The sequence below is a fragment of the Wyeomyia smithii genome, chromosome 1 (assembly GCF_029784165.1).
Source record: "Wyeomyia smithii strain HCP4-BCI-WySm-NY-G18 chromosome 1, ASM2978416v1, whole genome shotgun sequence".
In the NCBI taxonomy this organism is placed as follows: Eukaryota; Metazoa; Arthropoda; class Insecta; order Diptera; family Culicidae; genus Wyeomyia; species Wyeomyia smithii.
This window is the reverse complement of record NC_073694.1, coordinates 179,098,315-179,170,390: the sequence shown is the minus strand read 5'-3', so window position 1 is coordinate 179,170,390 and position 72,076 is coordinate 179,098,315. Positions and strand designations below refer to the sequence as shown.

The following is a 72,076-nucleotide window of genomic DNA, read 5'->3' as shown; positions in this document are numbered from 1 at the left end:
TCCAGTCCGGTATTATACTTCGTATGAAGCGCACAACCGTACTGGGATTTATTCTCCAGATTTCAGAGGGTTCCAGACACCTCTCTCGAAGAACTTATATCTTTTGATAAAAATTGCCGGACATCGGCATAACAGATGTTCCGAGTCTTCTTTTTCCATGCCACATACTCGACATGTATCATCTTGAAGTTTTTTCATAACCTTCAAATGATAACGGCTCGGACAAAGCCCTGTTATTAAACCAGTATACGTGCTTAGATCTTTTTTTTGAAAGATCCAGTATTTTACGAGTCATAGAAACGTTCGGATTGATGAAACGTTTCGACTGCCTACCGATGAAGGTGTTTGTCCAGTTGGATTCCACTTTCGGAGTTTCCCATGCTTCTAGTTCCATTCTAAGGGAACAAGCGGATAGACCACAGAAGGGTTCTGGTCCTATGAACTGATGAGACGATCCAAGTCTTGCCAATTCATCGGCTCTTTAGTTCCCATCTATTCCACAGTGACCAGGAACCCAGTATAAGTCTACTTGATTATTACAACCCAGTGTTTGGAGTGATTGAACACACTCCCAAACTAGTTTTGATGTGCATGTCGCAGACATCAAAGCCTTCAACGCTGCTTGACTGTCGGACATCATGCAAATGTTTGAGTGTCTGTATTTCCTGCGTAGGCATATTTCAGAACATTCTAGTATTGCTTGGAATTCAGCTTGAAAGACAGTTGGCCATTGGCCCATTGGAACTGACAGGTATATTCCTGGGCCAGTTACTCCTGCTCCCACTCGATTGTTCATTTTTGAACCATCTGTGTAGAAACCACCGCGTTCCCAAACATCACGCTCAGGTTCAAACATTCGAAATCGTCTTTCAAAATTGTATCTTTTCTCCATCCGGTCTTCATTGTTGATCACTAGGGTATTGATACGAATAGTTTTTAGAATACCTAGATGACCCGTTAAATCACCCTCAAAGAGCCTTAATGATCTTTTGATCCGTAAGGCACTCTTTTCGGCTTCTAATTGTATGAATTGATGCAGTGGAAGCATAAACAGTAGAGCTTCCAACGCCTTGGTGGGTGTGCTTCTCATTGCGCCCGTTATTGAGAGAGTGGCTAGCCGTTGAAGTTTTTCCAACTTATCTTGAGCACCTTTCTCCCTTGTTTTTGTCCACCAGACTAGTGAAGCGCTTCCTCGAAAGTGGTCACAATCACCAAGGAAACGATGTGATTGTTCATGTACGAGTGGTGAAAAAAAGTAACGGAATGCTTTGTGCGCTGAATGCTGACTCGATGTATAAGATAAGTGCATTGTGTTTATATTTACAAAAACATTTATACTATAATTTCGCTCAGTGGTTGAGTGATTCTTTTTCGAAACTCGAGTAGATTTTTCATATCTTCCGTGAAATATTAAATATAAGCTAGTTTTATAGAATCTTTTCTAATATTTTCAACATTTGAATAACTTAAACTTTCACATAGTTTTGTGAGTATTTCGTTAAGCTTCATTTTTGAAATTTTTCTAGCTTTTGAACAATTATTGATTTTTGAGTGACTATTTCAAAGTTTTGTAAATCGGGATTACATGAAAGCACGACTGTATAACTAAGTGTGTATGTTTCACTTTTTCGATTTTTCTAGCTTTTGGGCAGATGGTTTATATACTATGTTCCAATTATGACTAGTTCGGCATTTTGTTAATAAACTCAATACTATATACCGGACAATTTGGATATTTGCGTTTTTAAATAATTAAGGCTTTGTATGCATGAAACTTTGCCAATTTTTCTATTTAATAGGTAACATTCGCATCGAAATGTCGTGTCCCCGAGCGTCTGCGTCGGTAAAAGGGAAATTATCGGTCGTGTGCAATGCTTCGGTGTAAACCGCGTTTCCGGCTCGGGAGAGTTTTGCTCATATGAACGTTTTCGAAATGAAGTGATTTCGCGGCCTACCCAGATACTTGTTTATGTCTCACGGTGACCATTTAGCCGAAAATTTCGTTCGGTAGATAAATATCGTGACTAACGAAAACGCGATGTATACCGTCCAAAGAATCACGTCAGCCGACGTATACTCGGGATTGACAAATAGCTGGTTGCTACGAGTGGCAAAGGCTACTTCGCGCGCGTCGTACGCAGAGGATCGTGGTGTTCGGCAAGAAAGATACTCATAGTTCGTTTCCGTAATAAGCGCGCAACATTTTTATATTCCGTTTTTCAGGTGTGATTTTCGTGGGATCGTTTTCTTTTTAAAGCAGACGAAGTGAATACGAGAGACGTCGTTAGTCGATCTGTTAAATAGAAAATATCCGGTTGACCGAACCCCTAGAGACTCCTAGAGACCTTTAATGAGGCCGTATTATCTTCAAATAGATCATCAACGCGCAATAGCTTTCGGTATAAAAAGGATCACCCTACGAGGAGATATCCAATCATTTGAAGTTGGCTCAATTCCGTCAAAGATCCAGTATCCTTGCGTACGATTTATTGTTGCGGTGTTACATTGTCAAACTGAATAAGTTCGAATTGCATTATGAAAATCGTGGCGCGACACTTGTTCTAAAGAACCCGACGCTCGAAATCAGCGCATCGTTTACCAAAACGAACCCTGCTGTATACCTTGCCCTTTCTCCAACATCCCAGTGGTTTCTCGTGGAAGTGCAGAGGTGTTCTCGGCTTCCTTCTTTGACCTGCATTCGGATGCGGCCGGCGCCGATATTGCCTAATAAACAGATTAAGGTCACCAGTTTTTACACATTGAGGATGCATGTTAGTCCCAAGCATCATCTATTGGTTCTCTGTGTAATTACTGCTGATCTGGCAATAACGGAGTAGCAACCGCGGGCGGTCAATCATGCTCATGCTCATGCTCATCCCTAGTTCTTTCTAGCCCAGTCATCGTATTCACTGTTCGTGAATTTCTGTCCTGGTTATAAGATTTCCAGTACTTGATACAGATGTACTTTGGTCTTCACTTGAGTTAATGATCGACCCAGGAAAGTGTGTTTTCATCATTAACTCTAATATTTCTCTAGCAGAGCTAGTACAAGAACCATCTTCTTTTCTTAGAGTACCCAACTCATTTAAATGATCTTTCGCAAGGATTTTTTGCAGCCTGGCGGCTGTTGAAGTATTTTCAATGTTTTCACATGTATGCCTCCAGTGAATCCTTTTTGATCTTCTTATTTCTTTATTATAGGCGTCGAGGGATTGCTTGTATTCGTCCCACTGTTGGATTCGTTTAGCCCGGTTGAAGAGTTTCCGAGTTTTTTTTTTGAAGTTTTTGTAGAGATTGATTCCGCCAAGGTACTTCTCTATTTGATGGCGTTGCAGGGCAGCAATCAAGGTAAGACTGTTGGATCAAATTCGAGAGATATTTGGAATTTTCTTCCAAGTCTCTGTATGATGCTGTTCAAAGCTACCATTAGCTTTGAATTATAAAGCTCCCAGTTTGTTTTTCTGGGGTCCCTTATGAACTCAGTGCGTTCTTGATTTGCTTCATAATCAAATAAGATTTGCTTGTGGTCAGATAAAGATTCTTCATCTGATACGTGCCAATTTTTTATTCTGCCGGATATCACCGGACTACATAGTGTAAGGTCAAGAACTTCTTGTCTTAATACATTTACAAAAGTTGGTTTATCCCCCTTATTACATATAACTATCCCTTGTGATGATATAAAGTCTAAAAGGTACTCACCTCTGTTGTTGATGTCTGTGCTGGCCCATATCGTGTGATGGGCGTTTGCATCACATCCAAATATAAAAACCTTGTTTTGTTCCTTACTGTAAGAAACCAATCTAGCGACCTCGCGTCGTTACAAAATCTTTTGCTATGTGGTAAGTGTGTGTGTATGTGTGTATGTTTGTGTATGTATGTGTTTGTGTGTGTGTGTGTTTGTGTGTGTGTTACATCTTGGCTCATAAACAATATTTCCCATGTCACATATCGCGTAATTTCAAGAAAATCGCGTAAAAAACGTGTAAAATAAAAAAAATGTCAGGAAGCGGCAGTCCCGTCCATTGGACTCGGAGTTGCAGGCAATGACGCAGCGACAGAGCCTGAATAAGATTGTCAAATCGATTTTCCCGGCAAACTGCGACGTGGCTGGCAACGACTGGCAGGGCACTTCTTATCGCACTTCCCCCACGAAGAAAGTGAGCAGCGAGTTGAAGTTCATTTCACACACCATGTTCCTCAAGAAGGTGCAGCTATGGCTGCACTGAAAATATTTTTTCGTTATTCTCTGCACGCACATTTCGTAAACATGAAATTCGTAGATTGTACAGTACTTTTGCTGCATGTATAGAACATTCGTACTGCAATTTATCGAATAGAATTGTAACTTTACGCATAATTTGTACAATTGACGAATGTACTTTCATACGAACGTGGATAGCAACGAACAAAAAAAAAAACGGAAGCACGAGTATTTACTTGAACGAAATTTTTGTGTACTGTTATTGTTGATTTCGTATAATGTACATGTTATTGCGTAAGCTTACTAATTTTTCGTACTATTTACATTATGCAGCGTTTGTTTGTACAATTGATTGCGTTCATTTCTTGAACCTTTCGTTACGTATACGAATAGAGATCTGCAACCATTTTGACAGTTCTGACGAAAGTACCTTCATATATAATACTCATTAAAGATATACCCACTGCAAATATTTTTTCGTTATTCCACTCACGCACATTTCGTAAACATGGATTTCGTAGAGTGTACAGCACTTGTGTTGATTTTATAGAACATTCGTATTGCAAGTTATCGAATAGAACTGCAACTTACGCATAATTTGTCCAATTTACGAATGTACTTTCGTATGAACGTGGTTAACAACGAGTAATTACTTGAAGGTGTTCTGTTATTTTTGATTTCGTATGAACAGAGCTGGTAGCCACATGGTTACAGAGTCCGCTTTGATAAGCAGATGGTCGTGAGTTCCACTCCTTCACTTGTAGGGAACCTGTATATTAGAGAAATGACAAGACACTCACCGTTACGGCAACTGTCAACATCAAAACGGGCGAGATCTGTATAATTTTGCATTGCCGTTATTCGTTTTGATGTTGACAGTTGCCTTAACGGTGAGTGTCTTGTCATTTCTCTAATATACAGGTTCCCTATTCACTTTTTTTTTTAACTCTAATATTTATTTAGGCCCAACCGCGAAGCATAACGGGGCCGAATATCTTTTGGAGTAGGGAAAAGCCAGCTTGAGTAGAGCCTGTATCCCGACTGCTCCTCCTCAAACAGGCATAAAAACCCTCTCATCTTTTCTCTTTTAAAAATACAATTTAAAAATACATGTCATTTAAGCTTACGACTAACATTAACATCAAAGTTTTTCTCTTTATAACTAAATACTAATCCTTACTACTATTCGTTGAGGGTGATGGTTTCTTATCTCTTTGAAATCAAAATCTAAGTTCGGTGGATCATGTCTCTCAAAAAGAAGCGATGATTCATGTTTCTATAAAAAAAGATGAACGAAAGAAAGAAGAAAAAAAAAAACGGAATTAGCGTGAAACTTTTTAAGATTGTTGTGTTGGGAGAAATTAGGAGAGAAAGCATAGAGATAATCAAATTCGATACTTGATATCTCTTAAAAAGTCGTAAATGGGTATTACAAGCGCGGGGTTGCGGCTAGCAAGCACATCCCGTACTTGCATTGTAAACGTCACTTTCTGTTTCCGGAGAGAATCTATAAGCTTGGCCCTTGCTCTGTGGTACTTAGGGCATACGAAGACTATGTGGTCAATATCTTCGTACCCTCCACATTCGCACAGATTACTATCGACTAAGTTTATTCGATAGAGGTGTGCGTTTGCAACATAGTGATTGGACATTAGGCGCGAAATAACTCGAATGAAATCACGAGTTAAATCTAACCCTTTGAACCAAGCTTTTGTAGACACTTTGGGCGAGATCGAGTGCATCCATCGCCCAAGGTCGTCTTTATCCCACTTTTCCTGCCAGTTTTCCAGAGCCAGTTGTCGGGGCAGATGAAAATACTCGGTATAGGTGATCGGTCTATCAAATATATCTCCATCTATGGCACCCCTTTTTGCTAATAAATCAGCTTCTTCATTGCCTGGGATTGAGCAATGAGAGGGGACCCACACAAAGCAGATAATGAAAGACCGATCAACCAGCACTTCTAATATCCGTCTAATTTCCGGAAGGAAATAGGACGGGTGCTTGACCGGTTTAATCGATCGGAGAGCTTCGATAGAACTGAGGCTGTCCGAGAAGATGAAGTAATTGTCTGGTGTCTTGAGCTCGATAATTCGCAGCGAATTGTGTATGGCAGCTAATTCAGCTACGTATATGGAGCAGGGCTGTGCCAGTTTGCGAGATATGCGATGATCTGTGTTGAAAACGCCATATCCGGAATGTCCATCCATCACAGATCCGTCCGTGAAAAAGGAATTCTGTTTTGGGAGGTGGCCAAATTTTGCCGAAAATATTGATGGCACAACTGTTGGTTTGAGGTGATCGGGAATTCCATGGATTTCTTGTTTCATCGTCAAATCAAATACAACAGAAGAATTGTTGAGCGATGTTGAAATCTCACGGGATGGAGCAACAACCGAAGGGTTTATCTCCATGGACATGAACCGCTGGTATACTGAAATACAGGGTTTCTGAACAACTTCCAAACATTTCTCATAGTTCGCAATAAGCATTGGATTTGCTATTTCCGATCTAATGAGGAAACGAAAAGCCAACTCAAACAGCCTCTCTTTGAGTGGTAGTATTCCAGCTATGACCTCTAGGGACATGGTATGTGTCGACTGCATGCAGCCTAGAGCGATACGCAAACAACGGTATTGTATCCTCTCGAGCTTCAGCATGTGTGAAGCTGCGACACCTCTGAAGCATATGCTGCCGTATTCTATTACGGGCAGAATCGTGGTTTGATAGAGTCGTATCAAATCCTCTGGATGGGCTCCCCATGATGTTCCTGTTACCATCCGAAGAAAATTGATCCTTGGTTGGCATCTTTGCTTCAGGTAATTTATATGTTTTTCCCATGTGCACTTAGAGTCATACCATACTCCGAGATATTTAAAGCTAGGTGACTGGGTGATGGGTCTTCCGGACAGAACTAGCTCCAAACGGGGTGGTGGTCGCTTTTTTGAGAAGACAACCATCTCCGTTTTTTCAAGCGAGAACTCAATTCCAAGACAGCTGGCCCAACTGGTCAGATTATCTAGCGTATTTTGCAAGCTGTTTTTCATATCTACAGCCAGAGACGCCGTGACTGATACTACGCAATCGTCAGCTAACTGACGCATTGTGCAGCCGTCCGTCAAGCATGTGTCGATGTCACTGATGTAGAAGTTGTACAACAGCGGACTCAGACAAGAGCCTTGGGGGAGACCCATGTAGCTTGTTCGTGTTATTGTTGAAGAACCGTGGTTGAAAAGTAAATGCTTTTCAGACAGCAGGTTGATCAAAAAGTTTGTTAATATAGGGGAGAATCCTCTCTGATGCAGTTTCTCGGAAAGAATTTCGATTGAAACTGAGTCAAATGCGCCTGTGATATCCAGGAAAACCGAGGTCATTTGTTGTTTGCTGCCAAGAGCCATTTCTGCTTCTGTGGCTAGCAATGCCAGGCAATCGTTAGGGCCCTTGCCCCTACGAAAGCCGAACTGGGTCTCTGACAGTTGGTTAGTTGTTTCTGCCCAGTTGTCAAGTCTGCGCAGGATCATTTTTTCAAGCAATTTGCGTATGCATGAGAGCATCGCAATCGGCCTGTACGAGCGGTGATCTGCGGCAGGTTTATCTGGCTTTTTGATTGCGATAATCTTAACCTGTCTCCAAGCTTTTGGGATCACATTGTTCCTGATAAGCTTATTAAACAGTTTAAGAAATCGTATCTTGGCCGAATCCGGCAGGTTTTTCATCAAATTAAATTTGATCCTGTCCGGTCCTGGAGCCTTGTTCTTACAAGACGCGAGGGCAATTGAAAATTCCAGCATTGAAAATTCTGGTTCTTCGATCGCCGTTGTGTCGCTGAATTTCTGCTGTGGTGGGACAGCATCTGGACATACCTTTTTCGCGAAATCATAGATCCAACGTTCAGAATATTCATTAGCCTCATTGTTGTCGGACCTATTGCGCATGTTTCGAGCCGTATTCCAGAGATAGCTCATAGAAGCCTCTCTGGGTAACATGCTTATGAAATTTTGCCAGTACGATCTTTTTTTCAGTTTGTGCAGTTTAGCCTGTTTCAGTTCCAGCTCTCTAAACTGATCAAAAAGTTGAATGGAATGATCTTTCCTGAATGCTAGGTATGCTCTTTTCAGAGTTTTTTTCATCTCGGTGCATTCTTTGTCCCACCATTGTTTGTTAGGACGAATTTTCAACTTGTTCTCAGGGGCGGGCCTCGTCTGAGATTGCAACGCGCTATCTAAAACTAATGTTGCAAGAAAGTTGTATTCGTCTGATGGAGAAAGCTCGTCGGTTGTTTCGAGCTCCTGAGATATCATGTTCGAGAATTTTTCCCAATCAATATTCCGGGTGAGATCATACTCTACTTCGACTGTGGTAACAGACTGGAGCCTGCTCATAATCGAAATACTCATTGGCAAATGATCACTACCATGGGGATCTTGAATAATCTCCCATTTACAATCCAAAGCTATTGAGGAGGAACACATAGATAAATCTAAAGTGCTCTCACGTACTGGAGGCCTTGCTATTCTTGTAGCTAACCCAGGTATGTTCAATAGGGTCATATCGAACTCGTCTAGTAAGCTTTCAATAAGAATAGCCCGGTTATCATCTCCAGGTGCTCCCCACGCCATACCGTGAGAATTGAAATCTCCCAGGATAAGGCGTGGAGTCGGCAGCAGTTCCGTTATTTGTGTCAGCTGCAACCGGTTAATAATAGCTCTAGGTGGAATGTAGACTGATGCGACCGTGAGGCTCTCACCAGCTATTGTTATATGGCAAGCAACAATTTCTATGCCATCAATTGCTGGGAGAGGAATTCGGAAGAATGGATAGCATTTTTTGATACCAAGAAGCACTCCGCCATAAGAGTTTCCTCAATCTAAACGAATTATATTGAAATCATGAACGGCTACTGTCGTATCCGTTGATAACCATGTTTCAGATAGCGCGAAAATATCGCATTTGCTATCGTGAAGCAGGAGTTTAAATTTATCTAGTTTGGGAATCAAGCTTCTACAGTTCCATTGTATGATCCTTGTTGTCGATTCGTCACTTCTGTTGTCTGATTTAGACATCGAAGGATACGAACGAGAGGAGGGGCCATTTGGTGCTTAGTTGCTTACCCAACATGCAAATTGTTGGAAGTCAAGCTGAAATCATACTTTTAAGAGTATCGGATAAACCAAAAGTGGTAAATATCCATTCAACTATCATTTTAAATGAAATACGTCCATCAGTAGACGGTATTTCAGATTCCGGAGACAGTTTATTGGCGGGAGCAGATTTCTTTCCCGGTAGTTTAGGGAACTCTTTATCAAAAGTGTTGCCCTCAGGATTAAGTTTGAATCCTGGAGGTGACGTCTTAGCAATATTTTGCTTAGAAGGTTGACCTCTTGGGGTGTCTGTATGCGTTTTCTTCTGCTCCTTTCTGGGAAGTTTGGGGGAAGATACGCTTGGTCGTTTCCGCACGGCCCCACTTGACGGAAGAGGTTGATATACCTCTTCGTCATCATTGGAATCATCCGTTTCCAAGCTGGAATACGGATTTTCCTGTTGCTGTAAGGCAGTCTTCAACATTTGTGCAAATGACTGCTTACAGCGTTGTTTCGTAGATTTCTTCAACGCGTCTGAACGTAATTTGTATTTTGGGCACGCTTCAACTTCATGTGGGTCACCACCACAGAGACAGCATCTTGCCTGTTGATCGCCGCAAGTATGGTTAATCTCAGAGATTTCACCACACTTGGAGCATTTCGATTTATTGTTGCAGTAGGTTTTTGTGTGCCCTAACTGCAAACAATTCGTGCATGTCATAACTTTCGGTATGAAAAGTCTTACTGGGAGTCGAAGCTTGTGAAGTTCGACATAATCCGGAAGCACTTTTCCCTCGAAAGTGACTCGAAACGAGTCATTCGGGGAGTATTTTCCCGTATTATCCTTGGAATACATTTTCCTGCATTCCAGAATTTTTATTTTTGGGAGGGAGGGATTTTTAAAGCATCCCCCACCTTCCATCACGTCCTTCTCGGTAAGATCCGGTTCGGTGATAACACCCTCAATTTCAACTACGCGTGCCGGTATATAAACACGGTATTCGATGTTGAAATTCGGGTCCAGGACGACATCGTTCGCTTGTCGGGGATCCGAAAATGTTGCCTTCAGTCTATCAGCTCTGACCTTGTAAACTTCGGTCAAGCTCGAGTATTTTTCCTTCAGAGATTTGCACATCTGTACAACTCTAAGAGGCTTGTTTTTGGGTCGAAAATACACGATCCAACGAAGACCAGGTTGGTTCACCTGGTACATTTTAACCCGAGTTGCCCCGTCATTAGTGGATGGGGCAATTGGGGCAGTTTTACGAGGTCTTTTACGCTTTTTAACGACGTCAAAAAAAGCGTTGTTTCCATTATTCGGAATGTCAGAAAAATTCATTGCGGACTCTTCACCTTCTGAACAAGATGAGAGATCCTGTGGAAGAGGCAATCCACCAACCGCCATAGCGGTTGTGAACTATATGCCGCTAATAACTAATTTATGAAATATATGAAAATATTTATATATTCAAAACTAAAAAGAATGGCTATATATAATAAAAGAGAGGAAATGCGAAATCAAAATATTTAAATTATATATATGTATATACGAGAATAAAGAAGGCAAAAAAGTAAAGGTTTTGTCACTTTTCTTTAAATGTATGAGAATCAGCAGCACTGCCTGCGCTGTCTCCTCAACTGCAGAGCGGCGATGCCGTCCGCTTTCCCCCCGTCCGGGTTCCACAGCACACGCGCCAACTAACCACTACCACAGCTCCGTACTTCTCTACTGCGGGAAGCGACCTTCGCTGATGCTGGATCAGCACGCCTTTCAGCACTCGCGCCAAAACAAGCACGACTCACCACCTTCACACGCGAACGCAGCGCAATCGCGCCGATTAGCACCACTACCACTGGCGCTGTTCGGCAGTCGGGGCTCCCCCATCAATAACGACGCGTATTTGCACGCCACACAACACCAACGCTAGAAGAAGCGAGATATTAATTTCGGTAATCCACAGAGCACTCAAGAAAAACGACTTTCCTGCTCGGCTGCCGAAAAGACTATGTTCCCTATTCACTTGGTCCGAATCCGTTGCTTTCCCACGATGAGGCGCGATACATATACCCTTCGCTCAGGTTTCGTATTGGAATAACTTTCGTGAACATTTGTACGTCTCTGGGGTGGTTAAGTTGGAAGGCGCGCGTCGTTGCACTCTCGCAATCGATAGAACTAGAATCGCGTTGTGGCAAACCGGTGATGATGATCAATCAAGCTCTCTTTTTTTTTTTTTTTAACTCTAATATTTATTTAGGCCCAACCGCGAAGCATAACGGGGCCGAATATCTTTTGGAGTAGGGAAAAGCCAGCTTGAGTAGAGCCTGTATCCCGACTGCTCCTCCTCAAACAGGCATAAAAACCCTCTCATCTTTTCTCTTTTAAAATACAATTTAAAAATACATGTCATTTAAGCTTACGACTAACATTAACATCAAAGTTTTTCTCTTTATAACTAAATACTAATCCTTACTACTATTCGTTGAGGGTGATGGTTTCTTATCTCTTTGAAATCAAAATCTAAGTTCGGTGGTTCATGTCTCTCAAAAAGAAGCGATGATTCATGTTTCTATAAAAAAGATGAACGAAAGAAAGAAGAAAAAAAAACGGAATTAGCGTGAAACTTTTTAAGATTGTTGTGTTGGGAGAAATTAGGAGAGAAAGCATAGAGATAATCAAATTCGATACTTGATATCTCTTAAAAAGTCGTAAATGGGTATTACAAGCGCGGGGTTGCGGCTAGCAAGCACATCCCGTACTTGCATTGTAAACGTCACTTCCTGTTTCCGGAGAGAATCTATAAGCTTGGCCCTTGCTCTGTGGTACTTAGGGCATACGAAGACTATGTGGTCAATATCTTCGTACCCTCCACATTCGCACAGATTACTATCGACTAAGTTTATTCGATAGAGGTGTGCGTTTGCAACATAGTGATTGGACATTAGGCGCGAAATAACTCGAATGAAATCACGAGTTAAATCTAACCCTTTGAACCAAGCTTTTGTAGACACTTTGGGCGAGATCGAGTGCATCCATCGCCCAAGGTCGTCTTTATTCCACTTTTCCTGCCAGTTTTCCAGAGCCAGTTGTCGGGGCAGATGAAAATACTCGGTATAGGTGATCGGTCTATCAAATATATCTCCATCTATGGCACCCCTTTTTGCTAATAAATCAGCTTCTTCATTGCCTGGGATTGAGCAATGAGAGGGGACCCACACAAAGCAGATAATGAAAGACCGATCAACCAGCACTTCTAATATCCGTCTGATTTCCGGAAGGAAATAGGACGGGTGCTTGACCGGTTTAATCGATCGAAGAGCTTCGATAGAACTGAGGCTGTCCGAGAAGATGAAGTAATTGTCTGGTGTCTTGAGCTCGATAATTCGCAGCGAATTGTGTATGGCAGCTAATTCAGCTACGTATATGGAGCAGGGCTGTGCCAGTTTGCGAGATATGCGATGATCTGTGTTGAAAACGCCATATCCGGAATGTCCATCCATCACAGATCCGTCCGTGAAAAAGGAATTCTGTTTTGGGAGGTGGCCAAATTTTGCCGAAAATATTGATGGCACAACTGTTGGTTTGAGGTGATCGGGAATTCCATGGATTTCTTGTTTCATCGTCAAATCAAATACAACAGAAGAATTGTTGAGCGATGTTGAAATCTCAAAGCTCTCTTTGTTTCTTTTATTTTTGATTTCGTATAATGTATATATTATTGCGTACGCTTACTAATTCTAGTACTATTAACATTATGCAGCGTTCTGTGTACGAATCATTTGCGTGAGCTTACTAATTTTTCGTACTATTTACATTATGCAGCGTTCTTTGTACGAATTATTTGCGTAAACTTATTAATTTTTAGTACTATTTACATAGTTCGCCGTTCTTTGAACGAATTACTTGCGTTAGATTACTAATTTTTCGTACTATTTACATTATGCAGCCTTTGTTTGTACGATTGATTGCGTTTATTTTTAAAACCTTTCGTTACGTATACGAATATAAATCTGTAACAGTTTTGACGAAAGTACCTTCATATTTATTACGCATTGGTTTCGTTGCAGAAAACAACAAAAGGTTTTGTATATAAAACATACGTTCTCGTGGAATAAACTAAAATATATTTTCAGTGTGACAATCAGCGAGAATGGAATGTCAAAGCCGTTCTTTCTTCGCTCCAGACTGTCCGTGAACAGGGAAATTTCTAGTACGAACTGGCTGCCGGAAGTTTCGTCGTTCATCAAGAAATACCATAAGGCCGAAGACTGCGGTGTTCTGGCCGGATGTGGCGTCGGCCCATTACTCGAAGCGATCGTTGGAGAAGATGGAACAGCTGAATATCGATGTAGTACTCAAGTTGTCCATTTTTTACCGCAATGGTTTATTGCCGGAAAACTCTTAAATTAAAGAAAAGACTTTCGAACACTCCGTACCAACCGATCCGTATGCAAGATTTAAATTTGAGTCATATTTTTCGTTGGGAGTGACAAAGATAAGAACACTCCCTTATTGACCAATCTCCTGGGATGGAACTAGGGTTGCCACTTGACATGGATATCTTGTCCGGAGTGATTCAAAGTACACCGGCCTAAAACAAAAGAGGCTACTGCAAAAACAAAGTTCGTAAAACTTCAGAGACTTGCGTGTACTGCCATAACTGGAGCAATACGCAGCACATCATCAAAAGTGTTGGATGCAATCCTTCATCTGCTGCCTCTCTATGAACTTGTGCAACTAGAAGCATACATACATGATACATACATACATGAGCAGAATCAAATTTCTTATGAAGGGCTGCATGCAACCGAGTGAGATTTGGACTGCAATCCTGGAAAGGTAGTTAGCTTTATGAAGCACATTCTACCTGATCGGGAGCGTGCAGAGGCAATTGGCCATTCACTCGATTAATAGTGGGTGATTGGTTATCCTACATGGTACGTGTAGTAATGGGGATATACTACAAAAGTTCTAAATGATGGACGCAGTAGTCTAATTACATTCCCTACAAAAAAAAATAAATAGTAGGAAGGCGGTATCCGTGATACGACCGCATAGTTGACGTAGGACTACAATAGTTTTATATTTCCCTTTGAGGCTCTGTTTGATTTGAGCTCGTTTTACTTCTAGCACGGTTCGATTTTGGCACACATGTGCCAAAACGAGCGATTATGTCTAAACACATTTCTTAGTCTTCTTGATTATTACAACAAATTTAAACTCAACATCCTCCAAAAGAAAGGTATTTTGGTTCTTTATGTTGCCAAAGCGAATGACCGGAATTAGTAAAACGGTTCCTGGAACATGACCGGAACATGTGCCGGTTATATGTATAATGATCATGATTTAAGCAGTACTAAGCATCTAATTACTCGGGTAGTAATATCAAGTATCTAGGTCATCAGCTTCAATTCGTCAAGCGACACCTCAAACGACTTGGAACTAAAACTAGTTTATTGGTGGAAATATCTATGAAAAAACGTTATGAAAAGAGAACCGTTCATTTTTGGCAAATTCTGCCATGTCGTGTTTGGCAAAATCAAACGGCGTCTGTATTTTGATTTGTTATTTGCAGCACTCTATTTTAGAAGAAAAAATATTCTCTTTAACATTGAAGAATATCTTTCATTCTAATACAGTCAATTTTTTTCAATACGCGAAAAGGCAAGCTTCTATACAGACCTAAATTGAGTACGATTTAGTAGAAATTAAACAATATTTATTTGTTGTTATGGCTCACTCTCCAATCACCAAGCGGCAAAGATGTCACCTAATAAAATTTTCTTGCAATTACAAGTTCGTGGAAAAAATAACGATGAAAAATTTCAGTTTTTGAACAAAAATGTTATTCACAGAAAATTTAAAATGGACATGAGAAAAACAGAGTGTAGAGTTTAAAAATAAACAACGCATTTTATCTGTACAATGAACCTAATTTATATACCCTGCTATCTGCCTCTACCGACACGTACAGAATTTTGCAGTCCCCGGTGGCACAGCGTATTTTGCTTCTACATATACTTAACAAAAAGAAGAAGAGGACAATTTAAACGGCAATTCGATTGTTTTCCAGATCGCCAAACGATACCTACGCGTTGACCCAACACGCCCCACTGTGCGTCGACAACGGCAATGTAGTCTTAACTTGGCTTGGCTGCACACAAATGGATATCGAGTTCTACTGTACTAATAGACGACGAGTGACCAGCGCTCTATTCATACATTGCTCGGTGGAGTATGTTTTCCATCCATTCTTACAGCAGAACGTGAAACTGTCTGATAGTGGAGGTGGTTACGAACTTTCCGAAAAAGCTTTACCTTCAAGACATCAATATAGTCTAAGCCCATAGAAGCAAACGTAAGTTGACCTATTGGGACGGGGAGATTCTGTCAATTTTTTTTTTGCCACTGCTATACGGAATATCACAGCAACCAGTTCTCGAGGAACATTTCAAAAGGTCCTATCTGACATTTGTAAACAAAACCCAATTTATGCGTATCCATTTAGAAGAGCTCCTTGTCTTTAAGCTTAGTGAAAAAATGATGGTGATTTTTATAAAAAAAATAGAGTATCCGAAAAAAACGTCCAATTTGAAAAGCAACACAATATCGCACAGCTTTCTGATTGGACCTTTTTACCTACTAGTAGGCCAATCTGTTATTCGAACAAAAACTTTGACAGATGCAGATTGGACCTCGCACTTTCAACTGTTGCAAAACATGTTAAAATTGTTTATCAGTGAAATGAAGTGAAGACAAGGAAAAATGAAGTTATCTTCGTCTAAGCTTCAGTTGTTGCTCGGTAACTTGGAGAATTATTTGTTTTGCTAGATGCCGCCGAGAGAATTAATTTGCGTCTTCGAAGTCCAAAGACCAGAAATCGCATGACGATTTTTATCGCGGTTTTAGTATGTGAGTAAATGATCTCTCCAGGCAATCAACTGATTTGGAAGGTAAAGGTTAATATCATAATTTATGTTAAGTTATAAATTGAAACTAACAATATGATCACAGATTGTGAATCGTCATTCGAGGCTCAGTATCAACCTCGGCCATGTCACTACCGTCCTACTAATGGAGGTTGTCCGCACGACGGTATAGGGGCATATAACTGTTCCCCTTCTTGCCTCCATAAGATTGGTTCTTGTGATTGTTCATATAGTCACGAGTATAGCAAATTACGCAACGCCTAGACGAATTTGGTAAATCTAGTTTATTCTTGTTTATTGTTAGATACTAGATACTACATTATTATTTTTAATATGATTTTAGATGGAAATTTGGCATTGGAAACTACGCACTGATAACGAACATCTCGCCGTCACCGTTGTTTTTTCTCTCGCGATATTTTATATTAATAAATAAATAAAACATTCACCGTTTTGTTACCGTTTCTTAGCTTTTTAATCATTTAATTATTTCAGATATTTATACATCTCTAATCCTCTTGTATGAGCTTTCACTTATCATTTCCCTTCTTGAACCCTACTTCATCTTCTACGGTCATTTCACAGACGATTAAACCCTCATCACCTGCCATCATGTGGCTAATGGATTCCTGTTTTGATATACAAAAGAATTTGATGCAAGAATAATGCTCGTTAAAAAAATAAAACTCCATGAAAAAATATTGATAATATTTTCATGGAAATGTATCTAGAATTCGAATATCCTATGACAATCCTATCGTATTATCGTTGATCATAATAATAAATTGGTTCTTGTCAAGCCTTTGTATCCATTGAATCAAAGGTTCAGTGTGTTACCAATTCTAACTACAAGACCTATTAGATAGGTCCTATGTGATAATGAAAACAACATAGGTCCTATGTAACAAAAACATCAATAAAACCTGAAAAAAAGCATAAAAACGTTAAAAAAGGCACTGGAGGTGAAGACGACGGACTTTCACTACAATAAAGATCATATACGTAATTAAATTTTGTTTCTGTTAGAATTGGTAATTAAAAAAGATTTACAAAACTTCAAGTTCATTTTTCTCTGATTACCATCAATGTCAGATAGGACCTTTTGAAATGTTTCTCTAGAGTTGGTGTCTATTCATGAAGTCTGTGCCAGGGGTGCTCGCATGTGATTGGTATATTAATCGTGAAAATTCGACATCGAAACTTTTATTCAAATTTCACTGTTAAACAATGAAATGATAATGATAACTGAGGAATCACAAAATTGTCCATCATTTTATCAATCCAACGACATATTGATTATTGTAATCCATCATGTGGTTACATCAGCATTACCGTTTGAAATCTTTCATTCCAACGTTACACCTTGGTTTTAGTTTCCGCAGAATGTATTTCGATATAGTGCGGTTAGACGAAGTCCTACGTCAAAAAAAGAAAAATGATGGATATCGTTTTCCAAGATTCTCTCAAGCACTGGCTGTGCGACTAAAAATTTTAAGCAATCATCAAATTGATTAAGCCCAATCGAGTGTATTCCCAAACCTATTGCAAGAAATACATTGACATAAGACAGGCTGTCGTACTTCGAAGTTATCCTTGCGGTCGTATCATATAAACAACCTTCCAACTTTTTTAAATTCTATTTTCGTTCTTTGGGTGAAACGATAATAAAAAATGCCCAATGCTCATCCGACACTGGCATAACCACTACACAGTAAGAAAACTTTATGTCGTATCGCATATAAAGAATTACTTCCATCGCTTATGATAGAAGATTCCTTAATATTTCACGCAAATTTGATGATATTGCACATAATTTTCGAACAAAATCGCGGTTTACGTCAGAAGCAACTTCAAAGTTTCTTACGTTGTACAATTGAGTTTTCGCTGGGCTATCGCTTGTTATTAACTATTGAAGCATTTTTCCAGTCAAAAGCTTCCGTAAGCGTTTTTGCTGGTTTAGAACTATATTCTATGTTTATACTATATCCGACACATACCCAACATATTTGAGTGCTGTATCAATATGTTCTCGATAAACATAAAGTTACATATTTTACTTTCGAATAAGCTTCGCCTTTGGCGTACTACAATTTATGACTCACAACCCTCACAACTGTTGAATAAAAAAACATCAATACACAGTACAGTAATACAACAAGTGAATCAAAGCAAATCAGGTTATGAGTAACGTTTTTACTAATATGTCATGATCATGCTAAACTGCGTCACGTGGAAAGGGAATGTTCAACGGAACAAAACATCCACTCTCTCCCCTGTATTTTTTTGTTCAAATCGTGTTTCTTGTTGTGCCCAAGACGGCGGCGGTTGATGATATTTTTTCCAATTATCAAATGTGCTAATAACCAAAACACACAGTTTCGCGTTGCGGTTTTTCGTTAAATCCGAAACCCGCCTCACGTTTACAGGTCTAGCATGGTTAGCACCTTCAGTGGTTATTACATTCGGTTGTAGTTTGTTTTCCATTAGTGCTTCAACCATATTTTGGCTGCCCGCAACCAACAGGTACCTGTGTATCTGTATATATGCGTTAATACCTTCGTCGGTTCGGTATTTCATGGTGTTGAGGCGGCAAGTCGCTTGCCAATGCAAAGCGTGAGTTGGATAAAAAAACATGACCTATTCAGTCAGTCACGACGTTCCCAACGGTTAGCACGTAACTCTCAGTGTTGTCCAGGCGAAACTCCCCGCGCCCGCAGAGAAACCTGTTTCCACAGAGTGATTGTTTTAGAAAGAAAGAAAATAGAAACGAAACCTGCAGCGAAAGTGCTCTCGCCCGAAATGTCGATCAAGAATATTATGCTGCTGATAAGCCTGTTCGTAGCTGGGAGCTACGCCCAATCCAAGGTAAGTGTCTAAGTTGGGAGGGTGTGGTCCCCGACTTTTTCCCATGGAAGAAAGCCCTGTGCAGTGAATTTGGTATTTTCCTTTTTATCGTTTATTGTCACGCTTCGGTAACAACTCTGCTGGGGAATGCGTTGACTGCGGGTTAATCGTTAAACTAACTCTTGGAACTGGGCGAAAAGAATGTTCTTCAGCTGACAGTGTATGAGTGAGAATGAATCGACAGATTCCGACAATCATTTTCAAGATCTCTCTCTCTCTCTCGTATGTGGTTGTTCGACACAATCCTCGTTTCTATGCTACATCGCGCGTGATCGCGTGGCTGCGGATGTTTCTGATACCTTGAAAATAAAAGGGGGCTTGCTGGTTGCACTGCAACTGAAGATGAGGCTCTACTTTGTGGCACAATGAATCATCACTTGCATAATAGTGTTTGGGGTACCTATAATTGTACGGAAATAAATTGCCATTGTGGAAAATGAATAACAAACATGAATGATTGCTATGGTAACAAATTGTACGTGAGTCGCGCAAAAATCGATGGTCCTTCGAGCAGCCGTGAAGTGGCGAGAAACCGCAGAACTACTCAGCAGCAATGGTTTGAAAGTGAAACTATCAATTTTAAACTGATAGAATTCACCCTCATTTTCTTCTGTTTAGGTTCTACGGTACTTATCTGAAATGCATAGTACGAAGGGTAATTTTGATAATGATGTTAGCCTATTGTTACCGCAACCGGCACAAACGCAGCAGGCGACGCAAGTTAATTTGTTCCGTTTGCTGTAATAGCTCATGTGTTGATAGTAATCAACCTTGTTTTTTTTTCATTCTATAAAAAAAAAAAACGAACAAGTAAAAAGCGAAAGTGTCACCTTACTGCGATTGGAACGTAATTAGACTTGTGCCCGAAGCCGCCACCATAATAAATGTGAATTCTGAATTATGTTTTGTTCTTGTTAAAAATGAGCTCAGAGACTTCAGCGCTTTAATATTAAACAAATTAGCAACGTTTCGGTGCCATCAGGTTAGCCTTCTCAGCACATGCCAAAAAAAAATCAAATTTGTAAAAAAAAGGTTATTACAATATCGAGTACTTTAATTACTGCAAAGATGCCTATCAATCTTTATCAATATATCGGCATTTTTTTCTGCTATTGACAACAGTCGAAGTATAAAAAAATCAGTGCTTGGAGAAATTGGTTGGAGTTATTACTGCAAGCTTTCTCTCTTTTTATCCATAAGTGTAACTTAAACTTGTGTACTTCTTTTACTTTATTGTATTTTCTATTTGTTTTTGTTAAAAATATTACCATCTCAGCTGTAGAGAAAAAAAAAACAAAGTAGAAAAACAGCTTGATACTAATTTTTCTTCCAGAATCAACGTTGTTATTTACGCCACCGGTTATATTATCAACGCACAACTCTAAACGTAACATCAGTAAAAACCATGCTTGGTAATACAATATAAAAAAATATCACGTGGTTATACATTGTTTGCTTCGAATGCATCAACATGTTAAATTAAGCACAACCTCAAGGCAATTTATCTATCTATTGTTTGAGTTTCTATTGTTAACAAAAATTCAGAACTCGGCTATGATTCAAATTTCGAACACTTCAATGTTATCACTAAGGAAAAGATAGGCAAACCGTCTCAACACTGACTGTTACTTTTTTCAACGCCTGCTGGTTGCCTGGGAGTGGTCCTACAGTGAAGAGCTATACATCACTGGGTAAAGGACATTCCAAGGAACGAAATTGCATATAGTAATTATACTTTATTACTCTAGCTATTACAATGTGGCTTTTATTCTGAAGTGTTCGAAGTTTGAGACTGTTCTAAGTTTGAAACAAAACGGTATTTTAATGTTAAGATCCTTCTTATGGTTTTCGGGAAATTCAAGATGAAACGGTGTCAAAGCCATAAATAGCCGACTTCGAGCCAGCCAGAACATGGCGAACACAACAGTACAGTCGTGCGCGAAGTGCAAAAAGAATATCAATTCGCGGAACGGAAAACCGCTGCAATGCGACGGAAAGTGTAATCAATGGTTCCATAAGTCGTGTACGTCAGTGTCCGATGCGGAATATCAGGATATTCAAACGGTTCCTGATAAATTTTGGTTTTGTATTCCTTGTAAAGAAAGCCGAAATAAAAGCAGACGTAGCATACTGAACATGGCAGATCAACCATTGTCTACTCCGAAAGCAGAAACCAACCAGTTTGCTAACTCATCCAGCATAGAGGTCATAATACAACGGATAGAATCTAAGTTGGACCAGCTCATTAGCTGGCAAAAAGATATCGTGTCCGAAGTACGAGGTATCCAGGAATCCCTCGAAAAACTGCAACGACTACTGAGACTCTGATGGATGAACAACAGCAGCTACGTATAGATGAAGAAAAAAAAACAGCAGCTACGTGATGAAAATTATGAGCTGCGTAGGCAGGTGGAATGGTGTGAAATTGAAATTGATAGACCGACAAAAGCAGGACAAGCTTAAAAAGTCAATTGAAATTTCTAATGTACCCGTGAAAGAGGATGAAAATTTACTCGATATTGCTACTAGCATCTGTCGGGCAATAGGAGTAAGTCTGGAAGGTGATGATGTGAAGGAAATCTTCAGGGTATCGAATAATTTGTCCCCGAAGTCACTACTTCCTCCATCAATTCATGTGAAACTGCATAAGAAGAGCAAAAAAGACGAGGTGATGAAGAGTAAAAGAGGAATAAAGGAGCTTACAACTGCTGAACTCAACTTGTCGGCCAGTAGCGGACGCAACGTTAATATTTACATCAACGAAGTGTTAACGAAGCGCAACCGTTACTTGTTCAAGCAAGCTAGGGACTTAAAACGTAATGGTCAACTAAAATTTGTTTGGTTCAAAGATGGTAGATTGTTAGTTAGGAAAACAGAAAAGGGGAAAGTAAGAGAAATTGCTTCCACCAACACATGAAATGAACTCACTAAATGATCCTGACTTACATCTACTATTTCAACCAAACACCAAAACTATACGCTCCATACACAATCTCAGTTCGACAAGTCCAATAGCCTGAAACTGTTCTACTTCAATGCAAGAAGCTTAAAAAATAAAATGATTGAACTAGAGTACCTGCTGGACGAAATAAATCCCCGTATCGACGTAATTCTGATAACCGAAACATGGACACACCAAGATATTGAGCCATCCATGTCACTCCAAAATTATCAATGTTTCTTTGCATCCCGCTCTACGAGAAGAGGTGGCGGGACAGCGATATATGTTCACGAAAACCATCATTGTAAACACCTCAGCAGTTTCTGCGACGAATATAACAGCATCACGGCTGTCGAAATCGGGCGACAGGATAAAATAACACTAGCTTGCGTTTACAGACCGCCGCAAATCGCGACGACACAGATAGACACCTTTTGCCACCTATTAGATGATTTCCTCATGTCACTATCTTCTGGTACCACTATCGTCACAGGTGACTTCAACTTCAATCTACTAGTTTCGACACCTGGCTTGGAAAGCTACAAAAACACTGTTCTATCTAACGGCTTCAAATTTTGTGACACAACTCCGACCCGATACAGCTCGTGCTTAGATCATATCCTTACTAACAACACTGGAATTAGTATATCTCTGCAGCACTTACAGTACAGTCTATTTGACCATAATGCGATATTTGTGGAAGTGGATCGTGCCAACGAAGCCGAACCGAACTTGGATGAATTCTATCATAAAATCGATTCTATTCTAACATAAATCGAGCCACCACATCGAGTTTTCGAAGGTACAATACTCGATAATAGTTAATGCGTCACATAAGAAAACGCTATTTTACGTTTGCTGTGGTGATGCAAACATAAAATACTGTTTTTAAAGAGAACGCATTAATTATTTCCAACTCATGTGCCTCTGAAAATTTCAAGTGGTGGCTCGAAGTCAACCATTTGTAGCTTCGACACCGTTTTACCTTAAATCTTTTTATTTCTTTCTCAGTATTCAGTAGTCGACGGCCTCTATCGGGATTTACTTATAAATATGTATAGTTTTTGGTGGTCGTTCCTCCGACATTTTAGCTCGGGGTACGATGCTGGCCTAACAAGTTCCAAATCGGAATGTAGCACTAAGGCTTTGCTTTTGCTTTACTTTGCCCAGCCCACTGAAGTTTGCCGTGTGTTTTCCGCTTGACTATATCTGCCGATTTGAAAGCCTGATACACTTCATGCTTCATGCGTCTGCGCCAAATACCATTTTCCAGCTGGCCCCCAAGGGTTGAACGTAAGATTCTGCGCTCAAAAATACAAAGAGCTCGCCAATCAGCTTCTTTCAGTGTCCGTGCTACATGGCCATTGAGGACCACCGGGAGAACCAGTGTTGTAGATAGTGCTAGATTTGTTTCCAACTCAAGCAGCTTCCCTCTTGAGAGGTCCTAAGGCCTCTTCCACCGCTTTACTATTAACTCCAATAATGGCGATATCGTCCGCAAAACCTAGGAGCTGGTGCCGCTACTCTGCACGCCAGCTCCCCGACCCTCCCACCTTCCAATGCGATGTTGAACAATAAGTGTGACAGCTCGTCTTTTTGCTTCAAACCATCTGCCGTCAGCAATGCGTCCGATATCTCACCAGTCTAATTAGTTTTGTTGGAAAACCACGCTCGCGCATTATCTGTCATAACTACTTTCTCTTAACTGAGTCGTACGCTGCCCTGAAGTCTATGAACAGGTGGTGAACCTGCAAGTTGAATTGTCGAAATTTATCAAGGTCCGTTGTGGGGCGTTTCCATCGAAAACCACATTAATTTCCTGCAACAGTCTTAGAACAGGATGCGAAAGAGAATTTTGTACGCGGAATTGACCTTACTACAGTCCAGGCGGTGGCCTTTTTTGTAGATCGGGCGTATGAGATCCTAGAGCAATTCTTCATCAGCCCACGCTTTCAGCATGATAAGATGAATGGTACGATGTTCGCTCCCGAAATTGGAAAGGTCAGCAGGAGGGCCATCCTAGTTATTTAACTGCTTCGTTAACCTCGTCCATGGTTGGTAGATCAACAGCTAGTCCATCATTTTTAATATCAATCATGCTCTTTCCGACGCCTCTGTCTTCCTCGCACTTCAGCAGCACAATTGCATGTTGTTTCCAATGCCTTGCCACTTCTGATTTATCGATATTCAGGTTCCCTTTCCTGTCGTTGCAATTGACAGTTTTTTGTTAATCTTTTTGTAGAATTTCCTCGAATCGTGCCTAGAGAAGTAGCACTCCGCCTCCGCAACAACACGCTTTCAATGACGTTTTTTCCGATGCCGGAGTCTCTTTTCAGCAGCCCTAGCTGCCGATATCTCCCTCCGTTGTGACGTGTCACAGCCGTCTCCGACATGTGACATCTGACGCGATTCTTCTCATACGTCGCTCGCTGAAATTCAGCGTCAAACCACTCGTTGAGCGTGGTTGTCGCAGCTGTACTCAACACTTCTCGCGCTGTGGATATATGTCCACTGTTTGTTCAGGTCCCCTTCAACTTGCTCATCAAATTTTTGCGAGTACTCTGCAACCAGTCCTTCAGTTGATGCTGGATGTTCAACCGCAACTTTCTCATTGTCCTTGATTTTAATACGCTGGACAACCGAGCGCGGGTCTTGGATACCACGAGATAGTGATCCGAGTTAACGTTGGGTCTTCTGAACGACCTTACGTCTGTAAACTCTGAAAAGTGCCGCCCTAATGGCTGCAGCGAAATTGGTAAGCCTCAGGCCATTATCGTTGGTAGAAGAGTGGAAGCTTTCTCTACCAATTACTCTAGATTACTAGAAGTCTTCCTACCTGATCTCCGATGACGATCTTAGTGTCATGTCCTGGGTACTCACTGTACGTCTTCTCAAGGAAATCATGAAATTCCTTCTCCTCGCCATCGGACACGTACACGTACACATTGATTTGGCTGTAAATGGAAAATTAACCCTTAATTCTCGGCCTCTATCTATCACGCTTCATCTGTTTCCCAGTTAGTACGAAACCGACTCCTTTGTCTACTTTCACGCCGCCTCTGGAGTAGGTATGGTAGTTAAGTAGATATGGCTGCTACCTCGGGACAGGGCTGCCGTCTTAGATTTAGCTGGCGAGGCATCGCATTTCATGATTCGACGGGCCAGACGCTGTTGTTTGCCGCCCCTAACATCGGGAGATAGCCGCGTACGACTCCCATCCCAGTCAGCATAGGGCAATGTTTTCACCGGGAGTTGGTCACACGATCCCCGCTAAGGTTACTCATATCTCGATCGGTGGATTTTTTTTCACTTTTGACGACCAGTTATCAACACAGGTTTGCCTTGGTGCTCAAACTGAAAAAAAAGGCAGAGGCTTTTTAATCTGTAAATTTTGATGTTCCTACTCAGGCCGAAAGTACGTGAAGTCTTCAGAGACTTCACTAAAGTTTCCCATAAGCAAGCGTAGGAGCGACGAACTCGGTAAGCAATTACTCAGCGGCCTTTTGACGCATTTTCGGGCTTGCTAGGGGCATCAGAATTCACAGGAATGATTTGAAAGCTATGATATTTCATTTTTTTCAGTTTCAGCTCAAGGGCAAAACTTGTGTTTACCTGTGTAATTAGATACCTAACTAAAATTAAGAAATAGGTACCTAGTGTATTCAGAAAACGGTTTTTGTTATGTTATTTTGGAGAACTTCGTCAATGGTCAAAACTATTGACTTTTCGAGAAATCACAGATCTGTTAATGTCCAAAGATGGTTCTTTTTACACTCTAAAACATTCTCGAAGAGACTAATGCTCTAATGTGTAACGTTGATTTTTGCCATTTTTTTCATTTCTGGGCCACAGTGTGCTGGGGTGACTTTGCGCATTGAAGTAACTCGAATCGAGAGAAATCAAACTCGTTTCGAGGTGAAGTTGGTATTGCGTATTATTTTTTACACCCCAATTTTATTGCAGTTTATTTCGAGCAAACATTGACTCGAAAACGAATATCAGATTTATCTAGGGGCTAGACAACTTTATTTTCATGAAAAATATTTCGCTGATATTATAAGATATCATCACATCACACCGATGCCTAATAATGCAACGATAAATACTTTGTAATATCTAATATTGGAAATATTCCGTTATATATCAATAGCATCTTGTCCCTAGAGATTGGTATTTTTTACGTTTATAATGAGATTTGTCCTTAAAACAAAATCTTAATCTTTGAATGTTTTTCTACGATTCTTCTAGTGATGAAAATGGTTTTAGGAATATACAAAGACGTAAATAAAAAGATATGAGTATTAGGCATACATTAAATGAAACAAAGTTAGTTATTTTCTGATGCAAAAGAAATTTTGTTTTCATGGTTCCGTCAACATTTCAAGAAAAGGCGGGGAGCACTCAAACCAATTTTAAATACAATATTTCACTCCAAACTGCACTAGTACACTTCCTGCTCCGTTAAAGTTAGCCCCTACTTTGAATCTACTCGCTAGTGGATTCTACCAAAATAATGTTTTTCCGCTTCACAGATTTTTAGTGAAATTATTCATGTTTTAGTCAACAAACTTAAAGACTGGAACGCGCAAAAGTTGGTCGACTTCAAATTGGTGTAATTCTGTTATTAATGCATTGAAAAAACCATGAAATGTTGCATTTGGAAGTTTATTGTATATACAATGGTTGCCAAAATGGGTTTTCACCGGTTGCTCTCAAGTTTTCAAAATGGCGTCTAAGCAAGAGGAACAGCGTGTTCTCGCACGCCAAATTGGCAAAATTGGTGGATGTGGCCAAATCGACCATAACATATATTTCAAAAGTGTTCAGGGAGCGTCTGTCGACCGTCAGGAAGCCTAGAAGTGGCGACAATCGTAATTCGGACGTGGCATCGACGATGAAGAAGGTGGAAGCGAATTATAGGCGGAATCCTAACCTCTCCATGAGGTACGTCACTGGCAAGGTCATTGTCTCCCATATTAATGTGCAGCGGGCCAAGAAACGAGCCGGGTTGTCGACGTTTAAGGCGGTGAAGGTGGCGAACCCAAATTACGATCAAAACACCTCGGCAAAGCGGTGGTCCGGAAAACTGTAATCTGCTAACAAAGTTCGACCGTGGGTGACGAAACTTATGTGAAGGTTGATTTCGAGCAGCTTCCGGGACAGGAATTTTATAACGTGTCAGGAAAAGGGAAGGTGGCTTAAATTTTCAAAACCATCAAATTATCGAAATTCCCGAAAAAAAACCTCGTCTGCCAGGCCACATGCACGTGTGGTCTAAAAAGCGGCATTTCCATCACTACGAAACCGTCAATAAAGAGATCTACGTCCAGGAAAGCCTGGAAAATCGGTTGCTACCATTCCTAGAGCAACATAACACGTGTGTGCTGTTCTGGTCGGACTTGGCAAGCTGCAAATTAATAAACCCATCGAAAACGAGCAGCAGAATAAATCTAGCTGGCGTTTGGCGACGAATAAGGTCGATAAGACCACTGTACAAAATTTAATGAAAGGGGTTAAGCGGAAGGCACGGCAATTTGGATTTGGCAAACCTAAAAAATAAACGTACATTTTTGAAGTAGAATACTTCTCTCAGGAAGCTCGGCTACATAGGGATGTGAAATGAATATCTAAAACCGAAAAAAGTGAAAAATATGTCTAATTTCAAATGCTAATTAATCGGTTAGTATTCGATGGATTTCTTTCGTTCTTGCAGCAATAGATTGGAAAATCTTTCAAGATTCTTCCCAAATGCAGATAATTGCCATTTTATTTTTCAAACTATTGTACTATTGAAAATAGTCAAGCCTTGTCAAAACGAAAACTTCGGCCTCTGATTGGTCGTTATATGATTGCTTCCCAAGCACGGTCGACAGAATCATAGACCTTTACATTTGAAATGTGCTATTTAGCCTATATAAGAGCCTGTTTCACCTGAAGCCGTTCATTATAATTCTAGACTGCAACAACAGCAGTCCTCCCTTAGCAGCAGCAGTGGATACAGCAGCAGTAGCAGTGCAGCGGACAACGGCCACAGCTGTGGTATGGCAATGGATTTCGGAACGCGTCTCAGCATTGATAGCAGGACCAGGTGATGCAGGGCAGCGGATACCAATGGCAACGGAAGCGTCCAATACTGTGGCAACGGGGATAGCGCAGCGGTTGACGTTGGTCTCAGCATCTATATAAGCAGGTCCAGCTGATGCAGTGTGGCATTTTAGTGAAATGCTGTCTCTGGGCGATAGCAGACACACTAGCAAATGCATCCAATGAAAAAAAAAAAAACGTTCTGGAAAGCTTTTCAGTGCTTATTTTCCCCCAAGGAATACTTTATTCGCATTGCCAGTGATAACGCAAAGATGTGATCGGCATCTTATCAAACATTGAATTAAACAACAAATTGTCCTTTTCAGGATGAAATAAAAACCTAATTGAAGAGTTGATATTTTCTCTTAAATCAATTTAAACTTTCAAGAAATTTGGAACATATATATTTGGCTTTATCTACGTGTCTCAGAACGTACTGAATTACCTTTTCCTTCAGTCATGAGCACAACATCCGAAAAGCTTTCATTATCAGCATGAAAATTAATTTTTCGCGTAATCAAAATTCAAAAATTATCAAGTCCAAATCATGACAAGCAACTATATTATTGAGAATGGTGAATCCTTGTTGAAGCGCGAAATTTGACTGATCTGATTAGTCGTTAATATGATTGCTTCCCAAGCACGGTCGACAGAATCATAGACCTTGGCATTTTAAATTTGCTATTTGTCTGTATGAGAGTAAGGATGGGAATTATCGACTGAAACGGCTATCGATAGTTATCGATGATTTCCCACTACCATCGATAGGTTTTTATCCCTGTATAAGAGCCTGTTTCAGTCGAAGCCGCTCATAATAGTTCAACAGACAACAATAATAATAATAGACAACAGCAGTCTTCCCTTAGCAGCAGCAGCAGCAGTGCTCATTTTGACAACACATGAGCCGTCTAGTTTTGAGTGTTAAATCAGCTTTTCACTGTTTATTTTATCACAAGGAATACTTTATTCGCACTGTCAGTGATAACGCCAAGATGTGATCGGTATCTTATCCGATATTGAATTGAACAACAAATTAATAAATTACTGACACGCAACAGCCGGGTTTTCTTGTAAAAGTATTCTACTTCATCCTTGCGGTCGTGGCTTTGCACACTACCCTCCTGTGATTTTTCCTTTAAATATTTGAGTTGAACTACCAAAATAAACATAAGAAGTTTTTTGTATAATGAATTTTGACTGAAAGAAACAATTTTTTGTCGACCAATTTTTGCGCGTTCCAGTCTTTAGGTACGAACGAATGTCTTCAACTTATCGACCATTCTTTGCTCGATCAAACCATTACGTAATGCCAGTTTTGCTTGAAGATCAACTGCAATAATACACCATCTACTCGTTTCGAGCTCGAATCGAAATCGGCAATGTCAAATATGGTCGAAACGAAAAGCGCAATGCCACCACTGGTCTCGGTATACGATGCTAATCTAACAGGCCAGTTGTTGCACGGTCGAACCCCGGCTTGGGGAGACTGTTCAGAATCAGTAGTACTACAATATTACTCGAAATACATACCTTTTCAAAGAAGTTTATGTACCAATCGCTTCTTTTTTACATTATTAACACTAGTGAATCATTTTATCTTATCATATTGCATAAATCGTACGGAAATTGAAAAACACATTTTGAGGCCAATCTCTTGCATTTTATACAACTCGTTCCGTAAGGCAGTACGCCACCAAACAACAGTAAGTGCTTTTCAGTGCGTCTTGAACTGTCCTACAGATCAGACGTTTTTTCGGTTGCTTGTGGACTGGTCTTTGACTGCCTATAGCTTCAAAGTTTGTGTTTTGTCAGTGTGTCTTTTAAAGACTACCTGAAAGTTATTTCCCATCAGTCTTTCTCAAGACTACCTACTTTTGAATTTAACATTTGTTTTAACTTTTTTCGTATCACCTGAAATGGCTGGACGGAAAAAGAAACCTCGCATCGCTGCAGGGAGGAAAAGAGAGGCATCTCTTTCTGACACATCGAGTGTCTGTAGTGACAATCCTTTTGATATTTTGCCTGAGCAAGAAGCTGGTGAAATGGAAGTTACCAATAATGAAGCTATACAAAATATAAAATCTTTAAAAAAGGAGAAAGTTCCACCTATTGTGGTAACTATTTCTTCTGAATTTAATATATTCAAAAAGGAACTTTCAACGTTTGTTTCTGACGTTAAAGTTACCTATCGAATTGGCCGTAGAGGTGAATGCCGCTTATTAGCCGACTCAGTAAAGGGTCGTGATCGTCTTGTTCAGTATTTAACTGACAAGATGTACAAATTTTCTACATATGACACCAAGAACGCCAAGCCGTTCAAGGTTGTCTTGAAAGGTCTCACCAACGATCAAACCGTTGATGAGATCAAACTTACTTTAACAGAATTACTTGGCATAGCCCCTACCCAAGTAATTCTAATGAAACAAAAATCACGAGGCGAAAACAGTCAGAGAACTGGAATTTCCCTTGTTAATTATTAAATTCATTTTTACCGCAATGAGGTTAACAACTTAAAATTTTTTGAAAAAGCACATGCGCGTGTAAAATGGGAAACTTATAGGAAGTATGGCGGAGGTGAAAAGCATATCACCCAATGCCGTACTTGCCAACGTTATGGCCATGGTTCCAAATTCTGTAACATGGACCAAAAATGTCTTAATTGTGGAGACTCTTCTCACAAAAAGGACACATGTCCTGTGAAAGAGAGTAAAAATTTTCGCTGTGCGAATTGTAACGGCAACCATATGTCAAATTTTTATCAATGCCCAGTCCGTTTAGCAATTGTTAAGGCAAGGCAAGGTAAACAAAATTCAATTTCTCAATTAAAACCAACTTCAAAACAAAATTCTCCAAGCGTACCAGTGACGCATAGTTTACCTACCCCTTTGCATACCCGTTTAACTTATGCACAGGTTACAGGTAGTTCGAACATTATACCGCCTAGTGTTGGTAGTTCGAAAATGACCGTTAATATGGGTAAGCAAAACACGCTAGAAAATAATTGTACACCTATTACTCCAGCTAATATTGCTGCCGAAAATATTTTTTCTAATGTCAACTGCCTGGGGCCTATTACGGCAGGTAAACTTTCTTTTTTGCAACAGGCAATGTTCGATCTTATGAACGCCATGTTGCAGGCAAAATCAATGTTTGAAGCCATTCAAATAGGCACAAATTTTACTATTAAAATTGTTTCTAATTTAAAATTTAGCAATGATTTTAAATAAAACAATTAAAATATTAAATTGGAATGCTCGCTCATTGAAGGCCAATGAGAATGAGATTTTTAATTTTTTAACAGTAAATAATGTGCATATTGCAATTATTACTGAAACATTTTTGAAACCTAACATAAAATTAAAATATGATCCCAATTACGTGGTTCATAAATATGATAGGATTCAGGGTTCCGGCGGTGGAGTTGCAATTGTTATTCATCGCCGAATCAAACATCGTGCTCTTCCCCATCTTGAGACGAAAGTTATTGAAACTTTGGGAATTGAAGTTCAAACTGAACTTGGGATTTTATTTATTGCCGCAGCATATTTACCATTTCAATGCACACGCGAGCTCAAAAATTATTTTAAAGGTGATTTACAAAAACTCACCAGAAATCGTTCGAAATTTTTCATAATCGGCGATTTTAACGCTAAACATCGTTCATGGAATAATTCTCAAAGTAATTCCAATGGCAAAATTTTATTCAATGATTGTTCTTCAGGATACTATTCTATTTTGTCTCCGAATAGTCCTACATGCTTTTCTTCTGTAAGAAACCCTTCAACAATTGATTTGGTGCTAACAGATCAAAGTCATGTATGTAGTGATTTGATCACACATGCTGACTTTGATTCTGACCATCTTCCAATAACTTTTTCTTTATCCCATGAATCAGTTTTAAACCCTATGAGCTCTGTTTTTAATTATAACAAGGCTAATTGGGAAAGATACAAAACTCATATTGAGAGAAATTTCAATAATGAGCTTGATTTGCAAAACGAAGTGAATATTGATTCCGCTTTGGAAGCATTAAAATGTGCAATTGTTGATGCCAGGATTCTGTTCCAAAGGCTCAAGTGAAGTTTGATCCATCAATAATTGACGAAAATCTTCAACTTCTAATTCGTTTGAAAAATGTCCGCAGACGTCAATATCAACGTTCTCGTGACCCTGTTTTTAAAACTATTTATAAAGATTTACAGAAAGAGATTAAGCATAGATTTACTCTTCTGAGAAATCAAAATTTTGAGACTAAAGTTGAAAAATTGAAACCATATTCAAAACCATTTTGGAAGCTGTCGAAGATTCTTAAGAAACCTTCAAAGCCTATTCCAGTTTTAAAAGATGGTGAACGTTTTCTTGTATCCAATGAACAAAAGGCTCAAAGACTTGCTCAGCAGTTTGAGAGTGTTCATAACTCAAATTTGAATTTTGTGAGTCCAATTGAAAATGAAGTCACACGTCAATTTGATTTAATTTCTTCCCAGAATTTTTTACCTGCAGAAATAATTGAAACTAACTTGAATGAGATTGAATCAATTATTAAAAATTTCAGAAATATGAAAGCACCTGGTGACGATGGAATCTTTAATATACTGATCAAACATCTCCCTGAGAGTACAATGGAATTTTTAGTGAAAATTTTCAATTGCTGCTTCAAAATTGCATATTTTCCCAAATTATGGAAAAATGCAAAAATTACTCCCATTTTAAAACCGGATAAGAACCCAGCTGAAGTTTCAAGTTATCGACCAATCAGTTTGCTTTCTTCAATAAGTAAACTGTTTGAGAGAATTATTCTTAACAGAATGATGTCACACATCAACGAAAATTCAATTTTTGCAAATGAACAGTTTGGATTTCGCCATGGGCATTCCACAACTCATCAATTGCTCAGAGTTACTAATATGATACGAGCTAACAAATCTGAAGGTTATTCCACTGGAGCTGCTCTTTTAGACATAGAAAAAGCATTCGACAGTGTTTGGCATAAAGGTTTGATTGCGAAATTGCAAACTTTTAATTTTCCAATTTTCCTAATCAAAATTTTAAAAAATTATCTTACTGATCGAACTCTGCTGGTTGTCTATCAGAATTCAAAATCTGATAGATTTCCTGTCAGAGCAGGTGTGCCTCAAGGTTCAGTCTTGGGTCCAGTCCTGTACAACATATTCACTTCAGATCTTCCTGATTTGCCTCCAGGATGCAAAAAGTCATTGTTCTGCGATGACACAAGCATTTCCGTAAAAGGAAAAAGTCTTCGTGTCATATGCAGTCGATTGCAGAAAAGTTTAGATATTTTTTCTTCCTACTTGCAAAAGTGGAAAATCTCTCCCAATGCTTCTAAAACTCAAATGATAATTTTTCCGCATAAGCCTAGGGCTTCTTTCCTCAAGCCAAACAATAATCACGTTGTCAAGATGAATGGGGTTATTTTAAGTTGGTCCGACAAGGTTAAGTACTTGGGACTAATTTATGATAAAAAACTTATTTTCAAAGAGCACATTGAGAGTATACAAGCCAAGTGCATCAAATATACGAGATGTTTATATCCTCTCATTAACAGGAATTCTAAACTTTGTTTAAAGAACAAACTTTTGATTTACAAACAAATTTTTAGACCAGCAATGCTTTATGCTGTACCGATCTGGTCAAGTTGCTGTTCAACAAGGAAGAAAACGCTCCAAAGGATTCAGAATAAAATTCTGAAAATGATTTTGAAGCGTCCTCCTTGGTTTGGTACACTCGAATTACATAGACTTACTGGTGTTGAACCATTAGAAGCTATGTCAAATAAAATTATTAACAATTTTCGACAAAAATCGTTGCAATCCTCAATTGCTACGATAAGCTCTCTTTATAGCCAATAAGTTAGCAATTAAGTTAGTTGTAAGTTTACTTCCCCTTTTCTGACAAGTAGGTTTAAATCCCTACGAATGATAAGTCCTAATTGCGAAAGCAAACAAATCCTAACAATTAAAATTACAAATTTCTAACAGTGTTGAGAAGTCACCATTTGTGATTGGACACACATACTCATTATTTACTAATATTTATCATAAATACTTAAAAAAAAAAAGTAAGTGCTTTTCCTATAAACAAATGTCTTGGTATTCAGCTGCCAACGTAAAATTACTTGATCAAATTTTAATTTTAATTACACAGTGCAACAATTTTTGTGCCTTGGCATCTATGGATGATTTTTTCATGTATTTTGACGCAAAAACAAATTCCTCTGAATTTGAACATACATTGCAGCTCAAGTGGCAACAGTGGCGCCATTTTGAGTTTTTGAGAAATTGGAAATTTTTAATGTTTTTTCGACGGCATTTCGTTTTAAAGCCAAATATCTAAATTAAAAGAGCATTAATGGAAATGCGCTAATATCTAAGAGGTGTCTGATTCACGTAAATGTCAGCAACAAGTCAATTTAGCTCCGATTCCCCTATAATGCAGAAATAGGTTTATCTCGACGTAAGATTAGCTTATTTGAAATCTGTTCAATGTAATATCGATAACAATTTGTTTTTACAGGATCCTTTCCCTTTTGCAAGCGGAGGGGGGGGGGGTCGCATTTTTGGCCAGGGCCGGTCAAAACATAAAATTCTCGCTTCGGGTATGAGACAGAATCATCGTGTCTTCGATAATGTTAAATGCGACCCTCTTCCCGAAAAAAGGGGAGGATCATGTGAAGACAATTTGTTATTGTATCTTTGAGTATCTCTTAAACTCTTGATATTACCTAAATTGAAAAGATTTCATATAAGCCAATCTAACGTCGAGATAAACCTATTTTAGTATTGTAGGGGAATCGGGGCAAAATTGACTTGTTGCTGACATTCACGTGAATCAGATACCTACCAATCGATTTCTGAGACTTTTTACTCAATATTACTCAATATAATACATAATTTGTCTACCACTCTTAGACATTAGCGCATTTCCATTAATGCTCATAAATACTCGATATTATTTCGCTTTGTGAAATATACTAAAATCATGCCGCTTTCGTAAAATCACCGCTTAGTGTTTGTCCGATTCAAGATCTGTTTTTTTAACATGGGTAAGAAAATGCTAATATGTGGACAAACTTTTAGAATTTTGATATGTGGCTTTAAAACAAAATGGCGTCGAAAAAACATCGAAAATTTACGATTTCTCAAACATTCAAAATGGCGCCACTGTTGCCGATTAAGATGAAATGTGTTCAAACTCGGGGGAATTTGTTTTTGCGTCAAAGTACATGAAAAAATCATATATAGAAGTCAAGGCAGAAGAAAAAGTTAGTTTTTGTTGCATTGTGTTATTTGAACGATTTCTACAAAACTAATCGAGGTGGATCAAAGTGCGCCATGGGAAGATAAACAAAAAGTTTGCAGTGCAGCCAATATCACTACAATTTTTGTTATCATATATTTAACAACGTTTTTTTTGTTTTGTTGGATTTTATGTCCAGGTAACGTTGGAATTTAGCGAAAATAATTTTGATATTCAAGCGAATAAAACAGTTAATTTTGAAATGTTGAAAATTGTTTCGTGCCACTAATAAAAACGCTTGTCGATCTAGTTGCGTTTTATTTTATTATTTTTGAGCTTCAGGACAAGCACTTTCGGTAAAAAAACTGTTCAACTCCAATCTAAAGTGTTTCTTTAATTACGTTCTGCATTAACGAGCACCTAATGCCAAATTTTATTGACGATTAATTTTTCAGTTTGAACAAATTTACCTCACAGGCTGTCATTACAGAAGACTTTCAATTTCTGTTGTTTTTTGCTGGTCTCCTGTAGTTCGCGAAAAGGTAAATTGTAACTTCCGAAGCTAAAAACATTAGATCAAAACACCACTCGTACCACTTCATGGAAATACTTTGTAACTAACTGACGTTATAAAGTTGCAAATTCATACAGTGTTGCTAGATTTGTTTGATCGTATGTTTCAGAAGGGTCAATCAAAGTAATAACATATGAGCGCCTACACCTCTTAAAAATCACAGTAAACGAGTGCGGTTTCACTTGTCACTCATTCGTTTCTCCACGATTTTTTGGGTAAATTAACGTCACATACGAAAAACCATGGGCGCAACTAAGGAAAATTTCTAGGGGGGGCTAGTTTCCATGTATGCCATTTTAAAAAAGAGAAAAAAAGAGTTTGAATATGCTTATTTAATAACGCTTAAAATAGTATCGTAGAAGCAGAAAAAATCACTTCGGGATAGAATCTCCGATGATGTACTGAATATCTTGAACACATCGTCAACGCCAAGCTCTTTCAGCAACAATGATTCGATATTTAGGAGAGCTAGATTTGGCAAACGGCTGGGCAGTGGTTTTTACAGTTCACCCGTACTAGTTAGAATAAAATAGACCCCAGTGTGGTTCAAGGCTTAATGCCCTATTCCTACCTCCACGTGTTACCGACTGATACGATACTGATACGAGCAACCAAGGGAAAACCGGTGAACCGGTGGGAACTTGGTCGTATGCAGACAAGATAGGGGTTGTTGTTCTGCTTAGAGAGCAGCTTGTCTGAACCCCACAGGCTAGGGGCGGCTCAAACAGCGACTGATCCGGACCGGACGGTTGAACTATTAAATGCGGTGTCTCGCCAGCTACATCCATGGCGGCAGCTCCGTCGCGAGACTAGGCATCGCAGCCCTAGTAAGGCAGCATACTAAAATAAACATACTACGGAGAATCAAGAATTCAAAACGAACCGGAACAATCGGCAATGACCCAGCCGACGAAATAAGGACGACGATTAGAAGCTCAATACATGTAACAGTAGATCGCTTAACGACCCGGTTGTCGACCGGATTCTGCTGGATCAGCTAGAACCTCGCCACTTCGACATCGTTGCGCTCCAGGAGCTTTGCCTGAAAGGAGAGAAGGTACGGTGGATTTGTGGCCGCAAGGCACTGTACCACCAAAGCGGCAGGCAATCAGCGACAGGTTGTGTTTGTTGAGAATTGAAGGCCGGTTCCACAACTACACTATTTCCAATGTGCACTGCCCTCACGAAGGAAGACTTGATGCAGGGAAAAAAGCGTTCTACGCACAGCTGGAGAAACTGTACGATAGCTGCTCGCGTAGAGATATCAAGATCGTCGTTGGGGACATGAACGGAAGTATAGACTTATATTAACCGGTTATCGGCCCGCACAGCCTGCTATGCACCAACTTCGCAGCTCCCCGCGGATTAGCAGTCCAAAGTCCCTTCTTACCTCGACCAACGTACAGCAAAACAAATTGACCACGTTCTCAACGACGGCCCGTTCTTCTCAGACATTACAAACGTACGCACCAATCACGGTGATGATCGGACAAGACCACTTCGATAAAAAAACTACAAAACCCTGATAACCGATAGTCCTCTACGGAAGTCCTTTTGAAATTTCCGAACAGAAGGTGCCTATCGGCGAACAGAAGGTGACTATCTACGGTGGAGCACAAGCGGACGACGGATGATAGCTACAGCGCATGAACCATGAGCTACAAGCGCTGCTTGGAGAGAACCCCATTGCACACCTGGCGAAAGACAATAGGTTGCGGTAGGCCGGTCACATCGTAAGAATGCCGGACGACAACCATGTGAAATCACTTCTCTTCAGCAACCCTACCGGCACAAGAAATTAAGGGGCGCAGCGTGCATGATGGCTCGACCACATCGAAAGAGACTTGCGAGTGATGAGTCGTCTGGGAAACTGGTGAAACACAGCCCAAAACCGAGTAAACTGGCGACTTCTTGATACAGCACGAGTTACTACAGCTCTCCTCTGACTGGTAAGGTGAGTAAGAGAGCAAGGGTTGAGAATCGATCCTGGGTGCAGAACTAGTTTTTAGCCAATGAATGACGACATCTCAATTTGTGTTGATTTTGATGCTCTGATAAGTAGCATGGAATGTATATATATATTGAATACAATCATTCTCTGGGAAATTCTAGGGGGGGCTAAACACGTTCTAGGGGGGGCTTCAGCCCCCCCTAGCCCCCCCGTAGTTGCGCCCATGGAAAAAACTTTTAATTTCCAACATTGTTTGCCTATTTTCTACTTATCGCCTGAACTTGTTCAGAAAATTGAAGCGAATAGTTTGTTTATCTTGAACAGAATAGCCCAAAATATGTGATTTCTTCGTTGTTGTATATTCATGGATATATTTGAAGAATTGTTTCTTACTTTTGTGCAAGCTTTATTGAAGTTGACGGCTAAGAGCGGAGAGGATTCCAAAAAGCTCGAACATTATTTGATCAATCGTGCAGTTTGAAACTGAAAGGGTGAAAAACTTACCGCTTGGAATTTAAAGCTTTATGATCAGAGTTCGAAGAGTTTGATAGTTGGATTTCCGAGATCACAGTTCAAAACTTAGTATTTGTTTTGTGAAAATTAGGATTTACAGTTGATAACTAATCGGCTTTTTATTCAATTTTCACCGCCTTACTCACTTAAACGCAATTTTAGTCTTTGAATTCCATATTCTTGTCTGCGTTTAATATTTTTCGAATTATAGATTTTCGAATAACTTCAAAATTAAAATAAATTTTCGACTAACACGACCAAATATAAGTTTATCATTAGTATTCCGCAAGAATCGTCGTCTTGATTAACAGACTGTCGTTACATGCTCGGATATTCGAACACAGACAACAATACACTGCTTCAGTTTGAACGTGATCGTTAACAAACCCATCAACAAAACAATTAACGAAAGCACACCGCTTAGCCCATTCTGAACGAGAGAAGCCAGCGGAAATTACCTGATACCAATCCGGTGGCAGTTATTCAACTTCGAGCAGGCGATCGACCAGTGTGTGTGCATGCAATGAATTTAAACGACGTTTTAAACATTAGTCATCTTGCTAAGTCAACGTCGAGTCTTCTGAATGCTTTTCACTACAGAGAAAAAAAACTTAACATCCTATGAAAACAGTTTATAAATTCCTGCTAGGCTGCAGCACAAATTACACGAAATGACTGTAATGATGTGATTCTTAATGCCAACATCCCACCAACTACTTAACTTGCAATAATAGAGTCGATAGTAAAGCTCTATAGAGACAACAGCCAGTTATTCGTTTTTTTAACGATGACATTGTCATCACAAGGTGCCTTTTTCCGTGAAATAAAAAAGCACCAGCTTCTGTTTCGGAAACGGCAATCAATACGCATAAATAGGTATACGCCCTCAACAGCAGCTTAAGTTTTTGTATCTTCAACTGTAGGTTGAAGTAAAACTTAACGCAAGCTTCTCACAATCACCTCCACAAGCTAGAAATGACCGAAAGTAAATTTCACACTACAAGCGGATAAAGCTGTCATCCTATTATGGTTAATGGAAACTTAACTACACGCGACAACGATCACAGCTCCAGTGATGCAATCTGTGGCAGATGGCTTGTGATGTGATGACTTTAACGACGTTTCAGATGATGAGGCATGATTTAGGTAGACAGTTGGACTAATAATAATACACTCCGTAATTCCATGTGGGAGCGAGCGGTGGCCGCCCCCTTCATTGTTGGGCTGGAAAATGGACTGATTTCACATTTTTGTTTCAATATTAATTTGTTTGTTGACTTTCCCTTGTTAATTTCATGTGAATCTGTTCAATGGAAAATTCATTGCAGTTCGCAAGCTTCAAGTAACGCTTTGCTACGAGTTTTCCAGTATGGCATAAGTATTTAGGTGATTAGGAAATTATTTCAACAAGTCTAACTCACTCTTGGAGGTCAGTGGTGCCGTTCGGGAAAAAATATTATGATGATGCGTCCATGACTAAGATCACAGTCTGTTCGTTTGTCACTTTTTTACAACTCACGTCTTGCAGCTATTTACGGTGTTTTAAAAACTCTCAAATCAGTTAGCATCAGAGTGTCAATGAATGGTTGTATAGGAAAAACGAAAAAAGTTTGACCTACTTTCCGATCAAATTCCTTACTTTATATACTATATAAACTTTCTAAGCCCAGAAAAAAGTAATGGTAAAGGAAGTCAACAGATATGAAATTATACAAAATACAAATCACTGTGTTTCAGCTTTTGGAGCCCACTAAAAACCAGTCATAGTGAAAGATGATTTGAAATTAAACCGAGAATTGCTCGAGCCTGACACTACTAGAAACTTTCGTGGACATTATAAAAAGTAATGAATATTCTCAACCACAACTAACCTTAACTAATGAAACAATAGTTTTGTCCAAAACAAAAACAAAAAAAAAAAGATAATAGATGTTTATAGAGACCAAATAAAGCATAAAAAACTTACTGTTTGAATTTTTAATTCCAATTCTTCTGAAAAAATAGCCAACCCAAAAAACCGATGATACGGACGGCAAAGGACGCGTTTCAAGACCAGAAAAAGCTGTTTTGTGTTAGCCATTGACGGAATCAGCCTTCAAATGCTAGGAAGGCAGAAAAAAGCTTTTAAAAGAGCTTAACCGTTATGTACTCGGCAGGGTACCCGGGTTCCTTTTCAGACTTTATTGCTTTAAAAAAACAAGGATAACCTCAACTCAGCCAGCTGAAACTAATGGAATGCTCCTAACTAGTGGAAATAAACCATTTTCCATCATCAGATTGTTCATAGCAGCAGAAGGGGTCGAAGGGGGGGACTTCGATTTTTTTTAAGATGTCATTATTCGTTAAAAGAATGCTGATCTATCTGTAATTTGTCGAAACTTCGAGCTTTCATTTTGCTTCAAGATAATCTTAACCGTTATGTACTCGGCAGTTTTAACACACGTAAGTACTCGGCAGGGTACCCGGGTACCCACAAAATGGAATTCTTCTTGATTTTTCATTTCTTGTCCGATTTTCGATCTTGACCCGTTAAAAGATTGGAAATTCTGCCTACTTTTAGAATCCGGGACTGACATGAACCTGTGAATAGATCTGGTTCCTGTTAATACGGAATAAAACCGAACAAAATTAGTATCAAAATTCATGAGATCACTCCACTGCCCCTGGTTACATAGTTGACGTAAGATCCAAAATGACCAAAATGCGCTTTTTCGTTGAATCAGCTTCCTTTCCCTAAGCTACATATACTACAAATGAAAAGAAAACTATTTTGTTCTAAAACTTATGAGAAATATTGGAAAAACGTTTTGGCGTAACTGCCAATTGGTTGCAAAAACTGGCGTCACTCCATACAAGGTGCAATTGTCTATGTTAAGTCGTTTTATTCGACTGTCTAACTACTGTCTGTTTGTCTAAGTTAAGTCGTTTAATTCAACAAATATTTCATGGAAAGGGGAAAAGAGGAAAGGGGGATTGAATTCTTGTATTGAATATTAATATTTTTACAAACACTCATCCTCAGGAAGATCTAAAGTCACCGTGTCCTTTCCCAGTACTAGTGGATATTTGCACAAGATGAAATAATCAAAACGTTTGTGTATATTACGGTGGGTAAATTTAATCGACTCGCCAGAACGTTTTTATGGTTCTATTTGGGGCCCCAAACAATCCTGACACTACCGGAAGTGGATTGATCGATAGCTCTCTAGAAAGAAACATGCGAAAAAGTTTTTCTATACTAATTTTCATACAACTTCATGTATTTGCATATGTAATGTACCAATCAGAGGCACGAGTAATCCAGTCTGGGGGCCTAAATTGAATAAAAAAAAGTTTGTTCTGGCTCTGTGCTGTCAAGTTTGCATTTTTCCTTGTAACGATTACCCACCTTAGCGTAAATGTAAGTTTTTGTGCATGTGTTTGTGTGTGTGTGTATGTGTGTGGGCTTGTATGTGTACTTGTGCGTATTTGTCTAATTGAAACTTCCGATGGACAATAACTGACGTTTGACCGAAACACGATTGATAAAACTAATTCAACTGCGAGGCAGAGTAGGAAGTAGTCGAGTATTTACGTCAAGCTATGCGAACAATCTGCGAGAAAAAGACTCGTATAATCCATGGGGCCTCTATTCAAACATCAATCTTCATAAAATTGACATACTATTTAGTTGAAATTGTATCTCAATATAATTATTTGGGTTAAAATAACAAAAACGCGTTTTTCTCGCAATGATAGTGATAGTGGAAATGAATATTTAGACCCAGAACGCTCTTCAATCGGCTTTCTTCCACGACCATTATCTATGTCCGTAAAGCGCCACCGGGAGGATCAGCGTCCTGTAGAATGCAAATTTCGTACGGATCTGTTCGCTAGTACAATCCGTCTCATGACCTTACGGCTCTTCTCGTTATCACATGTTGCGAGTGTACCAAGGTAGACAAATTCATCAATCACTTCGCAGCTCCAACACCCGCGGAACTACCATAGTCTCTGCCAGACACAATTTACCTTGTTTTGGCAGTGTTTATGGTGAGTTCGTTTAGCGAGCCGTGAAGGCCTTCCCCACAGTTCTACGATTAACACCGATGGTATAGACGCTCGTTCACAAAGCCTAGAAGCTTGTGAGACTTTGTGATGAATGCTACGCTCCTCTGCATACCTACCTCCCGTATAGCACCTTCCAAGACTTTGTTGAACAGCAAATTCACAAGCCTGTCGCCTTACTTCAGACCATCCATCCCCACAAAAAAGACTTTGGACATCCATTATTTCCCCCGTTACGATCTGACGCCTAATCCGTTTTGCTGGAAAACCATGTTCAAGCGTAATCTACCACAACTAGTTGCGTTTTACTGAATCGTACGCTGCCTTGAAGTCTATAAGCATATGATAAATCTGCAAGTTGTGTTCTCGAAACTTGTCATGGATATGTCTCAGGGTGAACATCTGATCCGTTTTAGATCGTCACGCTTGAAACCCTCACTGGCACTCACCAATAAAGGGTAGCAGAAACGGACTTCCAGTTTGTATTATTTGTGTTATATTTTTGTCTCTACTTACACGGTGACAAAAAAGTCCGGTCATACTTTTTTGGGGTCGCCTGTAGCCTACACGTTGCATCTCTCTGGTGCCATCTATATGTCAAATGAAAGGGTTAACTTTGCTGCCCAAAGTGGCAGAGTTTCGTTTCTGTGCAGTTTGTTTACATTGAGTTGTGAGCCATGGCAGAGCTAAGAGCAGCTGTTATCGCTGAATATGTGAAAGGGTACAAACCCGGACACATATTCAAACACCTAAAACCGCTCGGAATCAACCGGAAATTCGTGTACCGGACCATAAATCGGTACCTAGAGACTGGAGGCACCGAGGACAAGACACAATCTGGACGACCATGGTCTGTGAGAACTCCAAGGCTGAAAAAGATTATACGAGACCGGATTCGCCGGAATCGCGCCAAATCTGCACAGAAGCTGGCCAGGAACCTTAAAATGAACCGAGAATCAATCCGCCTGCTTCTGCGCAAGGATTTAAAACTTACACCGTACAAAAAACAGGTGGTTCATGGGGTTACCAAAGCTACGAAGGACAAGAGGTACCAACGGTCGCGGGAGTTGCTCGGTTGGCGCGCAGATGACGAGATTATTTTTTCGGACGAGAAGCTGTTCGTATTGGAGCAAACAGTCAATCGCCAAAATGATCGACTTTGGAGTGTGAGCCTCCAGTAAGCTCCTGTGGGCAAGCTGAACGTTTCCCGGTTCCAAAATAAGACGTCAGTGATGGTTTGGGGATCCATTTGCAAGAGAGGTAAACTGTCTCTTATTTTTATCGATAAAGGGGTCAAAATCAACGCAGCGTACTACCTGGACACTGTTTTGAATAGAAATGTTTTGCCTCAAGCTGAAGACGATTACTACTGCTTCCAGCAAGATGGCGCCCCATCCCACACCGCAAAGGTTGTTCAGGCGTGGTGTGGGGCAAACTTGACCGATTTCACTTCGAAGAATGAATGGCCTCCGTCGTCTCCGGATCTGAATCCACTGGATTATTTCGTGTGGGGATACATGATGTCGAAGCTGAACGACTATAAAATAAAAAAATTGGAGCAATTCAAGCGAGTTATCACGAAAATCTGGGACGAGATGCCGATGGATCACGTGCGCGCCGCTTGCGACGACTTTCCGAGACGTCTGAAACTGGTTCGATCAGAGAAAGGTGGCGTAATTCCGAGATATCGTCTGTGAAGTATCTTTATGGGTTACTGAATAAAGCTATGAAAGCCAGATTCAGTTTTTCTTCTTATTATTTGAAATATTGAGATTTTCCTGTGTGACTGGACTTTTTTGTCACCCTGTACTTTCAGTTTTGCGTCACCCTTGTTTAACTTTTGTTATTCGTAGAGTTATATTTTCGTTTCATTTTTGTTACATATCTGCTCTTCTTTTCTCTTTCTATAAACTCATTTCTGGTCCAATTTCGTTAGGGTTTTATTCCTGTTAAACTCGTTTTTCAATAAAATTTTGTTTTGATTGCGTCTCATTTTTCTACTTTATTGTTATCCAAATTTTCTTTTTGTACGATCCTTGTTTTATTCTTGTTCAAAATTGATTTAGTCTTAAATTTTCCCCCTTTTCATCAGATTTTCGTTTTATTTTTCATTTTTTCACAAATTTTTGCTTAAATTTTGTGTAAATTTTTTATATTTTTGTTTCATTTCCCATTTTTGTCTCTTTTTTTGTCACTTCTGACTTTATTTCAAATTTTTGTGTCACATTTTTATAAATTTACTGACAGTCTCATTGTCACTTCATTTTCGTCCTATTTTTGTTTTTTCCTGTGCTTCATTTTTGTCTTTCTTTGTTTCTTATTAGTTTTATTTATTTTCGTCTCATTTTCGTTCCAATTTTGTTTCATTTTGGTCTCTCTTTCGTCCTATTTGTTGTTAAATTCAACCACATATTTTCGCACCTTTGTCTCAATTATGTGTCAATTTTCTCGTTGTTATTCTATCTCAGTTTTATTTTTGTCGCTTTTATCCTATTTTTACCAAATTTTCAACTGCTTTTTGGCTCTATCATTGTTTTACTTCCGTTCGTTTTTGTTTTGCTGTCGTCTAGAATTTGTCTCAATTTTATTGAATTTTAGTTTATTTTAACAAAATTTCGCTTGAGTTCTATCTTATTTTTACTACATTTTTGTCCTTTTAACATTCCTTACTATTGTTTCATTTGTATCTTCTGTTGTCTCTAATCCCACACATTTAGACTCTTTCTTATCTTTTTTTCGTTCAAGTCTTGTTGTTGGTTTATTCATATCTCATTTTTGTTCAGTCATTTTTGAGTTTCATTATTTTTTGATTGACAAAATTTCTAATATCAACCTCATTGTCGTTTCATTTTCATCTCCTTTGTGTTAATTTTTTCTCCCTTCTTGTCTTTCTCTTAACTTATTTGTGGCTCAATTTCATCTCAGTTATGTTCCATCCTTGTATAATTGTTTTTACCAACCTTTTTTTCACTCCCCCTTTTTCTGATAAATTTTGTCACATTTTGTTCCTTTTCTACTTATTTCTGGCCCAATTTTGTCACAGTTTGTCTCAATTTTGTATCATTTTTCAGAATGATATTTTACGTATGTTCTAGCAAGTTTTCTTTTGTTTTTACTTTTCTCTATAAATGATTTTTGTAACTCCTCGTTCCATCCGTGTTTAACTGTTTGTCTCACTTCAGTCTATAATATGTTCCATTTAAACTAATTTTTGTAACATGTTTTCCTTTCTAGAAACAGTTCTATTTTGTTAATGTTACATATTCGATTTATACATGCCTTATTGTTATCTTTTGTTCCAGTTTTTTCTCGGTTTCCTATCATTTTTGCTTCATTCTCTTTCGATTTATTTCTGGCTCAGTTTTGTTCAATTTTTGTCCCAAGTTTGAATCAAATTTCTTATAATTTCTAATTGTTGTTTAACATTTTTCTAAATTTACTGACGGTCTCATTGTCGTTTCGTTTTTGTCCATTTCTTTGTTTTTTTCGTGCTTCATTTTTGTCTCGCATTGTTTTTTTATTAGTATTATCATGTTTTTGTATCATTTTCGTCTCATTTTTGTTTCATTTTGGACTTTACTCCGACCTAGTTATAGTTAAACTGAGCTACATATTTTTTGCTTCATTGTCTCAATTATGTCACAAATTTTTGCTTAAATTTTGTGTCAATTTAGTTATATTTTTGTTTCATTTCCCATTTTTGTCTCTTTTTTTGTCACTTCTGACTTTATTTCAAATTTTTGTGTCACATTTTTATAAATTTACTGACAGTCTCATTGTCACTTCATTTTCGTCCTATTTTTGTTTTTTCCTGTGCTTCATTTTTGTCTTTCTTTGTTTCTTATTACTTTTATTTGTTTTCATCTCATTTTCGTTCCAATTTTGTTTCATTTCGGTCTCTCTTTCATCCTATTTGTTGTTAAATTTAACCACATATTTTCGCACCTTTGTCTCAATTATGTGTCAATTTTCTTGTTGTAATTCTATCTAACGTTGATTTATGTCGCTTTTACCCTATTTTCACCTAATTGTTAACAGATTTTTTGCCTTATCATCGTTTTAGTTCCGTTCGTTTTTGTCTTGCTGTCGTCTCAATTTTATAAATTTTTGCTTGAGTTTTATTATCTTATTTTCACTACATTGTTGTCTTTTTTAACTTCGCTTACTTTTATTTCTAATGTCTCTTGTCTCTTATCTCACAAATGAAGACTCTTTACTATATTTTTTTCCTTTAAGTTATCTCTCATTTTTTAAATTTAGTTTTGTTTAGTTTGATTGACTGAATATTCAATTTCAACCTCATCGTCGTTCCTTTTTCGTCTTCTTTTCGTTTAATTTCTGCGTCTTTCTAGTCATTCTCTTAACGTATTTGTAGCCCAATTTTGCCTCAGTTTTGTTGCACCTTTGTATAATTTTTTTTGCCAATATTTTTCTTCACTGCCTCTTTTCTTAGAAATTTTGTCTCGTTTTCACTCCAGTTTTCCTTTTATTTTTGTTTTTGGCTCAATTTTGTCACAGTTTGAATGTCTCAATTTTGTATCATTTTTTAGATTGATCTTCTAGTTACCTATGTTGTGTTTACATCAATTTTTAATATTTTTCGTTTATTTTGTATCTGATATTTGTTTTTTTTTTGTCATTCCATAGTTGTTTTTCATGCTCTCGCGTCTATAACTTGCTTTGTTTTTCAACTAAATTATTGTTTCTAAACTTTTGTTACAGTTTTGTCTTTTTTACTTCCATTTTTTCACTTCGGCGTCATCCTTCTTTTATTTTTGTTTCTTCCGTGGCTATTTGTTTTGAGTGACTGACTGTCTCATTTCTCTCATCTTGTAACCTCATTTTTTATTTATTTTTGTCTTATCCATATCTTACTTTTTTATCAGTTTCGTCTTGTTTTCGTTTTATTTTTATTTTTATTTTATTTCACGTCATTTAAGTCTTTACTATATTAATTACGTATCATTTTTCTTATTGATACTTTACCTCATTTTTTTTGTCAATTTCGTCTTAGTTTCACTTTATTTTTATCTGATTTTTATCTGATTTTTATCTGATTTTTGTCACATCTTTCTGACTTTTGTTTGTCTCAATACATATTTGTTTGATATTTTACTAATTTTCGCTTCAAATTTTATCTTAGATTTGTTAAACTATTTCCTTATTTTACGTTAGGGGTCATCCACATACCACGTGGACAAATTTTTAACGATTTTGACCCCCTCTCCCCCTCCGTGGACAACTGCCCATATAAATTCTAAAAAAATTGTATGGATCGTGAACATTAGCCAACCCCCCCTCCCAAAGCTGTCCACGTGGTATGTGGATGGCCCCTTATTTTTGTCTCATTTTTATCTGTTTTTCTCATTTTGTCTCGTTTTCGTCTTTCAATTTATGCTGGATTTTGTGTCAATTGTGTTCAATTCTTGATTCATTTGAATCTGGTTTTTATTTCTTGTTTAGTTTTGCGCTCGATTATTGCTACCACACTTTTGTCCATGATTTGTTTCATTTTCATGTTATTTTTGTTGCAATTTTTACTAATTTTTGTTTCAATTTTTTCTACTTTTCGTTATATTTTTGTCTTACATGCTTCAAGTTTGTCTCTGTTCTGACTGGTTCTATGTTGTCTGTATTATGTTCAATTTCAAATATGTATTATGTTTAATTTCAAAGTAATTTTTGTAGCTCTTATGTTAATGTTACATATTCGTTTTATCTTACTTATTTATTTTTCGTCTTACTCGTGTCTCTTTCATGTATCGTTGTTATCTTCTTTTTCAGTTTTTTCTCGGTTTCGTTGATTTAGGTTCAGTTTTGTTCCATTTTTGTATCAACTTTTTACCATATTTCCTATTGATGTTTCACCTATGTTGTGGTTACAATTTTTATTATTTTTGGTTCATTTTGTATCTGATTTTTATTTTTTTTTCGTTCCATCGTTGTTTTTCTTGGTCTCGTGTCTATAATTTGTTTTGTTTTTCAACTAAATTTTGTATCTTATCCTTTGTTACAGTTTTGCTTATTTTATTTCACTTATTCCACTTTGGCGTCATCCTTCTATTGTTTTTGTCTTTTATTGTCTGCCTCATGGAGAATCTTCTTTAATTGACTGACTGTTTGATTTCTGTCATCTTGTAGCCCCATTTTCGATTTTCTTTATTATCAGTTTTGTCTCGTTTTCGTTTTATTTGTTTTTTGTTCTATGTCACGTAATTTTAGTCTTTATTTTGATATATTTTTAACTGACTTTTATTAGTTTTACACCATCGTTATCTCAATTATGTATCATTTATCTTATTGATATTTTACCTCAATTTTCGTGTCAATTTCGTCTAACTTTCACTTTGTTTTCGTATGATTTTCATCACATCTTTTTGACTTTTGATAAATATGTATAACAAAAGTCAAATATATTGATATGTATATATTTTTACTGATTTTCGCTCTGAAGTTTATCTTAGTTTTGTTATGATATTTTCATATTTTACACTATTTTTTTCTCATGTTCTTCTCTCTCTCTCTTTCATTTTGTCTCGTTTTCGTCTTATTATCTCACATTTTTTAATTTGGTCTCTATTTTGATTGGTTAAATTTTGTCTTGATCTTGTATTAATTTTTTTTTGATATTTTTACTATCTTTTGTTTGTGTCAATTATGTCCTGTTCTTGATTTAATTGAATCTGGGTTTTATTTCTTGTTAAGTTTTGCTCATGATTATTGTTGTCCCACTTTTGTCTATAATTTGTTTCACTTTCAATTGTTATTTTTGTTGAATTTTTTACTGAATTATGTTTTAATTTTGTCTCTCTTTTGTTGCTTAAATTTTGTCTCAATTTTGATTTTTTTTTCTTTTGATATTTTCACTGTGTATTATTTGTGTCAATTTTGTCCTGATCTTGATTGTTTTGAAACTGGCTTTCATTTCTTGTTTAGTTTTGCTCTCGATTATTGGTGTCCCACTTTTGTTCATAATTTGTTCCAATTGTTAAGTTTGTTGCATTTTTACTAAATAATAGTTTAATAGACAAAATGTCTTTTTTGTTACTTTTTTTCCTAATTTGTTTGATTTCTGCTCCATTTTAGTCTTTCTCTTGATTGATTTGTGGCTCAATTTTGTTCCACCTTTGTACAAATTGTCTTACCAATATTTTATCTATGTTGTTTTTGTCAATCATGTCCAGTTTTTATTTAATGCCTCATCTTTATTTCATAATCTCTGTTCTCAAAAATTTTGCCTAGTTTTCGTTTCAGTTTTTACTTTTTTATTTTTTTTGCACATTTTTCAGATTGATATTTTACGTATGTTTTGAGAAGCTTTGTTTCGTTTTTACTTTTCGTTTTTAAATGATTTTTATTATTCTTGTTTATTTTTTTATTTATTTATTCATTTCGTCAAGCAAATGTAGACTACAGTTATAATAATACAATGATTTCTTATATTCTATACATTATTTCCAGTAGTTAGTCGTTTTTTTATTTGATTTCTGCCCAGGGTGATGTCGATATTTTCGCAGAGCTTATTATAGTTACGCATCATGCGATTTATTGGGCCATTTTTTGAGTAGTTAGTTCTGTGAGAGTTTTCCGAAAATATTTTACGATTCCTTAATTGACGACTGGGTGCATAAAAATTTAGTCGTGATAATAATTTAGTAGATTGCACGCGTTGAGAAATAATGTCATTGATAAAATAATGCATTGAAAGTTCGCGGCGTTCTTTAAGTGCTTGTATGTCTATAAGCATGCAGCGTGCTTCATATGATGGTAAGGGAAATGCTGTCCAATTTAGCTTATGAAGCGAGTACAAAAGGAATTGTTTTTGGACAGATTCAATGCGTTCTTCATATGTGACAATATATGGATTCCATACAATGCTACAATATTCCAGAATTGGTCGGATGTATGTAATATACAATAGTTTGATTGTATATGGGTCTTGAAAATTGTGGCCGAAGCGTTTTATAAAGCCCAGCATACTATTTGCTTTGTTTATTATTGTGTTATAATGTTCTATGAATGTAAGTTCGGAGTCTAAGACTACGCCTAGGTCCCTTACGATTTTGCATTTTTCTACTGGTTGGTTTCCTAAGAAAATGTTTGTAGGTGGTGTTACTGTTTTTCTGCTGAAGGCTATTGAATTACATTTTGTGATGTTGAGTTGTAATAGACTTTTGTTGCACCAAGTGTAGAATACATTAATTTCATTCTGGAATGTTTTGAAGTCTTCTGCATTGGTTATTTCTATAAAGAGCTTCATGTCGTCAGCATATACAAGCACATGTATTGACTTAAGGAGAAAGGAAATGTCTTTTACGTATAATATAAAAAGAAGAGGGCCCAGGTGAGAACCTTGAGGAACCCCAGAAGTTACTTCTATTGGGTTTGAAAAGGAATTTTGAAAGCGGACTATTTGTGTTCGATTTGATAAGTATGACTGCAGCCATTCCATAAATTTTGTTTCAGTTCCGTATTTTTCAAGCTTGAAGAGCAATAAAGGTATGTCGATTCTGTCAAATGCCTTGCTAAAGTCCGTAACTGTCAATCGATGCTGTCTCACTTCAGTCCATGAAATGTTTAATTTTCAACTAATTTTTGTATCATGTTATCCTTTTGAGGAACTGCTCTGTTTCGTTAATGTTGCATATTCGATTTATTTTTCTTATTTATTTTTCGTCTTACTTACTACGTCTTTCGTCTTCAGTTTTTTCTCGGTTTCGTCTCATTTTGCTCTCATTTTTGCTTCAATCTTTTTTGATTCATTTCTGACTTAGTTTTGTTTCATTTTCGTCTCAACTTTGTATCATATTTTTTAATTGATATTTTACCTATGTTGTATTTACGTAAACTTTTATTATTTTAAGTTTGTTTTGTGTATGATTTTTGTTTTCTTGCGTACTAATTTGTTTTGTTCGTCAAATATATTTTGTTTCTTATCTTTTGTTACAGTTTTGTCTTATTTTATTTCACTTTTTTCACTTGGGCGTCATCTTTCTGTTATTTTTGTCCTTTATTGTTTGTTCGACTACCTCGTGTATACTTTTCCGTAGCTCATTCGTTTATTTTACTGACTGTCTCATTTCTGTCATCTTGCAACCTTATTTTCGATTTAATTTTTAACAGTTTTGTCTAGTTTTTGTCTCATTTTCGGTTTTCATTTTATTTCACGTCTTATTAGTCTTTATTTTGATTTATTTTTGGCTGACTTTCACAAGTTTTGTTCCATCGTTATCTCAATCATGTATCATTTATCTTATTGATATTTTACCTTTTTGCGTCAATTTCGTCTTACTTTGACTCTGTTTTCATGATTTTTATCACATCTTTTCGACTTTTGTTTGTCTCAATGTGTACACATTTTTTCTAATTTTAACTCTGAATTTTATCTTAGTTTTGTATGCTTTTTTCATATTTTACATCTTTTTTGCCTCATTTTTCTCTTTTTGCTCATTTTGTCTCGGTGTCGTCTCATTGTTTCACATTGTTTGTTTAATTAGGTTTCTATTTTGACTGGTTAAATTTTGTATAATTTTTTTTTTTGATATTTTCACTATGTTTTGTTTGTGTCATTTATGTCCTGTTCTTGTTTTAATTGAATCTGGTTTTTATTTCTTGTTTAGTTTTGCTTTCGATTATTGGTGTCTCACCTTTGTCCATAATTCGTTTAAATGGTTAATTTTGTTGCATTTTTACTAAATTATGCTTCAATTTTGTCTCTTTTTGTTGCTTTTTTCTTAATTTGTTTAATTTATGCTCCATTCTAGTTCTTCTCTTAACTGATTTGTGGCTCAATTTAGTCTCAGTTTTGTTCCACCTTTGTATAATTTTCCTTACCAATATTTTATTTATGTGTTGTTTTTGTCAATTATGTTTAGCTTTTGTTTTATGCTTCATTTTTATTTCATCACCTCTATTCTCATAAATTTTGTCTCGTTTTCGTTTCAGTTTTGCTTTACTTTTTACTTTTTTACTTTTTTGGCACAATTTTGTCACAGTTTGAATGTCTCAATTTTGTATAATTTTTCATATTGCTGTTTTACGTATGTTTTAGCAACTTTTGTTTTTATTTATTTTCATGATTTTTGTTACTCTATGTTCCATCCTTGTACTCGTTGTTGTCTATCTTCAGTCTATATGTTCAATTTTTAAATCATGTTTTTCTTTTAAGGAACAGCTCTTTGTTGTTAATGTTACACATTCGATTTATTTTACTTATTTATTTTTCGTCTTGTTATTGTTTCTTTTCGTTCAATTGTTGTTTTTCTTTCTCTCTCATTTCTGTCATCTTGTAACCTCATTTTCGATTCTTTTTTATCTAATCCATATCTTACTTTATTTTCAGTTTTGTCTCGTTTTCGTTTTATTTTTGTTCTATTTTACGTCATTTAGCCTTTATTTTGACTCATTTTTGGCTGACTTTTATCAGTTTTGTTCCATCTTTATCTCAATTATGTATAATTTTTCTTACTGATATTTTACCTCAATTTATTTGTCAATTCCGAATTAGGTTCACTTTATTTCTATATGATTTTTGTCACATCTATTTTGCTCTAAATTTCATCTTTGATTTGTTATGTCTTTTTCTTATTTCACACTATTTTTGCCTCATTTTTCTCTCTTTTTCTCATTTTGTCTCGTTTTCGTCTAATTGTCTTTCAATTTCTGCTTGATTTTGGTCTCTATTTTGACTGGTTTAATTTTGTCTCAGTTTTGTCCTTGATCCTGAATACGCAAAGACGGTTAATAATGAGTCTCAATCTAATGACACGCTTTATTGGGTATCCTTATAGCCGACATTCAGCATTAATGTTGGTACTAGCAAATTATTCTTAGCGTGAGCATTTTACTCCAGTACGAAGTTTTTTTAAATTAAGATTTTTTCAATTGGTTTACTATCATATTGGAACAGAAGACGATAACTCTCTGTCTGAGCGATGAATGAGAACAAAAATAAAAAGAATACTTAGCTTTTGGTCTACAGATGTTCGAAGGAGAATACTGTTGCTCCAAAATTAGAAACATTTTCTATAGTCCAAACACTTTTTTCGCTGTATAAAACGATTAGCTTACTGGAGACAAATTTAACACATTTCACTCGCGGCACCTTGAATAAAATAGTTTTTTGACACAAAAATAATGAGAAAGGAAGCACGGTACAGCGGTAGTCTACTTCGATCTGAATTCTATACCAGAACTAAAGTAAACAAGACTCACACCTCAGAGCATACACTGACTGACGTTTACCATTCTCTCGTTTGCAGGTTCCGGTGAACATCTACTACGAAGCCCTTTGCCCGGACAGTGCGGCATTCATCAACACGCAGCTCTATCCGGCAGCGAAGCAGTTCAAAGACAACATGGACCTGAAGTTCATCCCGTTCGGCAAAGCGACCTACCGAACGCAGGGTTCGGATACGCTGTTCGAGTGCCACCATGGACCGAACGAGTGCTACGCCAACAAGGTACATGCTTGCGCTCTGTACCACATCCAGGGTAATTCGTACCAGCCGAATAACACCCGCGAGGTGCTGATTCTCGAGTACGTCAACTGCTTGATGGAGCGGGCGCAGTTCAAATCGGGCGAGTTCCCTGGCAAGGAGTGCGCCGAAATGTACGAGATCCACAACTGGGACACCATCGAACAGTGCGCCAACAGCACCGAGGGAAGCAGTCTGCTAAAGAATTATGGCGATGAAACAAACAAGCTCCAGCAGCCGCTGAAGTCAGTACCGACCATCGCCTTCAAACAGGTAATTTCATCCGGAAACACATCACGAAGAACGTTGTTCTCTGATTTTTTAACTTTTACAGACATTCGATGCTGACAATCAGCAGCTGGCTGTGCGAAACTTCCGGGAAGCGCTCTGCAAAAATCTAAAGCCCTCACCGGTTCAGTGCCGTAATTTACCGGGAAGCGCACCCGCCCTCGCTTCCTTTGGACTGATCACACTGCTTTCGGTGATCCTGACCCGAGCGGTTTAAAGCGGTCAATTTTATGTCATATCATAACTTCTTCCAATCCATCCCTGTGGTGCATTTACTCTGTGTTACGGTGTCGAAACTAATTCCGTCCTTACTGTCTAACAGAATAAAACAACAACAAAAAAATAATATTTTAACATATCAAATTGACTGTATTGTTCGTACAAATAGAGTGACAAATAAAGTGGTCATAAGATTTTATCGTTACCAACGGTGCAATGCTTAGCTGCAGCGGCACGAATCTTTTGTGTTATTGTTTATCCAGCGCAAGAACTGGCTGACTCGGGTGTAAACGCCTGGGAAATTCTTCTGCGCACAGGCACGTCCCCAGGATACTATTCCCACCTGTTCGTAGCGTTGAGTGTCATTGTTGTACACTTGCAACGGTCCACCGCTATCCCCTTGGCACGAATCCCGTCCACCTTCGATGAAACCAGCGCAGAGCATTTTATTGGTTATCCTAAACGCCCAGTAACCGGCGCGTCGACACTGTCCATTCGACAGGATGGGAACTTCCAGTTGTTGCAGGGTAGCGGACAAACCACCGACGGCCGTCCGGCCCCAACCGATCACAACTGCGGTCTTACCTTCGTACACTTTGTCATCGGCTTGGGGCAAACAGATCGGCACCAGTCGATCGCTGCTGATCGTTACCGGAAACGTCATCTCGAGTAGTCCGATGTCGTTGTTGTTGGAGAAGCCATTGAAGAAAAATGTTTTAATCGCCTTCACACTGCGCTCCACAGACTGGGAGGTGGGCTGAGTTCGATTGTGCACCAGCAGTTGAATGCGAAACCGTGCCGGATCTTGGCGAACCACACAATGGGCTGCAGTTAGGATGTAACGATCGCTGATGAGTGACCCCCCGCAGGAGAAGCGATTGTTGTAGTACAAAGCAGCCATCCATGGGAAGGCGTTTTCTCTAGCGGTATCCCCTCCGACGATCTTCCCCTGGGGTTCGCCATTACCACATGCTAAAATGGGTAGTCATATGATTGTTGCATTTTCATCTGGGTGAATGAATACTCACTACACTCTGTACAGTTCAACACTCGAGATGACGCTATCGCTTCGATTGATTGGGTTGTCCATTCCAATTCAGAATTGTCGTCGGTTACATCAATATACCCTGTGGTGTCCCCCGGAGTCTGTCATTAGCAATTATTAGAGCTTAGCTCAGTTTAAACTTGAAATCGAAAACGATTACTTACAGTTTCCGTTGTTGATTGACGGTCGTCATCATCATTATCATCGAAGACGGTTGTTGTCCTCCCATCGATCACAGGCGGAATCACAATCAACACCAGTAGTGAAGCAACAATCAAACGGAAAAGCATGACTGAATGCAAAGATGCACTTACCACATGTGCGAATTGACCGAGGGCCGGCTCAAAACTGAATTCATGTTGAGGTCATATCATGTTGACATGCCTCGTGTCTTGCTGCTCTTTCGTTTCCCACGTAAATTCGGTCGCGCATCGGTTGGAATAGGAATAGCCTAACGGGACAATTTGTTTGGACATATACATATTATTTATTCCTTCATCATCTTCCGTCGCGGCTGATGTGAAGCAACAATCATTTCTGTTGTCTTTCAGCTTCGCCCCGAGCTGGAACTCTTCTTGGGCGTAATCGTACTCACAGTAGTTTAATTTTTCTGACTTTTGCAATTCATCTTTGTCATTAAGTCAAGTATTATATCTGATATTACTGAGAAACAATACAAATTCGCAACTACCGATGTTTAATCTAAGATAAGCATAGGAAAGCTAAGAAAAAAATGCGATAAGATGCAATAATAAAATGAGGTGAGCATTAGTGTTAATCCACCAATTCAAACTTTCATCATTTTTTCGAACTTTATCAAATAGCCCAAATCTGCGTCGAGTATTGTCAGAATTTAGTTTGTGATTTAAAGATAAAGATGAATGTATTCTAACGTCATTGACTTTTTTCCGAACGTTAGGATATTTATTAACTTCTGATCGAGCGTCTTGATAAAATATTTCACTACACATTACACTTTTTATTCACTTTCACTAAAGTGAATAAAAAGTGTAATGTGTAACGTTAGGATAAATCTAAATATATAAATTAAGGAGAGAGACAGAAATGTGCGAACCTCCATAACTTGGGAATAGATCGATTTGTACATAATTTTGTTTTTTTTTTTTATTCTCGCTTATTTTCCGTCGGTCTAGTTCCGCCACTGTTGTGGCCAATCACCGACGCCCAGGGAGGCGACTCCACACCCAGGACCCTAACTCACGACCCCCCGTTTATTAACGGACCGGCGCCAACGGCTTTACTTCCTCATGCGATGGAAGGCGTGATCCCAGAGATTTTTCGCCTCAGAAAATCTCCCGGTGTCGGCTAGGATTGAATCTAGACCAGTTGGGTTGGTTGTGAGTGGATCACGCCACCTCACAACCATCGACACCTATGTCGGCGGTGGGATTCGAACCCAGGCGTCGAGCGTGGTTGGCGGAGACGTTACCAACCACACTAGGCCCCCGCTCAATTTTGTATGTTTTCCACTTGTATGTTTTCCACTGTAGAGATAGAGGACAAATTGCGTTCTTAGAAGGCGTTGGCAGTTGGAGTTGATTGCTTTATCAATTGACAACCTTCACTACTGCTAGAGGTTTTTTCACTAAAACATGATTAATCGGTTGTTTTTCAACAAAGCGACAATGAAAGAAAATAATTCAGTTGTCAACGATTTGTGATTAATTCGGTGTATGAAGAGAGTAAGGTAAGGTAAGGTAAGGTAAGTTGAATGATATTAAGCGGTGCCTTTTAAAATATATTTGAACTCTAAGACTCTCCCAGATCCAGCATTCGGAAACCGATATACCGCCAGTCAAAAACGCGATTCAAATGCAGAGATTTCCTTGAAGCAATTGTTAGTGATTGGCAATACCTGTTAAAGTTTTCATCGGACTGGTTTCGGTTTCGAAAAATTTGTACCGAATCTCGACGAAATAGGAGATCATTCCGGAAATCATTCAGAATTCTGTTGATGTAGATGAATGAATAAAGAAGAAGTGACCAATTGTCCAACGGAGCTAACAAAATCCACAAATCTTCTATGAATGGCACCACCTGATCTTTTCACGCAGGACTACGTCTGTTTTCTATACTAGATTACACTTTGTGAAATTGAAAATGAAACAGGCAAATATTGCGTCAAATTTCAAACGATTATAGCAAGCGAACGACTTATTGCATCATAGTCATTTATGTGTCGGTCGATAGAAAAAATGTGTAACAATTGTTTGATATAATGTTCAACATTGTTGCTTTACTGCTTAATGGCGAAAAAAGGTGAAAAGTTCCAAGGTCAAGCTTTCCTATACATTTCCCTCGTTATTGGCTTGCTTCCCGAGCACAGATAACAATAACATGGACGAAATAAATTCCACTGCTTACATATTTTGACTCAACAAAGTGTTTTGGTTTGTTTGTCTTCCTCTTAGCTGCGTGGCCACGCCCTAATGGCAAAAATCTATTCTGAATACAAATACAAAAGACTGCGTGTAGAAAATTCAGCTTCAGTTTAGTTTGTTACACAATAGCGAGTGCAGTGCAGCTGTAAAAGGTGCGCGACATTGAGAAACGAGAGCTGCACTGCCTAATCGCATACCAGTTCCATATGGATTTCATCCTTTTTGAGTCAAATATCAGATTCCATCTATTTCTTGCTCTACTATCGATTAAGGAAACAAAAAAGTAAGTTTTATTTGAGAAAAAAGTCAGAAAAAATGTGAGGTCAAATTGTCCCATCTTGAAAATAATCGCATAACAGTCCCACCAAATGTTTTTACAATCCATATAATAAATACTTGGTGCTGTTTTTCAAGCTTTTTACTGTTAAAAAATCATCAAAGAATTAATAATTGTAAAATTGAAAAATATGGAGTAGTACACCTAGTGGTTGAAAGTGAGACTGGAATGCGATTATTTTGCTACTCGATGGCCTAAAAAATCACATATTAGTCTCTTCCTTATTTTTCATTGTAATTTTCACGACAAAGGCAATTCTTTTATGAAGAAGTTATGATTGAGGTCTATTTCATTGCATCATGACGAAAAAATTAGAATAACCCACCCAAACAGGAGAAATACCCAAAACAAGAAAAGTATTTTCAAGCGCTGTTTTCTCAACTTGATGATTTTCCATATGGGACTGATATGCGATTATATGCGGAGCATGTTACCTTTATTTTGCGTACGGCAGCAACAGTTACCATCGTTCGCTGCAGGATATTTTGCTGGCACAGCTACTGGAGGGCACAACGGAGAGCAAATTTTATTATGCGCGGCCAAGAAAAATATTCAAAGCTACCGTTGGTGCGATCATCAGCGTTCTGTTGCTGTTCTGCACACGTGAAGATTACGGAAACGGTTCGGTTTTATTTTGCATACGGCAGCAACAGGCACCATCGTACACTGCATGATATTTTGAGAGGAACAGCGGAGAGCAAATTTCATGCGCGGCCAACAAAATATTCAATGCTACCGGTGGTGGTGCGATCATCAGCATTCTGTAGCACACTTTTCGAGCTGAAGATTATGGAATCGGTTCTTTTTAGAGCTATAAATGCTTGAAGATAAGAGTTATGAGAATTTTCACAGCTACTACTAGCGTGAAATGTTCATCTATTTCTCAATAATCATTTTTACAATAATGACCAGGGCGCACCAAAGATAAACGGTAGTGTTGCCTATGAACAGTTTATCACAACAAGATATAACCCTCATTTCAAGAATTTTTACTGCTAAATTGAGTGACCACTCGAACACCGTTATAAGTCAAATATTGATATAGAAACGAGAATTAGTGAATCTAAGAACCAGAGTGATTTTCGCATCGGGAAAGCAAAAACTTTCTTTTGATGCTTATGAAAATTTCTCAGTAGTATCGAAGGTGTTTTGGTTTGTTCGTCTTTCTCCAATCTGCGTGGCCACGCCCTGCGTGTAGAAAATTCAGCTTCAGTTTAGTTTGTTACACAATAGCGAGTGTAGTGCAGCTGTTAAAGGTACGTCTACTTCCAGGCACTGCGGAACATGTTACCTTTATTTTGCATACGGCAGCAACAGTTACCATCGTACGCTGCAGAATATTTAGCTGGCACAGCTACTGGAGGGCACAGCAGAGAGCAAACTTTATTAAGCGCGGTCAAGCAAAATATTCAATGGTCCCAATCCACCGCATAAAAAAAGTTTTTTTTTTCAATAATGCTGTGGAAATATTGTTTTGTAGCTGCACGTGAAGTTTCAAATGATTTTACTATGCGATTTTTTTTTGTGCGGTTTCTATCCCTCGCACGAAAACTTTGACTGTATTTTGACCATAACTTCAGATTTCGGGGGTGTTTGGAAAATTTCCAGTAAGAGCGAATGTTATACTCAACAAGACCTACAACCTAGCGGGGGGTTCGTAGGGGAGCTGGGTTCGAATCCCACCGCCGACATAGGTGTCGATGGTTGTGAGGTGACGTGATCCACTCACAACCAACCCATTTGGTCTAGATTCAATCCTAGCCGACACCGGGAGATTTTCTGAGGCGAAAAATCTCTGGGATCACGCCTTCCATCGCATGAGGAAGTAAAGCCGTTGGCGCCGGTCCGTTGATATAAACGGGTCGTGAGTTAGGGTCCTGGGTGTGGAGTCGCCTCCCTGGGCGTCGGTGATTGGCCACAACAGTGGCGGAACTAGACCGACGGAAAATAAGCGAAAATAAAAAAAAAAGACCTACAACCTGCACTTGGTCACTTCAGAAGTTCTAAATCGCTGTAGCACAGTGTTATCAGCGTTCTGTAGCATGAATTTCTAACTGAAGATTATGGAATCGGTTCTTTTAAGAACTATAGATGCTTGAAGATAAGAGTTATGTGAATTTTCGCTACTACAACTAGTGTAAAATTTTCATGTATTCATGCATCGTTAGTTTTATAATAACGACCATCAAAAATAAACGGTAGTGTTGTTTATTAACAGTTTAGCGCAGCATATAATATATACATTTAGTCCTACGTCACCATTTCATACAACCCCTAGGGCTGTATACCTTGTAGTATTTTATTCGCGTCAGCTTTTCCCCAATTTGCAGGAAAATTAGTCCTCCATTTCTGGAACATGAAAATTTTCAAAATTCCCCACATACAAGCGTAGAATACGCGCTTGATGAATGTTATGCGAAAAACAAACATGACGACAATTTGAATTTCATAATTTTGAAAGAAAATCCTGATAAATCAGTAAATTGATTGATTGATAAGTCAAGAGATTGTATAAATAATTAAGAAGAAGTAATCAACTAGCCACAAGAGTTCCCTAACTCTTCTAGATCATCCAGCGATTCCCTTATTTACAGCAGTGCACATAATTTACGGTTAAAAGTTGAAAATGTCATTCTCACGCCCAGAAACCTGAACCAAACAAACTCATGCATTTGGACAAGATTGATCGTAAACCATCTTAAAACCGACGATACTTAAAGGCAAATTCAAAGGCGTTCGAACATCAACAAACTGGAACAACTCCTAAACTAGGAAAACACTAGAGACACCAACACTTACGAAATAGTACATCTGAAGGAGAAAACAGCACTTCTTCAACACTGCATAGACAGGAATCACCGGTTTAACCTGGAAAAAACAACAATTCTGGACCACATCGCCAACCGTCTGCACTTCCTATTCTCGAAGTTTGTCACATCATGAATACCGAGCATACCGTAAACAAACTTAGAGTGATATATACTTCAGTTCAAGTTTATTTTATTTCAAATGCAAAAACGGTAATATTTTAATCAGTCGAAGAAAAAAGGCCTCAAACTATTGAATTTTGATCTATTGAATTGTCTAGCTGTCTTACGAATCTAAGAAATACCGTTAATCACAAAGAAATCTGTGAATAAACATGAATTGAAGCAAATCGACCTATATTGCAGCCATTCAGGAGCCACTTCGGGTGCTGCTGGGAAAAACGCCTGTAAAACAGATGGAAAGTGCTAAAAATAGGTTCGGGGTGATTGGAATAGTGTCCCTCGATGGGTAACTTTGATTGATTATTGTTAAAGTTTGCTAACTTAGTTTTACAATCTGATAACAAGTTCTGACAGACAAAACAATAGAAAACATATTGGTATACTACTGTTTGAATTTCACCCAACACATTTCGAGTATTTCGTCTCAATACACAGGCGGTTCCTAAAGCTGCTTAGAATATGTTCCCTACCTTACTTTTATTTAGAAAATTTGTCCTATAATTATAATTTTTTTTTGCCCTCATAACCCGGTTACAGTAAACGAATGCTAGCCACAATTCAATCTTTGACCGTTGAAGCTCAAAACATAAAGCTATTAGACATGAAACGATATCCTTTCTGTAAGTGACTGTTTTCTGATTATAGAATTTTTGTAACAACTTGTCTATTTGTAGGATCCTTGAAAAAGATTTTATATTTAATCGAAATGTCGGAAATAGAAAATGAAAGCCGATATACTCTATTTTACTGTATTATTAGTAATATTTACGCATGTTTGAAGGCTGTGACACAGTATAAATTCGTCAAAAATATAACTACGTGGTTCAGAAACGGTCCCACTCGTGCGTTTTTAACTCCCACGGACAAATATCATAAAGTGCAACTGGAAGGAAAATCCCGCTCGCCAGTTAGCCTGTGCAAATATTGTACAGCATTTCCCATCATCAAATGCTACTTGTACAAACGCCGCACATACTTTTCGATGAACTTTTTCGCTAGCGCAACGTATATTAAGCTCTCTTAGAATTCCTCCCGTGAGAGTTACTGCGGATGTTTGTCTTTTCGAATGTTTTAGTGTCTTAACACCACTCCAGCAACACGCTACACTACGGTAATAAACTGCCCAAACCTGGCTGGCCAAAATAGGGGGTTCAAGCCATTCCGTATGTGTAGCAGTGCCAACCGAGGGCGGTGTGTTTATCTTTGGACAAAACAGGAAGTTCGCGTCGGGTGTCGTTTGCTGTTTTCACTCGGATTTGATAAACACACGCTTAGCTTCCCATGTCAGTTGCCAGAATAAGTATGTAAAAGAGAACAACCAATCCAGCGTACTATGTACTCTTATCACCCACTTGAGTTTTATGAATCAATGAAAAAAAAAGAAGGGCAATTAAATGTACAGCAATCGGAGGGATGAACCCCCGACAACCGCAGCATCTGTGTTTTGTCCACAAGCACACAGTTCATAAATTACTTTGTTTTCATGGCATGTGCAACAGGTCGCAGATGGGATCTAAATTTATCATCATTATCAGCACTGTAATTACTCACGATTACCGGTCTTTTTACCATACCCATGGGAACTGCAACGTGACTATGCACCCGGTTTTTAGATACAGTCCAGTGGAATTGGTTTATTAGCTCAATTAGTCTAATATATGATTGCGGGCTGCAGAAGTTTGTGATTACGCGTATTACATGTTGAGCTAATCAACAGTTTTATGTTCCACTATGCTGAAGTTGAGATGTGAAATAATCTGAACCTCTGTGTTGCGAAAGCGAGTAGAAACAAATGTATTCCTACATTATTCGAAAAACGATGAAAAACTGTTGCAATTTTAAACTAAATTAGGTTTTTTGTTTTATTTCACAGTAAAGAACAAAACCGTCCATTCGAGCGTAATCTGTAGGTTGCTAAAAATTTTATAGAGTATTTTAAGGAGTTTAACGAATTTGGAAAGGATCAGTCAACAAAGTAATTTTCTATACCTTTTTTCGTGATGGGATTTGATATGGAACACCCTTTGTTCGGGTTAGGTTAAATAATCTCTAGAAAGCAAAAGAACACGTCTGGTCAAAGTTTCAAAATCGTCGTACGGAACAGTTTTGAGTAAGGCCCTTTTAAAGGTCGTAAAATATAAAAAGTGATATAAAAACGACGAAACACACATTCTACAGCACGTTTTTCAACCATCATTTCATGAAATAACTTCCAAAATATTTTCTACACATCCCGAGTATTATATTTCATAACATTTACAATTGGTGGAAAGATTTATTTGATAATCTCACAGTGGTCTAAACTCAAAAAATCGTGATCGTTTTGAAGAGGATCAATATTTCTTTGGTCAGTTTTATTATAAGAAGGACTAATTTTGTTCAGAGAAAGGAGTCTTGGCGAAACCTCGTTCTGGGGAGAAAATTCACTTTTTTGTCGAGAAAAAGTAAAGCTTAAAAAAATTCCATCAAAACAGAATAATTATTGAGTGTATTATATTTTTAAAAAGGTGATTGATAAGGCTTTCAGAAAGACGAGTGTTTTTGTAGTTTAAGGGATGAAAGAAAGAAGATAGAGCATAACAAAAACTAAAATAGAGAAAAGTAACTTCCGGGGTTCCTCAAGGTTCTCACCTGGGCCCTCTTCTTTTTATATTATACGTGAATGACATTTCCTTTCTTCTCAAATCAATACGTGTGCTTGTATATGCCGACGACATGAAGCTCTTTATAGATATAATCAATGCAGAAGACTTCGAAATATCCCAGAATGAAATCAATGTATTTTACACTCGGTGCAACAAAAGTCTATTGCAACTCAACATCAAAAAATGTAATTCAATAGCATTCAGCAGAAAAACAGTAACACCACCTACAAACATTTTCTTAGGAAACCAACCAGTAGAAAAATGCAAAATCGTAAGGGATCTAGGCGTAATCTTAGACTCCAAACTTACATTCATAGAACTTTATAATACAATTATCAACAAAGCAAATAGTATGCTGGGCTTTATAAATACGTCCGACCAATTCTGGAATACTATAGCATTGTATGGAATCCCAAAAATCTGTCCAAAAACAATTTCTTTTGTACGCGCTTCGTAAGCTAAATTGGACAGCATTTCCCTTACCATCATATGAAGCACGCTGCATGCTTATAGACATACAAGCACTTAAAGAACGCCGTGAACTTTCAATGCTTTATTTTATCAATGACATTATTTCTCAACGCGTGCAATCTTCTAAATTATTATCGCAACTAAATTTTTATGCACCCAGTCGTCAATTAAGAAATCGTAAAATATTTTCGGAAAGCTCTCACAGAACTAACTACTCAAAAAATGGCCCAATAAATCGCATGATGCGTCACTATAATCAGCACTGCGAAAATATCGACATCACTATGGGCAGAAATCAAATTAAAAAACGACTAACTACTGGAAATAATGTATAGAATATAAGAAATCATTGTATTATTAGAACTGTAGTCTACATTTGCTTGACGAAAATAAATAAATAAAAAGAGAAAAAAATCATTATTTTCAACTTTGTTGGTCAGCATCTTTTTTCTCCCAGGAGCTTCCGGGCTGGGTCCTTGTTTATTTCCAAAGTTTAAGAAAATTTGGCGGCAAAAAATGGACTTTTTTCAAATTGTGATAAAAAATAACTAAGACAGATAGTTGTGTTCAATAAATTTTACACGGAAGGTTATATTACCTTACTTGCAAAAAAATTCTACGCCCTTGCGAGCGGCCTTCCGGCAGTTAACCGAAAACGTGCGTGTAGGCATGTTTTTGAGTTCTTTCTTTGTTTTATTTGTCAATTTCTCCTCAGTTTTCGCGACAAAACTGTTGAAGTAGATCCTACGATTCAGGTTAGTCCAGAAATTCTCGGTGAGACGCATTTTGGGGACGTTGGGCGGGTTCGCCAACTTGGTATTTGCCGCTCCATCTGCTTCAACGCTCGCTTCGAGTAATGGGCCGATGCATGATTCGGCCAGAACACCGCATCTTTGGCCTTTTGGTATTTCTTGATGAACGACTTAGGTACTTCGTACTATAAATTTTCCCATTCACGGCCATTCCGGAACGAAAGAAGAGCGGCTTTGACAGCCCTTTCTCGCTGATTGTCAGCCACAGTAGTCTTCTTGGGGAGCTTGGTGTGGGAGATGAACTACCTCGGTGCTCACTTCCTTCGTGGGAGAAGTATAATACGAGTGCCTTGTTAGTCGTTGCCAGCCAGGGTGAGACAGATCTCATCGTCCATCACCACCGCCACGTCGCGATTTGCCGGGAAAACCGACTTGGCCATCATATTCAGGCGTTATCGCTGCGTCATTGTCTGCAGCTCCGAAACCAGTGGACGGGACTGCCACTCGCCAGGAACTTTTTCACTGATTGGCCGATTGCACCGACCTCCCGGCCAAGCACACGCAGTGATGTAGCTACTTTTACCTCGGTCTTCCTCTTCAGCATCCTTTGGAGCTTTTTGTCGCTCAGGGTCGTCGGCCGTCCGGCACTGGGTTTTCTCTCGAAGCTCTGATTTTTGTTCAATAGTGTCAAGTGTTGTAGAAGCCGGAACGCGTGTATCCGGTGTCCACGACCTGCCGCACGATGTCCGTTTTCGACGCGACGGGGTATCGTTCTTTAAACGGGCACACTTTCGAACAAAATGGCTTCACTCTTCTCGCCATTACGGTTAGTGTTCGACTGATATAGCTGTGAAATTTTTTCTGCTGACCCATGGGTTACTATGATTGTTGCTGCATGGAAAGTTTCGTCAGTGCGTGTAAAGGCAAATAAAAAATCCTCAAATAATGTCCATTTTTTTAACGCAAACGTTACAAGCGCTGAGTGAGAATAAAAGTGATGAAAAATTGAAAATTTGTTAAAAACCTCAAATTGAATATAATAATGACAAAAAAAGGTTTCCTTTTTTTGGACGGTTTTAGTTTTGGCAACTGAAATTTAAAATTTCGTTGCTAAAAACGGAAACTTACTGTATTTAAAAATCATAAAAAATCGGAAAATTGAGATATCAAACAACGGCTATGTAAAAAGTTAAATAATCCATTTTTACACACTAAAACAAAATTTCTTCCAAATCGGTTCAGTAGATGCTGAGAAAATGGTGGTCCCCGTGGTTCGGTGGTTAGCGATGTCGGTCGGCTAGCTCTCCGACACAGTTGTGATATCGGGTTCGATTCTCGATCAGGTCGAGAAACTTTTCAAGCTGGAAATTTTCTCGACTCAGCACTGGGGCACGGTGTATCGTTGTTCTTATCCTACAACATGCAAAATGTGCCGAAAACAATATCGATAACGAATTCTCTCAACTAATCTAGTTGATCGAGACCGCATAAGCCCCCAGGCTAGCGTGCGATATTGTTTGTTGTTAGATGCTGAGAAAAACTTACCACCAGTTGAAAAACCATGGTTTCGAGAAAAGCGCTGCCAACAGCGTGCCAAAGGGTGTAGAAAATGGCGATACGAAATTGAGCGATTTCGAACTGCCGGTGAAAGTGACGCCAATGTTAAAATCCGTGGAAGCTACAGGCAATTTCGGTTGCCACTAATAATCGTATCCGTAAACGAGGTTGTAGCTATCAAAGTGATAATTCATGGAAGCAGCATTTTTTTCGGTGGCGGAACGCGATTATCGCGAGTGCTTGCCATAAATCCGCGTGGGTGAGCGCTAGGTAAACTTATAAAAGCTTGAGAAGCGCGAGTGCAGGAAGAACACAATGGTTCAGATAAAACACGGGAACCGAAAGATAAGTGTTAGTGTTGGTGACTTTATGCTTGAGAGTTTTTCGTTTTCCGTTTGGTTTGCATGGTAGAAAGGATAAGCCGGAGCAGTTTTATTCTCTCTGCTTTTGACCAGTGGCGTCTCGTGGATTTGGATATTGACAGTGCACTCAAGGTTGTCCTGTACAAACAACTACCTCTCCCTCCCAGTGGCCATCACCAGAAATGTGCAAAATAAAACACATGCATTTTCTAAAAATGTTCACGAAAATCAGCGTATAAAATATCCACAATTTGCTATGACGGGATTATTATATTCAATAAATTAACAAGGGATTCTCCCGCGATTCGACCACATTTGGAAATAAAATTATGTACTACCTCGCTTGATTTTTTCCACAACTTCCACTTTTTATTCGAAATTTTACGAATTGTGTACTAGCATCTCTGCTAAGGTTTGTTCTACTTAGTATTTGACCGTTTCCATTTATTCACTGCAGCGCCTCTAGTTGTCGTACTAAAAAACTAATGACAGCGTTTTGATCTGGAAGGTTTGTTTACATAGTGGTGAAAATTTCGTCAGGGTTGGTGCACGCGATGAAAAGTTATCCAAGATGGAATGAGAGAGACGAGATAAAATTGTGCACGCCTACGTTGAAAACCTACCATGGTCTGGTCTGGAATGATCGCCAAGGCTCTCAAACTACCGAAATTGATTGTGAATACCGTGCTCAAACGTTATCGGGACAAGATGACGGTGGCTTGCGCTAAACAAACCAAACATAGAAGTGGAACATTGGACCGGAAACTACGAGCGAAAGTCATCAGGGCAGTCCGGAATAATCCTGGGGTCTCCCTCCGTGATTTTCCTAGAGAACAGTTCGTTGAATCTGTATGCGTGAAGGATTACGGCCGTATCATGCCAGCAAACAACTCAACAGGACGCTGAAACAGAACCTGGTTGCTAAAACCCGAGCAAGAAAGTTATACGAGCAAGTCCTGACAGAGTACAACGGCTGTATTTTGATGGACGATGAAACTTATATCAAAATGGATTTTGGACCAATCTCGGGACGGAAATTTTACCTTGCTAACCGCAAGGGAAATGTTCCAAGTAGGTTCAAATTTGTTTGCGCGGATAAATTCGCCCGCAAGTTGATGATTTGGCAAGCGATCTGTAGTTGTGAAAAAAAAACAAAAGTTTTCATCACTGTGGCAACCATTAATGGACAAGTTTACAATCCTTGAAGTTTAATGAAAATCTTGCAAAAACATATTTTACAAATTTTGTACGTCATTTCCTCACAGAGAAATGCGTAAATACATAATAATATAGTATACCATGAAAAGTGCACTGCGGTGAGAGGTTTTTGGTAAGTTTTAAGCAGAGCGGATTCACTGCTGTCAAATTTCAAATGTGTGTGCGTTATTGCAGATCAACTCTGGTCCATGACGTTTGTTGGTCCATGATGTTCGTAACTATAAACAATAATGGGGAAAAAATTCACTACACAACGCATTATTCATAAAAGTTTTCCGCGATTTCGTGAGATTCGATAAAAAAAACGTTCCAGTTCTGTAATATAGACTGTTCCGAAAATTATAAATACATCTTCTCTCTTGAATAAAACAAAAAATACAGCATTTTTCGGGTCATTTTATTCTGAAAAATAGATAATAAGTGTTTTCTTTCCAGTTTCAATTCAAGTTGGGATTATTTTTCGTAGGATACGCGAGTTCTCTAACTTTTCTCTTAACACTACTCATAAGCTTTAGCACAGTGTGTTATCCGACCATTTTTACCACTTTAAGCCAATCTTTTTTAAATTTTTCAATATTATCCGCTGGTTTGACATATTTCCTCAGCTTTGCCTTGGTCAAAGCCCAAAAAGTTTCAATAGGGCGAATTTCAGGGCAGTTTGGAGGATTCATCTCATTTGGGCCACATGTGACATTATTTGTTTTATACCACCCTAGAGTAATGGCAGGAAGCAAGATCGGGCCAAAAGATTGGAGGATTGCTATGCTGCTTAACCATGGGTAACAACCTTTTCTGCAAACACTCTTTCACGTAAATTTTGCCATTCATTGTGTCATTCGTAATGAATGGACGAGATATTTTCCCACATTCACAAATGGCCTGCCAAACCATTACCTTCTTGCCGAATTTTTCAGTGTAAATGGCTTTCACTGGTCCAGGGACATCCTTTCCCTTCGGTGATGTATAAAATTGCGGTCCTGGCAGAGTCTTATAGTCCAGTTTTATGTAGGTTTCGTCATCCATGATAACACACCCCATTTTTTTGGTCAGAAGTTTGTCATAAAGCTTCCGAGCTCTCGGTTTCACAGATTCAGCTTGTTTTGGATTTCATTTTGGCTGCTTCTACTTCCGACGGGTCTGCAGACCCATTCTTCCCTTGGCACGCATAACGTTACTCACCGAGGTTCCAAGCTTTCTCGCCACATCTCGTACTGATACTGAAGGATGCCGCTTGTAGTATTCCTTAACCTTTTTGTCCATTGTGGGATCAACAGGCCCGGGTTTTCTACCACGTCTTGGGGCATCAGTAAATGTGCACTCTTCACAATACTTCCGCAATGCGGTTTGAACTGCTCCGACACTTATACCTTCTTCTCTGGCTAATTTTCTTATAGAAAGACCACTCACGGTGCCCCATTTGTGCACAATTCGCTTTCTTTGCTCTGGAGAAAGGCCACGCATTTTCAAAATTTCGCACTAAATGTTAGAAAAAATGACAGCATCTGTTTCTTTTGGATGTAAACAACAGGACGCAGCCAACGTTTGGTTGAATACTGCACGTTATTTGAAATGACGGTTGATCGTAAGTGTATTTATAATTATCGGAACGGTCATATTTCACATGGATCAATTTCATGACCAAAAAGAACAAAAACCAAAACAAAATTTGGTCACGTTGCAGATCTCCCCTGGTTTTGAGCCTCTCGTTCGCATAACTCATTGTTATCGTAAGTTTGTGGTGGTTTATGGTAGAGTGGAAAAAGCATTGTCACATGAATTTTTTCGTTTTTTTAGCTTTCGATTTTTGCTAGAGATTTTCTCGAAATTGGCATGAACACTTGGTGTAGGGTAAGTAATAAACAATGGGACGAGACGGCACTGGTTTTGAAGATTCCTTTTGTGCTCATGACCACAGATGCCACATTTCAATCTGTATTTTTAATTTAAAAAAATCTTACACAGATTTCAGGTATAAAAATCTGTATAGACTCTGTAAATTTAGTGAAAACGGTCATTATGTTTTTGCAAAAATTTGTAATGTGTACGTACAGATATCTTTATGAGAATTTTGTTCCAAAATTTATGTTCTACAGATAAATTTATGTATGTGGCATCCCTGCAAGTGACCGCAGCTTCATAGAGACCGGTTATAAATTTTTTTCGCTCGATTGCTTACTGAGGCTTGCGAGACGCAGCTTGGTGGATTATCAGAAGCTGGTGATTCTTTCTGTTTTCTTTCCTTTTTTGCAGTCGTGTGAATTACAGTCCGAATGTACGGCAACGCCAGAATTTTCCTAACCCATCCACTCACCTTTTGTTTATTATTAAAATATAATTTGGAAGTTATCATTCGTGTGAAAGATTAACAAATATCTGATCTTTTGCAAGTCCTTACGGACATTTTACTCTTTTCTACGCTGTCATTTAATGATTTTCCTAGCTTCTTAACAAATGTTACTACTCATAAGCAATATTTATTTAAATAATTTTAAAAATTTTGTTGCCCGGACGAACACATACGATTCGCATAGATTCCCTAGGATTCCTCGCATTGGAATCGTGAGCGTCCGTGAAAAGGAATCCTGAAAAGAGAATCCTCAGCAATTCCCTGTCTATGGGACTAGGATTCTTGCATAAGAATCGTGTAGTGAGAATCCATCGGATTCTGCAGGGATCCACATTTAAATCCGAAAACTTCTCATAACACGATTCTCATTCAAGAATCCTAATTCCATATACAGGGCATTCCTAAGGATTCTTTTTCCAGGATACCTTAAAGAGAACGCCAACGATTCCGATGTGAGGAATCCTAGGGAATCTATGCGAATCGTAAGTGTTCGACCGGATGTATATAAATTAGTTCTACCCGGGACTTCAACCAGACGAACACACTGGTTTCGCATAGATTGTCTAGGATTCCTCACATTGGAATCGGGCCGTCCGTGAAAAGGAATCCTGAAAAAAGAATCCTCAGGAATGCCCTGTCTATGGGACTAGGATTCTTGAATGAGTATCGTGTTATGATAATTTTACGGATACAAAATCTTTCACTTTACCCATCAGTGCTCGGTACTAGGGTACCCACAAAATTAAAATTATTGCATCTTTTGCAATTTTCATTAAGTAAATGGTCTACTTTCAAACCAGCATTAGCGATGCCCCGAAGGAATTCTCCTCTCCCGGGAATTCGGTTTTCCGGGGATGTGTTCCGAAACTGAGGAATTTTATGCGTATTTAATAAGAATCTCACAGTAATTGGTTCAAGTTTTTTTCAGTATTACTTTCACTGGCCATTTCTATAGTTTTGGGTATTTTAGCGATATGCTCTCGAAATTGTCCTTCCGGGACAGATTCCACTGGGGCTTCTGGTGAAAACAATTAAATAAAACGAGATCAAATACCACATAATAGTGGTATTTTCGGAACCGGGATGACGTCCACAGACCGGAAAACGATCCCTGACGTCAATTTGAATTCCAAGATAGCGACTTCCGGTTTGCATGAACAACCTAAAAGGCCAAATACCACGCAATGCGGAAATTTTCGGAATCGAGCTGATGATAAATTTCTGAATCATTTTTTGTTGCCCCTTTTTGTTTTTGAAAAGGGTTTTCAGATATGTTGAAATACTTTCAAAAATTTCGAATAAAATAAGATATAATCTTTTTATTCTTGTTGACAGAGGTACTATTAAGTTTTTAGGGTTTTAACTCTTTGAGGCACTTCCAACTAAGCTGTGAGCTAAAATTAAAATCAGTTTTGTTTTTAGTCTGATCCATCTATGGTATTACTTTTAGTTAAATTTGACATTACTTTCCTGCTCTTCCTTT

The 72,076-nt window shown here is 38.4% G+C and overlaps 2 protein-coding genes across 2 annotated transcripts; one reads left to right on the top strand and one right to left on the bottom strand.

The window, feature by feature from the left end:
- The first annotated feature begins 18,818 nt into the window (after positions 1–18,818).
- On the top strand, positions 18,819–54,672 carry LOC129717735 (GILT-like protein 1). Its single transcript, XM_055667855.1, has 3 exons — positions 18,819–19,077; positions 53,745–54,233; positions 54,295–54,672. The coding sequence occupies exons 1-3, from the start codon at positions 19,012–19,014 to the stop codon at positions 54,463–54,465; spliced, it is 726 nt and encodes a 241-aa protein (XP_055523830.1). The 5' UTR covers positions 18,819–19,011; the 3' UTR covers positions 54,466–54,672.
- LOC129717734 (trypsin-like) lies at positions 54,316–55,848 on the bottom strand. The gene is made up of 3 exons (XM_055667854.1): positions 55,677–55,848; positions 55,496–55,613; positions 54,316–55,439 (listed from the first exon to the last, which is right to left on the bottom strand). The coding sequence occupies exons 1-3, from the start codon at positions 55,800–55,802 to the stop codon at positions 54,688–54,690; spliced, it is 996 nt and encodes a 331-aa protein (XP_055523829.1). The 5' UTR covers positions 55,803–55,848; the 3' UTR covers positions 54,316–54,687.
- Between the last annotated feature and the right edge of the window lie 16,228 nt (positions 55,849–72,076).

Coding starts and splice junctions, on each gene's coding strand:
- LOC129717734 (XM_055667854.1), bottom strand. CDS start 55,802: ATGCTTTTCCGTTTGATTGTTGCTTCACTACTGGTGTTGATTGTGATT. Junction 55,614..55,676: donor GTCAATCAACAACGGAAACT/GTAAGTAATCGT, acceptor TGCTAATGACAG/ACTCCGGGGGACACCACAGG. Junction 55,440..55,495: donor GTTGAACTGTACAGAGTGTA/GTGAGTATTCAT, acceptor TACCCATTTTAG/CATGTGGTAATGGCGAACCC.
- LOC129717735 (XM_055667855.1), top strand. CDS start 19,012: ATGTCGATCAAGAATATTATGCTGCTGATAAGCCTGTTCGTAGCTGGG. Junction 19,078..53,744: donor GGAGCTACGCCCAATCCAAG/GTAAGTGTCTAA, acceptor TCTCGTTTGCAG/GTTCCGGTGAACATCTACTA. Junction 54,234..54,294: donor CGACCATCGCCTTCAAACAG/GTAATTTCATCC, acceptor TAACTTTTACAG/ACATTCGATGCTGACAATCA.